The sequence below is a fragment of the Nelumbo nucifera genome, chromosome 1, assembly GCF_055504915.1.
Source record: "Nelumbo nucifera cultivar China Antique chromosome 1, China Antique-T2T, whole genome shotgun sequence".
Taxonomy (NCBI): Eukaryota; Viridiplantae; Streptophyta; class Magnoliopsida; order Proteales; family Nelumbonaceae; genus Nelumbo; species Nelumbo nucifera.
Window position 1 is genome coordinate 174,020,318 of NC_142649.1, and position 54,803 is coordinate 174,075,120.

Consider the following 54,803-nt stretch of genomic DNA (forward strand, 5'->3'; position numbering starts at 1 on the left):
GTGTGAGTGTGAAACACAGATTTATAAATGATACTGTACTTACCGTATTGAGAATGATTGGCGATAAGGTTGGCCTTTATTGAGTAAATATCAACATAAATGACATTTGTATCTGGAAATTGACCCTGTAGTTTTTTACAGAGAGCATGAAGCTGCAAATTGAAAAGATTAGCAGCATGATTAAGAGAGCTAACACATCCTAGCCCATCAAGCTCAGATGGATCTTTTCCAAATATGGCAACATTTCGAGCTACACATCCTAGAGGACCGGTATTATGAATCCAAAACCTCCTTGCCCCTTGGTCATATAACCTCTGAAAGAAGAACAAAAAGTGAGAGCACATTCGGAAACTTTGCATTCAATTACTTGATCATATAACTACATTAATATGGATTGAGAAATTTGGGGACAAATTTTATTTGAAATGAAGGGATAAGGCTTTATACATTAAGGAAAAGTTCACCTTACCATAATTCCAGCTTCAAACTCCGACAAAATGGTTGGAATTGAAGCAATGACTTGATCCTCAGTCTTAGAATAAAATTCCCTATTAAGATCGTTCTGGCCTATGTCAAACATGTAAAGCCCCTGATCGAAATATTTTTTCTGGGGAAGGTATTTGTTTAGCTCCTTGCCTACAATCAATTCAAGAATGTGACTGTCAATGAACTTTTATAGTTGTAGCAAAACTCAAGTGCGAGATTCAAGAGCAGATGCATGGTGTCGAATAGATTTCATTATTGTAAAGTTTTAAATATTCCAGTATATTTGGAGTGTATTTTCTCTTGGAGATGTCTGATACTAGCATCATTATTTCACTGGGGCGAAACAGAATGATATTCCATTCTTAACTTCTTCAAAAGCTGGATTCTTTTATTATTTACCATAGAAGTCATCTCTAAGCATACTGTACAGCTTTCATATCGTAGTTATTATACAAGTATTTACCAAGTTTTTTTTGGTCCATAGAAGTATCAATGTTTGATATAAATGATAGATTTGATTGCTTTTTTCTGTGTTTTTAGGACAGGGCAACTATATGTGTGTTTCATTTTGGGATTTTTTATTTGACATTTTGACTAGAGAAACTAAGCTAAGTTCAATTTATGATTTAAAAACATGCTTTAAATGTAAAATGGGACCCACATTATTGCAAGTTATTTTGAGTGGGACCTACTATCCATGTGCCAGGTCATAAAATCTTTGACCTGGGTTTTTTATTTGACTTAAGAAACTACATTAGAGTTGATTTGTAATTTAAAGGATATGAGCTATATTGCTAATCTGAACTAAAAGAAACATCACATTTTATGATCTAGATTGGTAGCTTGGTACCCACATCATTATATATGCATTTTTTACTTGAATTAAAACTTATTTAACCCCTTTCTGAGAGAGAGGCTTAACCATGTTTGTGAAGGAGATCATTGTTCTGGTTATCAGCAGCAACCAGACAACTCCAAAAAACCATATTAAGAAAACCAAGTAAACAAATCATACCTTTAGACAGCAAGTCAAGAACACGAGCTTTGAATTGAAGGAATTGAGTCACCTGAACCTCAAATGAAAATGGACTGATAGCCGACGTTACTGTTTGTGGGAGTATAGTAGAGCCCGCAGCTGCAAAATTACAGCCCCTCCTGAAAGATGGTGCTCCGACAGAGTCCAAGTAGGCATTTAGAGACGGTAGGTTCATTGCATCCACTACATCAAAAATTCAAAATACAAAGCAATAATAAACAGTTAAAGTAGATTGAACTATTTTATGTTTTTGCAGGGAAAACAGTAGGAAGGTTTGCCATGTATGATCATAAATTACAAGTGAATGTATGAAAGCTATTAGTGATTTCATTTGCGTAAAACGAATAGATAATTCCCCCAAAAAAAGGCCATAATCCAATGTATTACACACTGTTTAGATTTAGACTAGTACAAAACCTGCAATACAGTTGGAGAGAAATTACTTAGGAAATCAATGATGAGGCGGCCATCGCAGAATCGACCAGACGGCTTGAGGAAGTAGGTCTGTCCGTTAGGTGGGTTAAGAGGGTTCCCGATCCCTGCTGCAATAAGCCCACCCGTGTCGGAGTTGGAATCTCCAAAGTTGAACACAGCCGGATATTTGAAATCAATAGCCAATCCGAGGGGCGAAAACAAGAAGAAAGCTGAAGCTAGCAACGGAAGAGAGATCCCCAGAACCATGTCCAGTACTGTAAGTAACACGACTGTGAGTCTCTGCTCTTCTCCTTGCAAGTAGCCGCCGCATGTACTGAAAAAGTGAGCAACTACCTTATAAGAAAGGTCGCAAGAGCATGATGGGGACCCGAACTCCGATTTTCAGTGCAACTGCGGGGTGGCAGGGGCTAATGAGTGTAGAAAAATAAATCTTAAAATTATATTGTCACAGTAAATTAAATTACAAATAGTGAGCAATTAATTGTGGATTGCAAAAATACGTTTTTGAAAGAAATTAATTAAATATTTGGAAATGGCGTAATAAGCAATGCCCATATGAATTTAAAGAGAGAAACATTAAGTTGTAAGGTTTCGACCCATATGCTTCTTACAAAATTAAAACAAAAACAAAACTCGTTCTTTACAAAAACATGGTGAGCTATTTGAATCGCTTTGTATAGCAGACATGCTCTTCAATGGACAAGATCAATAAAAACCAAAACCTGTTCAATAAGGGAAAATAAATTATTAAAACAACTTATAAGGGAAAAGATTATAGAAAAATAAAGGAAATTTGTGGAGTTCTTGCTTTTTTGTTAAAGGAAAGATAAAAGAAAGAAATGACATTTGATAAAAAACTATAGATTCTCACAACTAAGAAACAACTTTCCCAATTCTTATTTCTTTGAAAAAATCTATAGGTAATTTTATTTCATTTGGGAGGAAAGGACTCAAAAGGTCCATTGATTTTCATTTGGCTATTCTCTTTTCACTGGAAATTCTCAGACAATTACCATACCATGTCGTCGTCATTGGGCAAAACATCAGTCCCAACAAGATTACATACAGGGTGAGCTTAATTATCACTATCTGGAAAATTTCCCTGCTTGATGAAGATGGTCATGATTAATCACATAAAGTTGGAATGACTAATCAAGGAAATGAAAAAATTAAAGAACCAAGTATTAACCCTAAAAAGGAAAACTAAACAGCAGTAATAATTGCACTTTAAAGTTGCAATGACTCATTACGACGAGAGTGGAAGAATACACCTAATTAAAACAAGAAGACTTAAAAATTAACAAGAAAACAGCATGTAAAATGCAGGAAAATCTTTTTAATTAGCTCAACGCACCATTGATCCATCTAAAAGAAGTCTACAAGAACATACATAATTACAGCAAGTGCGGAAAGAACATACATAATTATAGCAATTGTAGAAGAATATACTAAATTCAGATATTACAAAATAAATTCAAAAAAGTGAACAAATAAACAATTTGTAAATGACGATCAATGAGGTCCATGTTATACAGTACTGCTGGGTTGCAGTTTGGAGGTCGTTGTCAAGGCGTCTGAACCAAAAAACAAGGATAGTTGGTTGGTTTCAAGGGCTTATGAATACTTAACAACAGAAATCCATCGGTTCACTGGGGAATCAATAAATTAAGTAAATCAAATTAAAAATCGATTGACTGGGCTAAGTCAAGGGATTGATGATCGAGCCGAGACTGAGCAACTCGAGTTGCACTAATAAGATAATTAGAAAGTAGCAGAAGAATGGTAGAGACCCACGATCTCACATGAGATCGAAACCACTCACCAGAACCACAATGCCCACCCATACCTTAGCTGGCAAAAGTAAGGAGGAATGGCAGAAGCAGAGCCACCACTCACCAGAACCATGATAGTAGCCACCCATTCATTTTGTTTTTACCACTTCGCTCTCACCCCCTACTCACTGATCGAAGCTCAGGGTTTTTGAGAGAGGCGAAGATGATTGAGAAGAATGGTGAGTATGGGGTCAGAGCATTGCATTGCACGTTAGGGACAAAGAGTAGATGGCAGAGACCCACAACAGCCAATGCATGAAGAGTCCCCTTCTCCAGCAACCGGTGAACAAAAAAACCTTCGAAGTAGGCAAACAACCAGTGAACAAAAACTACAGTAGCAGCCGGAAGCCCAAAAACCCTCTCCGCAACACCCCAGTAGCAAATGGAACCCCAAAAACCCTCTTCGCATTCCGCAACACCCAACCCTCGAAAACCCTCTCCGGCAACACCCCAGCAGCAGATGGAAGCCCCAAAACCCCCTCTGCAACTCAAAAAACCTTGACGAGATAGAAGCACAATAACTCTCTCCACAACCCACATTAGATGTTGCTTGTTTTTATCTTATTCTATTGTTTATCAAATTAATTTATTATTAAATTAGGATTAATTTATCTTATTTTTAACAAGATAAAATTTGAAGTCTCCTTATTCAGCAAGGGGATTTCTTAAGATTATGACTCTTCTAACCTCCTATTTAAGGAGACATCGTTATTGAATATGAAGATATCGAAAATTTCAGTCAAGAAAAAGAACAAAAGAGAATTGGTGATCTCTTGAATAAATCACCTTTTAGGATGGCAAGATAAATTCTTCAAAAAAATTGAAGAACAAGAAGAAACAGGGGTTTTCCTCGTAGACTGACCTGTGACAAGATCCTATCTCAAACCCATAACAAAAACAATAAGAAGACACGGAGTGAGAGTGGGAAGAGAAACAAAAGTGAGGAAAACGATGAAACCAGAAAAGAAGTAGAAAAGAAAAAAAAAAGTGGAAAGAAAAAGTGGTTCAAAGAAAAAAAAGGAGAGAAGGAAAAAGAGACGGAAAGTAAGACAAGGGAAGTGGTTTGATAGAACGAAGGAGACAGAGATGCTTGGAGAAGTGTCGTAACTCGTATCATGCAACGAAGAAGAATGGGCACGTGAAAGGGTTTCTAATGAGTGGTGCCACGTGTTAACCACGAATTTACTTCTTCCCCAAATTGTATATCGGTTACAAGTTTGTAAGTTACAATACTTCACACGATGATTTACTCGCACGAGCTAAACGGAGCGAGCACCCATATGGTAACAATGATTTTGTTGTCTTGATGGCAAAGCTGAAATTACTAAAATGTTCATTTGAGCTTCAATGAACCAGAGAAGAAAAATATCGAAATTATAAAATTAAGAATGTTAAATTACATTATCTTATTGTATTTTCTGCAATTCTATCTATTATTTTATTTTTTATTTTTTTACATTATCTGTAATTGCTTATTTTTCATTTTATAATAATAATAATTACAACTAGCAGAGGGGCCTGCTTTGCAGGGGCTAAAATGGAATCGTTGATCTGATTTTTGGCCAAAAATCATTGAATCAGTTAATGATTCATTGATCTGAGCGGTTGAACCATTGATCCGTTGATCCATATAATGGTTTTTGGCCATTTTTAATTTTTTAATTGGGAATCATATAGGTAACCAGTTCCGTTTTATCCTAATCTTGATCCCTGCCAAAAATCATTGAATCGACCAACGATCCATTGATTCGGGCAATCGAACCATTGACCTGTTCAATGGTTTTTGGTCGTTTTTTATTTATTTTTTTATTTTTGTTGTCATAATGGGCCATCTGTTCGAACCGTCGACCCAAAAACTAGTGGCCAAAACGATTCCGTTTTCAGGTTGTATGGGTCACACAGTCGAATGACATAACACGTTTGGTACTGCTTAATAAACTTCACACACTCAATTTTTTGCATGTAAATTTTGTTGTCAAAATGGGTCATCTGTTTTTTTTTTTTTTTAATTGAGAACTTTCCTGGCAACCAGTTTCGTTTTACCCCAATCCTGGTCCCTGACCAAAAACCGTTGAATCGGTTAACAACTCATTGACCCAAGTGGTTGACCTGTCAACCCGTTGACCCATTCAATGGTTTTTGGCTGTTTTTTTTTTATATTTTTGTTGTCAAAATGGGCCATTTGTTCGAACCAGACAATCGAACCGTTGATCAAAAAATGGGTGGCCAAAACGGTTCTATTTTCGAGTCGTATGAGTCACACGCTTGAATGACATAACATCATGGTTTTTAAAACCGACCTAGAGACCGAACTGGTCAGGGGTCCGGTTACCAAGTCGAACAGCTGGCCCATTTTAACAAAAAATTAAAAAAAAAAGTCAAAACTGTTTGAACGGTTCGATGTCTAGTTATTAACAATATTTATAATAACTATTATATATTTTATATAATTAGATAGTTATATAAACAATAATTAGATAATTATGATAACAATATTTATAATTATATATAATAACTATTATATATTTATATAACAATGTTTATATAATTAATAGGAAATGGGTTGCTCTCACGTGGGAATCTACTTGCACGAGCAGATTCCATTTACTTAGGTGGTTGAACCATTGACTCGTTCAATGGTTTTTGGTCTTTTTTTTTATTTTTGTTGTCAGAACGGGACATTTGTTCGAACCAAGTAGTCGAACCGTCGACCCAAAAACCAATGACCAGAACGGTTCCATTTTCAGGTCGTATGAGTCACACGCTTGAATGGCATAACACGTATGGTACTGCTTAATGGATCTCACACACTTACTTTTTTGCCTGTAATTTTTGTTGTCAGAATGGGTCGTCCGTTTTTTTTTTTTTTTTAATTGCGAATCGTCTAGGCAACCAGTTTCGTTTTACTCCAATCCTAATCCCTGGCAAAAAATCGTTGAATCGGTCAATGACCCATTGACCTGAGTGGTCGAATCGTCAACCCATTGACCCGCTCAATGGTTTTTGGTTGGTTTTTTATTTTTTTTTAGTTTTTGTTGTCAAAACGGGTCATCCGTTCGAACCAGACGGTCAAATTGTCAATCCGAAAACCGATGGCTAAAATGATTCCATTTTCGGGCCGTATGAGTCACACGCTCGAATGATATATCATCATGGTTTTTAAAACCGACCTGAAGACCGAACCAGTCAAGGGTCCGGTTATCAGGTCAAACTGTCCGACCATTTTGACAAAAAATAAAAATAAAAAATAAAAAATGATTAAAACCGCTTGAATGGTTAGATATCTAGTTATTAGTAATATTTATAATAACTATTATATATTTATATAATTAGATAATTATATATATATATATATATATATATCTAATAGTGTAATAATATTTATATAATTAATAGGAAATGGGTTGCTCTCATACGCGGAGAGAGCTCAACCCTATACCCCCTTATCATTATTCTTCAAGTGTGAAGTTAGAATCTATTAAGTGAGGACAATTAACGTTTCTAATAAATCTTATATACTAAAAAATGAAAATGTTGCAATTGGTTTAGCCAAAACACCCTGATTTCACTTTTCAACTTTACCCTCAACTTTCTATTTTTTCCATTATATATATTGTCACTACAAAATAATTATAAAAAATATAAAATGAAGAAAACAATATAAATTACAAAAAAACAAAGAAATGTATTGAAAATTTACAAAAAAAAATGTAGAAAATCATAGAAACTTATATATCATACTGAAAAATGAGAATGGTGCAATTGGTTTGGTCAAAACACTAATTTTACTTTCCAACTTTACCCTCAACTTTCTATTTTTCCCATTATATATATGTTATTGCAAAATAATTATGAAAAAATACGTAAAATGAAGAAATTAATATAAATTATAAAAAATAAAGAAATACATAGAAAATTTATAATGTAAAAAAAATAAAAATCATAAAAATTTTAGAAAATAACATAAATTACAAATCTATACCCAAAATATATAAAAGCATAGTCAAATATTATCATTAATATCAGATACCCCGTGCTGGCCATTCCACTAGTAATTATAATAATATGAACACAACTTATACGTTGTCAACGAATCAACAATAAGCACTGTACATCTTTTGGGTTACGAATACAAACCTCGATGTGTTTTGAATTCGGGCCACATGATGATGTGGTGACAGCTCGCATGAATTTGGGCCTCTTGTTTGTGCTTACTACCTTCTCTCTGTGTACGCATCAGCATCACCCGAACCGAAAATTACTTAAATCTCCCTACATTTTTTTATAAATACTTAAATCTCACTACATTTTTTCACGTTCTTAAAAAAATTGATAGTAAATACATTTTTTAAAACATGAATCAACAAAAATAAATAAATCTTGCAATTTTTTTAACATGATTTGTTGAAATCTTGTGTTAACGTGGAATATACTAATTAATGCATGGCCGGGAGATATTCCCAATGCACAGTTGGAATGTCTTCTAGGTAAATCTGTTCATGGGTCAGGTAATCCAATGGGTTATCCCAGTTTAGCCCATCCTTTGTCTGGTTTGAACATGATTTAGGCTCGTGGATTCAAGATCGGGCCCAAAACATAATGTCTGTCTTTTTCTTTTGTCTGGACTCGAGCTTTCCCAAAAAAGCCTGACCTAAGCCTGGTCTAATAGTATTTTATATACAATAAATTTATAATATATTTTTCTTTGTTTTTCTCCTCTTTTCTCAAGTTATAGGTGAGATTTTTCAGTATTTTTGGATTCTAAGGTCGTTTGATATAAATAAATCACTTTTATTATTGATTAAAAACTAAAATATCTTCTTGCCCAATTTCCAGGCTGGGCTTCGAGCTGAGCTTTATATGAGGGCCGGGTCAGATTTGGGCCTAAACATATTATGTTAATAAAGAGGCAAAGCCTAACCTAAAACCAGTTTGGACCAACTTATGAACAACTCTAGCCATGGGGCATGCTTATGGGGAGCCAATGCAAATTCATGAACAAGGGGGATTGCATTTTCTGATATCATATTGGAATTATTAATTTAAATGGGCTCCCCAAACGTGCCCAATAGTACACCCTAACATCTCCCATACTTGTAATGGGATGATATTATCAATGCATGGGAGGGGATGCATTGTGGGGAGCCCATTTCAACTCGAAATATACCAAATTATCTGCACGGGTTATTCACTTTATGTTGAGCACAAATCGGAGGTCTCATGTAATGTATGGGCTTTGTTAAACAAAATCCAGTTTAAGTAGCATTATGACATGTTCAATTAGGCAAAGCCAGACTAATTCCAACCCAAGCATTATTTTTTGGGTTATGTATTGTTAGATAAACTTGTATTACTTTTTATTAATTTCCCTAATAATGTTCAATAATTTTCATTATGACTATATAAAATTGTTGTTAATTTTTTATCATTCTAAATTGAATTCAAATAAATTTTGTTTTTATTAATTTCTATTATTTTTTGTTAGATAAAATCGTTTTTATTTTTACTATTTTTATTATATTTTATTTATTTTAAATGGACATGCACTATACATATAATAGTTTCAAATTAAATGGTTATTTTAAAACATCTAGTGAAATATTATACACATATACTTATTAATAATTATTAATTTATGTTAGCATTGTTTATTAATACTTATGTTAATTTTCCTAACTTATCTTACTAATATTTTATTGTGACAAACTTCATGTATTGGTGTTATATATTATTACTTATTAATTTTTTACTGTTATTGCACATCTAATTTCTCATTAATTTAATATCTTAATTCTTAACATGGCATAGTTTAGGAATGGAAGTAGGGCAAGGACCACACTCCCCACCCCCGTCCCTAATTCTCGATGGGGAGAAAAATGAACCTCCATACTCAATGGGGATGGGTTCCCGCCACGACCTGAATCATTGAATTATTTTATTTTTTTAATTAAAAGTTTACTTTAAGAAAAGTATTTACCTAAGGCTATGTTTAGTTTGAAGGAAAAGGTAGGGAAAATAAGAGAAAGATAGGGAAAATTATACAAGGTTTGTAAAGGTTTCCCTTCCCTACTTTTTCCTTCAAACCAAATGCAGTGTAAAAGAAAGAAATTGGTTTAGCACTTAACCATCATCATTAATCACTAAGATAAAATAGAAATTTAAAATTGTCCAATATATAGTGGTATTTTATAGTAACTATATAAAACTATTTTTAAAATTTTAAATATTAATAATATTATATATATATATATATATATAATTTGAATTTACACGCCAGGCTCTCAAGCATGAGGCGGATTAGCTCGAAACAAAAACATACACACCCGGTTGAATTACCTATCACGATTGGACATACAACTGAGCGTGTGTTCAACCATGATAGGTAGTTCAGTCGGGCATGTATAATTCTATCTCCACCTCATCCGGACTGCTCAAGACAGACCCATTGAGGTTTTAACAATTCTCCAACCTGAGCCCGCCAAAATTGCACCCCTTAATTTTGGATTTATAGCCCTAATTGGAAGCCTCCACCTGGAACCTCTATAGGGCGGAGAAATAGATCAAACTAAATATAATAGTGGTTGGTTCAATTTTGATTTATTTACATTCGATTCGAATCAAATTATAATTGCAATCAGATATTAAATAGTATAAATAAATTAAATTAAAAATAATCAAGATATTTTATATTACTAAATAAAATGAATTAAAAATGACTAATAATATATTTCATGTACAAAATGAATTGAAAATTCGCACCTATAACAATTAATTTAGCAATAACACAACGTTCAAACAACTTTACTATTGGATATTAATGGTGCGCGATTTGAATACTCCTATCTGTAGGGCAGTTCGAATGTCTGTCGCCAAGTAAGTCACTCGAATTGCAAAGAAAATGAGGAATCAAATAACCCGAGGTGTCTAACCCGGTAGGGTCGCTCTAATGCTTAAGTTAGTAATAGTAATACGCGAGTTGAGAGTTTGAGAAATATGAGAGTTAGAATGCACTTAATTGCGCGTACCTGGGTCTTGGGGGCTGGTGCCCTTATATAGTTGAGCTGCCGTGGGTCTCACGAAATGGCTCCGAAATCCTCGGCCCGCATAGATGAGATTCGTTCCGCTTTAAAAGGAGAGTAACATACCAGTTAATAAAGCCTATTGTTACTTTCTGATCCGGGCGGGGAGAGGATAAGGCCTGTTGTTACACGATGTGATCTCGGGAGATTCAGAGTCCGTTGAGAAGCTTCTGGAATCAATTACGTGTCACTTCGATACTCAGGTGCCAAAGTGCTCGAACACCCGGACTCCCAAACTGCTGACAAAGCTCTCCTTACTGAGTTGTCATCCTGCTGACAAGTAATGTCCATGTGTCCTTTAGTTACTAGGTCAAGCCAAATCACCCCTCATCAGATATAATATAAATTCAAAGTAGATATGAACATATCTATATTTAAATCGAATTGGATTATATAGATCAGGTAGGGGTGATCCATATTTGATCCAAATTATAAATGGATGGAATTAGGATCACCCTTAGGCTGTGTTTGGATTGAAGGAAAATGTAAAGAAATCTTTACAAACTTTGTATAGATTTTCCTTATGTTTTTCTTCCTTTCTCTACCTTTTCCTTTAATCCAAACATAGCCTTATTGCCTAGATGGGGTCGAATTCGAATTCGGACAGTCGGATACCGTGTGTAGCACTTCCCTCTTTCACACAATTTCGCAAGTTCGCAACGCGCAAACTAAACCTAGACAGTTCATACCGGCCTCGATTTTCAAACAAGGAATAATGGAGGAACACCAAGGTCAAGGACTCGAGCCTTCGAATCCTGCTTGTCTCCATTTATTCTCAGCTTTCGTCGCTATGGAGCCTATCGATTGCTTAATCTCCTTGGCCCGGTATTTCTTCTTCTTCTTCTTCTTCATCTTATTTTTTACTTCTTGCAGAGTATTTCGATATAATTCCACTTCTCTAGCTAATTTTAATACGTAATAGGGAAGATTATATTCAACTTAAAGTTGCCTCTGTAAATCTTTTCTTCACCAGAGAATGTGGTGGAGGGTCGATTTCCCAGGAAGTTCAGAGTTTCATTTGGGAGCAGTGCATTAGTAATGCTGTAAGTCAAGTCTCATGTGTCTATTTCTGCAAATTGCCCGAAAGCTCATTTTCATTATTTGTAATCATGTATGGCATCAAACGATTAAATTTACTACATGCAGGGGAGCAGGAATCATCCGAGCGATTCATACATAAAGAACTTTCTGAAGAGGGTTATCGTTGATGTGGAGTCAAATTCAGATAATGCGTTGGATGAGTTATACGAACAGTATGCATGCTATATGACATCATTAAAGGTTAGTAGTGGATTAGTGGTTATCAGTCGTTAAATTCCCAAAATCGTTACGTTACATTCGGAAGAAATTATGTTGTACACAATTCTATTTTATGATGCCTTAAATGCTTTTACAAGATTTATTTTCTTATGTTGGAAGCAACTTTTCATTGGATTAATGCTTGTTCGATGTGGTTTTCCCCCTTCCTTCCGAAAGGATGATGGTTCGTTGAAGGTCAATACCAAGGTCTGCAAGACCATCTCTTTTCTATTTCCTGATGGTAAGCATTTCTGTTCACGTCATCTACTTTTGGCAGTTAACATTATCTTTGCTTCAAAGTTTACTTACATATATGTGCAATGTTGTTTTGCACTTCACTTAATATAGGTTCCTCCGAATTATTAAGTTGTCCAAGATCAATGAAAATTGTAGTTCCATTGCTATGTTCACTCAACATGCTGGAAGGAGATACTGGGTATACTTCAAATTTTCCATTTGATTTATTTTGTTGTTTTCCTAATCATTGTTTTATTTACTGACTAGTATGTCATAAGATCTAACTATGTATTGGGCACAAAGAAGTCCTTGTAAGCAATTTCATCATCAGCCATTGTTTTCATGAGGAAATATTACTAGTGGATTCATGGGTATCAGGGGACTGTTCTAGTTGGGAACTTGAGGTCATGCCTTTGCTTCAGGGTTGTGATTAATGTTCACTTTTGGCATCACCACTCACCAGGCTAGAAGTGGGGGCAGATTCTCAACTGGTGGCAATCAGGTGGATGTGTAAGAATAGTGAGGGTCTTTGGACTCTTATCACTTTACTAGGGAAGCTAAATCTTTGGATTCAAGAGTGAAAATTTTGTTCTGTTGAGTCCAATGATTGTGAAATTCTCTATCACAGCCCTTGGATTGAAGAGCTCAGACTCGAGGAGGGAGAATTTATTGGGATCAATCTTTCTAAGATGATTTGGCCACGTGCATAGAAGACCATCGTCAAAACTTGTAAGAAGTGATCTGTTGAAGTTGAAGGGGCTAGAAAGGCTAGGGGTAGGTCAAAAAGGACATGGGGTTGAATTAGTAAGAAATAATTTAAGTGCTCATAACTTAACAATGGAATGATGGATATGACATTAAACATAACAAAATGGTGAAACAGGATTCATGTAACCGATCCTGTATAGTTGGGCTAAGGCTTGGATGATGATGATAATGATGAATCCTTCTTGGATGTTCCATGGGTTTTTCATATACTGTATTGGGGGTAAGCTGTATTAGGCATACTGTATTTTTGCTACTCTTTGCATAGACTGGTGGGGGTTCTTTGTACTTTGTTTCTTTTTCAATAATTCTAAGAATACTTTCTTTGGGAAATAAAGATACCTTTTTTTTGACCTTGCGAATTTGATGCCTAGGAAATAATCAAGTTTCCTGATATTTTTTGATCTCAAAATTCAGGTGCTAAAAATTGTTTAATTATTGGATTTTAAAAGGCTATTCTTTTGTATCTCCCCTTGATGAAAACTGGAAATCTCTTGGCAAGGCTGATAAGTTCTTGTCACATTCTTCTGTTGGGAGTATGACTTTATGATTTCGTCTCACTCACACTTGTTGCTGCATCAAAGAACAAGATGGTACAACTTATTTGATGTTGCATCTAATTGAGTTACCAGGACATGATGTCAATGTTTTTCCGCTTGATGAAAACTGGAAAGGCTGATAAGTTCTTGTCACATTCTTCTGTTGGGAGTATGTCTTTATGATTTCGTCTCACTCACACTTGTTGCTGCATCAAAGAACAAGATGGTACAACTTATTTGATGTTGCATCTAATTGAGTAACCAGGACATGATGTCAATGTTTTTCCGCTTGATGAAAACTGGAAAGGCTGATAAGTTCTTGTCACATTCTTCTGTTGGGAGTATGTTTTTATGATTTCGTCTCACTCACACTTGTTGCTGCATCAAAGAACAAGATGATACAACTTATTTGATGTTGCATCTAATTGAGTAACCAGGACATGATGTCAATGTTTTTCCGCTCTCACTTTTCAATGGGAAAGTGGAACCCCCTTACTATATACACAAGATGGGAAAGCAAGTTATCTTTGGAAGGATAGGAACAACATATACTTGAAGGCAAAATATGCCCAAAATACAAGCTTATTGCTGATATTGGAAAATGGATCATGGACTGGTTGCTTGCACACCCTGTTTCCAAGGAGGCTAAGAGGTAGGATTTTGGGGATAATTTGTAGGCAACTTGGACCTTTTGTAACCTTTTCTTTTGTTTTGGAGAGTGCTTTTATATGTTCTTCATTTTGATCTTTGGTGGTGAAAAAACTTAACCAATTATTTCTATTTTCGCTTAATGAAATTTGATCATTACTTTCAAAACACAGACACACACGCACACAAAAAGAAAGAAAGAAAGAAAGCTTGGGTTCATACTATGTAACTTAAGAGTTCTAATCTGAAAGCTTGGGTTCATACTATGTAACTTAAGAGTTCTAATCTGAAAGCTTGGGTTATCCATTGAGGAGGTAAGGGTAGATCCAATCCTTGAAGATCCCTCCCATATCTTGACATCACTGGATTTGTTCCCTATGGACATTGTCACCAAATCAGAACTTCACAAGGAGATTTGTGATCAAACATAACAGTAGTACCAAGTTTCATGGAGCCCCAGAGACCAACTTCATATGCACCGGGCAGTGTTGTATAGCTCTCCAGTTGGATGAAGTGTCCTTGTTGGACATGCATCAGATACTGACACTTCCCATGTCTTCTTGTTTATTTAACATAAATGAACTGCTAATGTATGCAGTAAATGCTATTTTTCCCATAAAATGTTCTTAAGTCTCAGTTTGGGAAGAATACAAATATAAGGTTTATAAATACGATATACAAGGTTTTGCACGGAACATATTTGTATTTGCACTCTTCCAAAACTGAGCCTAAGTAACAAAGTTAAACTTCTAAACCTTTTGCCATGGGTGTAAAATACTAGAATAAAAAAAATACGGACCATTTTAATAATTAATAGTTTATACTTCTCTATAGATGTGTCTGTGAGTCCTTGTTTTTTGTCTTGTCGCCTTGCTGAGTCAGACTCCTGGACACACATCAGATTCTGATTACTGTGTACAACACTGGCACTAGGACAGAAACCAATCAAGCAACCATTCTAAAGTCTGAGACAGTATAAATGTCATTAGGAGAATCTCACACATTAACTTCTATCATTGGTGGAAGAGAGAAAAACCCCTTCTTATGCATGCAATTAGGATGAAGAAAATATTACTGAAAATTTTACTCCACCAAAAAATGTCAAACCATCCCATTTACAGTTGTCTGGAATACTAACTAATTGAAATCTTTAGGTCCCATTCCATTTACAGTAGTCTCATGAATTCAAAGGAGACCGAAAAAAAATTCTATAGTTTATTGAATTTTTCACCATAAATAGGATAAAAAATCTTACAACTCTAGTCTAAACATCATCAGTTTTTAATTTAAAAATAAACCCTAAAATTGGGTTTTATCAAACCATAAGGTTTTTCTTTCAATGGTTGTGGGTCTTCTGCATTCCTATTGATGTCATCTAGGAGCCTGTGCTGCAAGCAAGGGTTGTAGCCTATGCAAAATCCTTCTGCAATCCACCTTGTCATAGTTTGGTTGCAATGATCACTAATGTGTAAGATTTGATCTTAAAATTACATAACTCTTGTCTGAATATAAAATGAAGTTTTTGTTGATCACTTATCGCCAGAAAAAAATTAACAAAATCCTGCTAGTATATGTACTTTTTCCTTTAAAAGTGTTATAAACGCAAAGGCAATTCCTTGTGAAGGCTCTTAGATATTTGCAAAATTTTTATCTTGTGAAAACTGCTTATATGTTTGATTCATCTATTTTACATCTTGCACATTGATTAATTTGTTCTTGACTAAAATCTTGCTAATGTTGCCTTTGTCATGGTCGCTTGATTTGTACAGGTGTGCCATTTGGCCGTCAAGTCTTTTCCTGTCAGAGTTTATACTTTCTTACCCAGAAATATTCTCTAGTAAATCTTGTTTTGAGGTAATACAAATATCACTACCTCTTTTCATTTTTTACTAAATGAAATTGCAAATGTTGATGTAAATGAATACTCTTTTTAAAAATTCATTACTTTTAGGCCTCAAAGCTATTCCTTGTTATCAAACTGAGAATGTTTTATTGCTTCTCTCAATTCTTCTTTGACTTGATGAGATTGTTTATTTTTCCTTTCAGTTCTCCCCTTTTAGAATAGTTATTATTTCTCTTCTAGACAGTTTTGGGTTCCCAAACATGGGGGTTTTATATATGATTGTTGTCAAGTGTTGTATTTTCCAAACAGGTAGGTTCAGGTGTTGGTTTAGTTGGTATTGCTCTCACCCATGCAAAAGCCTCCAAGGTATGTTACTTGAAGATTGTGTCTCTGATGAAGTTAACAAATCAAAGTTTTTCTTAATTTACAGTGTTAACTCTTCGCTTTAAATACTAAGAAGTATTAATGTATTATGTTAGCTTTGACTGGTATACTGACCTAGCAATTATCATATTAATGGTACCAAACTAAGTCTATCATCTCCTTTCTGTATACATGGTATACACATGCTCATTATCTTTGATCTTGTGTTGCACAAATACCAGATCAATTGAGTTTCCTAATTTCCTCATCATCCAAATGGTATGGTGCTGTCTGGACTATTGGCCTTGTTTGTTGAATGTGCAAAAGTAGTCAATTGATTTTGGAAGGGAAAGGTATCCAACGGGTATATGTGCCATATCCAGTGAAGTGGCAAATCTGGATGGGTGTATTCATTGCATTTATTGTAGATATATGGGCGATGGGCTCATTTATGATGTTGATGATGCCCAAGCATTACATTGTTTAAACAGTATATATCAAAATTTATTGACATTATTAGATTTAGATTCATGGCATTCATGACGTACTTAACTTGTGGTAGATTCCAAATGTTTTATGCCTAGTAAGATGTTTTAATATGGATAGCACTGTTGCAGGTGATACTAAGTGATGGTGACCTGTCAAGTTTAGCAAACATGAAGCTTAATTTAGAATTTTATCAATTGAGTACAGAGAAGGAGATGCGTCAAAGCCAATATCAGAACTTCATAAGTTGGGTAAGGACAGTCGTCATTTTTATGTTGCTCCACCATGAACTAATGGGTTCAATCCTAGGTAGTGGATATGAATAGTAACAGGGATGAATGAGGGATTGTGCTGTTGTGTGTGTATTAACTTCATTGGAGTGTATATATATATATATCAACTTGGTTCAAATGCAACAGGCTAGTATCATATTTATGGTATTTTCATGAGATAATGCGTGTCAATAGAGATGTAGAAATGTTTTGATGGCTGTGTAAGAGTCTCCAATGTCCAATATTGATTAAGTTTTAAGTTTCAGGTGGAGTGCAAACATCTGCCATGGGAATCTTCAACAGAAAGAGAACTACAAGATTTCATGCCGGACATAGTGTGAGTACATAGTCTCATTTCTGATGATGAGATCTTTTTTTTTTTTTTTTTGAAAATTGATGATGATGAGGAGATCACCAAAACATTATGATATTAGAGGTCTTGGACATAAAAACTGTGCATATGCAAGGGCCTTTGAGTTTGATTGGTAGTCCCAGTTTAGCTGATCCATAACCCAAAAATTTATCCAGTTGGGCTATAATTTTTCTAGGTATTTGGCCAAATGTAATTGCTTGGTTGAATGGATTTATATCCTAGATGTGTAAGTTTATTAGAATCATTCTTCCGATAGAGGTGGAGGCTACTGATAAGTTTCCTGCATTTCAGCTTTTGTCAATTAACATCGAAGTCTCATGTTGTCACTTCTCTTTTGACAGGCTTGGTGCAGATGTAATTTATGATCCAATATGCCTGCCACACCTTATTCGAGTGCTTTCCATTCTATTGAACCCAAGTAAATCCAACCCTCATGAAGAGAGAGACAATTGCCTGTGTTTATCATCTGAAAAGGGTCATATCACTGGTAACGGAGACTATTGTAAAGATCACAGTGAGTTTTGTGCAGGTAAATCTGTTGCAGCTGATTGTGATAATTGCCAGGGATTTGATACTCAAGTAGCAGCAGCTCATAATCATGTCCCTAATACCAAATCTCAACCCAATACAACAAAACACCCAGTGGCTTACCTAGCCACTGTTATACGCAATGTAGATACGTTTACTTGTTTTCTCAGACTAGCAGCTGAAGCGCATCTCTCTGTTGTTGATGTAACTGAAACTTGGCAGCCACTTAATTTGCTGCCCTACATGCAATCGTACAATCGGTCTAGTATACGGTTGTTTATAATCTCTTTTTCATGAAATTTTAAGAAGGATGGTGGTATTGTTGCAAGTCGCTAGTTCCATAAATTCGAGCTTATTACTTGTTTTACTTTTTCTTTCCCCTAGAATTCAAGTCCGGATGCTTGTTGCATTCTAAAAATCAGCCTTTTTTTTAATCAGTGAACCAGTTTTCAGTCTTAAAATTTTCGAAGAGGATGTGTCATGTGTGGTGTTAGACATTACTAATAAAACTCGTTATTATTTCTAGTCCGGATCTGCTCCTCGCACCAATCTCACAACGGGTCTAATTGGGAACATCTCCCATACTTTATGTTGTTATTCATGGGAGATGTTTCCCATAGAAGGTGGGATGGGACTGTGAGGTCGGTATGAGGTGCACTACGAGGAGCAAATTTTGATCCTGTTTGGCGTTTTTTTTTTACGCCAAATGGCATGAAAACTAACTAGAAATGTTCAGTGTACAATCATTTAGGAATGCTTGACACATAAAATCTGGAACATGGGACCAGGTAAATGTTGAACTGCACTGAACTATGGGGAATTTGATTTAACAAAACCCTACAATCAGCAACGTGATGCCTTATACCCCAATGAACATCCTTTGAGACCTCCAAATGGTGACTTTAGGTTTACTTTGGACCTCTACCAGATCAGTATGTACGTGAATGGTATAGTAGGCAGGGCGTGTTGATAAATTAAAATTTATAAAACATTGTTGTAACTAGATTAGTAGAAGCTTGCCAATCAGAACTTAGGTTTGGTCGTTAAGATTTATGTGTTTTTGTTTGATGGTTACTGGTTAGCATTTAGACTTTATTTTTCAACCATAACTTTATTAATACGGTAATTATTCAGACTTCAGAGCCCGGTTTTGAGGGTTTCAGTTTTGATTGAGCTGCTTTGAACCTATTAAAAATAGCTTCACTGGGAAGTCACCTCTGGGCTCAATGGGAGTGATTTTTTTTTGGTAAGAAAAGCAATAGAATTACTAATACAGAAACTGAGAGAACATAACAAGTTCATAGGTCTAACTCAAGTCTTGGTTTGCCAGCGATTGGATCCAATTACGACAATCCTGAGCAAAGACCCCAGACTCCCTTAGACCTCTTTTTGCCAACTCATGGGCAACACCATTACAACAACTGTTCACAAAACCAAAAGAAACATTCAGATTTGCAGCAACCTCCTCTATATCTTTGCAAAAAAAAAAAAAAAAAAAAAAATTTAAAGCATCCGAAGCTGCATCAAACGATCTGGTATTAAGAGCTTTAATCAGCAAGAGACAATCAGATTCCACTAGTTTTTCCTTGGTATCTATCTTTTAAAAGCTGAAGTCCTTTGAGGATTGGTATGGCTTCTGCCTGAATAGTTGAGCTTCCAAAAGTAGCTGCTAAAACCTTCCCCCATGAATCTCTTAAAACTACACCAAAACCAGCCTTCCCTGAGCACAAAAAGCTTCCATCCACGTTAAGTTTTTGGTGATTGCAATGGGGCCTTCCACAAAACCTTCTCCGCCTTCTGAGAAGAATCTTACTATTCTATGGGGAAAGTCCTCAGTCTCTCCCTCTACATCCTGTAAGTCACCAACAAACATAACATTGGATCTGGATCAACATTTTCAAAGATCTTTTTATTTATTTCTTTCCAAATGTTACACAATAGGAGGAAAGAAAAAGACAGAGTCTCGTCTTTCCTTTCTTTCATCTTGTTGCAACTTTCCAGCCAGGATGGGAGCCAACAACTAAAAGGTTTCGTCTTTAAAGCTTGGTCAGGCTTAAGACTGAAATGACTACCAAACCAAGTCTTGCTTGCATGAGCGCACAATAAAAGGCAATGCATTATGGATTCAGTCTCTGTTCTACAAATGGGGCAGTTGTTATCATCAGTTAATTTCATTTTTTGAAGGTTCCCTCTTACTGCTAGGGAGTTATTGCAACATTTTCATATGAAATTTTTAATTTTTGGGTCTATCTTTGCTTTCCATACCTGATTCCATTGCACTTTATTCAAAACCTGGGAGTTAGTTCTGCTATTTCTCAGGCTGTCATTCATAATCATTGTTGCCACATAATACCCGGATTTAACAGTGTATTGGCCACTCGGGTGTAATGTCCATCTAGCTTTATCATCCCAATTCCCATTTGCTAGATTGATATTGATACACTGCTTGCATAGGGTTCCCCGAACAGATTCTCAATTAGAGATCTATTGATATTCCATCTCTTTTCTCCCTCCATCCATAGAAATTTAACCCACTTTATATCTGGGTTGTTTTGTCTCGGTCCTATTATTCTAAAACTTTGAACCTTCGGAAGCTAGGGGTCTTCCCATATTTTCACCTTTGTACTTGAGTTAATAGCCCAGCAAGTCCCCTCCCTTAGAACTTCTTTGGCTACCACAATGCTTTGCCAACCTCATGAGCCATGTCTTGGGATATTTGAATCCAAAAGGGATTTACCCTTAAGGTATTTGCATTTAATGATTTTGGCCCATATGTTTTGCTCGTCAAAGTAAACTCTCCAAGCCTGTTTGGCCAGCAAATCCACATTGAAATTGTAAGGGTCTTTGAACCCTGAACCCCCAGCCAGCTTGTTCTTACTTAGGACATCCCACTTTACCCAGTAAATTTTCTTTTCTTTTATAGAGCTTCCCCACCAGAATTTAATAAGGATTTTTTTAGGAGTATTACATACACCCCTTAGTAATAGAAAGAAGGGCATGGTGTAGGATGGGATGGCACTTCCAACTGCTTTTAGCATTACTTTTTTCCCTGCTTGAGACAGAAGTAAGCTCTCTCGCTTTGTCAAAAGCTTCTCCACTCTTTCAATTAAAAAGTTGAAAAGGGCTCTCTTTGATCTACCTATGTTTGTAGGGAGTCCTAAATAGATAGAGGGGGCTTCCACTTTCTTCATTTTAAATAAATTAGTCATCAACTTCTACAGTCTTGGGTGGAAATTTTTGCTAAAAAAATCTCAGACTTTTAGAAATTTACCTACTATCCGGAAGCCCCCTCATATAATTTGAGAGTGTCCAATGGGACCTGCCCTTCCTTAGGATTTGCCTTGGTGAAAATGTAATTGTCATCTACAAAAAATAAGTGAGAGACAATAGAACAATTTCTATTAATTTTAAGACAAAAAATCCTTCTTTGATTTACTGTCTCTATTAGTTTCGTTGAGAGAGCTTCAGAGCAGAGTAAGAACAAGTAGGGTGATAAGAGGTTTCCTTGTCTTAACCCTCTTTGGGGATGGAATCTTTGGGTTGGACAGCTATTAACTAGGACTTGATACAAGACAGATTTGACACATTGCATTACCCACCTTATCCACTTTTCACCAAAACCCAATTTATGTAAGACATGTTCTAAGAAGCACCATTCAAACTCTGTCATAAGCCTTACTCATGTATAGTTTTAGAGCCATCTAGTGTGTCATTCCCTTAGTTTTCCTCATGAAATATATAATTTCATGGGCCACTAAAATGTTATCCTGTATGTACCTGCCCGGGGTAAAAGCACTCCGGTTTTCACTAATTAGCTTTCCTAGCATTGGTTTCATCCTATTGACCATGACTTTAGCTACCACTTTATGCACAATATTGCATAAGCTTATTGGTCTGAAGTGAGAGGCTGTTTCAAGGTTATTTACTTTTGGGATCAAGGCAGTGAAGGTTTCATTAATCCTCTTAGTAAATTGCTTGTTAATAAAAAATTTTGGACAACATTGACCAGATCAACCCCTACTTCTGTCCATAGTACTTTTGAAAGAAAAAGGTTAGGGAGGCCATCTGGTCTAGGTGCTTTCCTTGGGACCATTTGAAACAAAGCCTCCTTTATCTCTTTGAGTTGCTTTTCCAAAAACTCCTTGTCTTCTTCAACAATTTTTCGCTCCAACCCACTCAACATTTCTTCAGATGAAGTTGGGTTTGAAGTTTGGTAAATACCCTTAAAGTGATTCTCTAGTACCTCTACTATTTCTTTTTCATTTGAGACCCAACCTCCTCCTTGATTTTTAATGCATGAAATTCTATTCCGAGCTCTCCTCCCTTTTGTCATCAAGTGGAAATATTTTGTATTTCTATCTCCACGTGTTAACTAGTTAACCCTTGACTTCTGATGCCACATCATTTCCTCCCACCTTAGCCAAACACCCAACTCTGCTTCCAGATCCTTTACTTTATCTATTCTGTGCTCTAGGCCTAATTTTGAGTTTTCTTCTTATACTTCCTCTTTAGCTGTGCTATTCTCTATTGAACATTACCAAGCACTTTGTTCCAAACCTTCAAAACTGAAGTGAAAATTCTATATTTGTTCCCTAGCTTGATTTGGGGAGGGCCTTTTTGGAATTGTTTCCAAGTACTCTCTAGCAATTTTTTTTTGAAATCTGCATGATCAGTTCACATTTATTCAAACCTAAAGATTTTCCTAGTCCCTTTTCTACAGTCCATATCCATTGAAATGGGAAGATGGCCAGATCCAATAGTGACTTGAACTCTAACCGATGCATTTTTAAATTCATCTATCCATTGCTGGTTTTCAACCACCCTATCAAGTTTATCTCTAATTTTTCCTTTCCCATCTCTCTTATTGGTCGAAGTGAAAGTAGGCCCCTTAATCGGAATCTCATGAAGGTCGCAGCTATCTAAGAAATCCCTGTATTTTTTGCAGGCTGTATCAACATATTATCTTCCTCCTTCCTTTTCCAAATTATTGAGGATCATACTCGATAGAGAGGGCTTGCCCATCGGGGACCTGAATCCCTAAATTTTTAATTAAAAGTTTGTTTTTAGAAAGGTATTTATTTAAAATAAAGGAAAAATTAAAAAACAAATAATATTTTAAATATATTTTTGATATATATATATAATATAAAAATATTATAAATAATATAAATAATATTATATATTTAATATAATATATATACACATATATTTAGTAGATAGAATCAGGGTTGGGGCGGGGTGTGGACTTCACTCCCTGTCCCCAATTAGGTATTCCTATTAATTCCATCTCCACCGTATCCCTGATAAGGGAATCTCCATCCCATCTCCGCTTGATTGGGTAGGCCGGGTACTTGGCAGGGATGGAGAAAATTTCTTCTCTACTTTGTGGAATATGAAAGTATCCATTGTGTAACCTCTTTAATATAATTGGTTGAAATTTTGACTCAACCAAAGAAAATATACAAAATGCACTGTAGTTGAACTCTTCATAATCTTACAAGACATGTTGGTGAAGAGCAATCAATCGTTTCTGTGAAATTTTGTCTAAAAGCAGACATGTAGAATCGAGAAAGAATTTTCAGTTTTTTTAATCAAGATTTTGTTTATCACTATTCATTATATTCACAAAGCTCTGTAATTCTGTTAAATTGTTCGGCATAGAAAACATTGATTCCAATGCTCATGCAGTGAAGAAGCTCATCGAAGCTCTCCAAAGTCGAAATTCCATAGACCCCATGGCATTCCATCAATTTCAACATAACCACTCTCTTCCACACAGGTGACGGATTCATTGGCGAGTCTGTTGTTTTACTCCCTTGTCATTGTTATTCTTTCCATTGGTGCAATCACAATCCAGTATCAGATACCATATACCATGTGTACCATTCAATGCTTCATTCTCGTCATGGTTTCTCTTTCTTAAGAACTTAATATGAAGGTGGCATTACGAGTTCAATTTTTCAACATTAATTCAGCATTGAATAGAAAAATAGCTCTGAACAGTTGTAGGAATTGTATGAGCTCCAAACCACATATTCTTAATTCATCTTCACCTAACACATTAGAGGGGAAGTGCTAAAGTTTTTATAGCATCTGGTGTTCTAGAAAGTAGACTTGCAATTTAGCATACAGTTTATGCTGCTACATGGCAACGTTTTTAAAGAACACAAATCCACCGCAGCATTTATGCAGCCCCTTCAAATTGGGCACCATGGCAACGCTTCTGACAATGTTGTCATTCTCAGGTACACAAGGGGATCTGCACTAGGCTAGATATTGACAACCAAGAAATGGAAGATGTAGCCATCATGTTATGTTGGATTTATTGAGCTGAATTTAACTTTTGTAGCTTGGCCTTGGCTGAATCAAGTTGTCCTGCAAATGGAACCAACAAGAGAATGCCAGCACTCAGAAAGTGTTTGTTGCATACGAGGAAGAAAATTGAAATACACAGGAAAGGATATTGCACTTTGTTCAGATGCTTTTGCTTTTTGAATGCTTGTGCAGAAGAAGATATTTCCATTTTTCTGATAGACAGCCTGCAGTAAAAGAAACACACAATCTCCATAAACTATTTGACCAAGTTTACCATCTCCAACACAGTTTAAAAGTATTAAAAAACGCATTATCTGCAAAAGATGTAATCTTATCAACGGTTGAATTAGGTAAAAGATACAAAGTTAGGATCCGAGGTAACAACTTCAAATTAAATCCAGCATATTAAAAGAATGACGCTAAGAGTTTTCCATATTCATATGCTCATTCTCATAATTCCTTTTAGCAGCTATTACATGTTATGTTAAATCTTTTTTCCCTACATTGATTTGTCTCATAAAATATTTCCCTGGGCTTTTGGCAGCATAACCATTCTTTTTCAATGATTTTTTGATAAATAAAAGAACATATTTCATGAAAAAAAAACACCAAACTGCTCACAAGATCAGGCAGCAGGCCAAAAAGTATAAATCTGATCTCCACACAAGGAGAATCACAGCATGAAAAGAGAAAAGACCAACTTTTACAGATTATAGCCTGGCCCTGGGCAATCCCATTCCAAACATTCCCTTCCAAACCCAGCTCTAGCCAAAGAATCAGCCAGCTATTAGCACTCCTAGGCAACCAATTGAATGAGGTGTTCAAGGAAGCACTCAGCAAGTGAACACTCACACCATTGATCTAAATCCCCATGGGATCTGATCTTGTGTCCTCATTCACCTGATAATTGTTTGACAGTCACCCTCTACTTCCACATTCCTTCTTTCCTGCATCACCAACAGTTTTAGTACTTGGACTAAGGCCAGAAGGTCATCTCCCAATGAGTTACCCTGACCAACCAGACCTGAATAACTAAGAATTCTATTGCCACAATAATCACTGATCACCCACACAAGAAGCCCCTGAATTTCCAAAGGTAGCACCCATCAAAGTTGAGTTTAACCACCCCTGCCACAGGAGGGGGCCATTCTACCACCCTTTGTTTGTTATCTGAAAGCAACGATCTGCCACTCCCTTAGCAAATCATTGAGGGGAACACCTCTGAAATCGTCACAAATCACAACCCAATGAGCAGCCCTTAGCTTTGTGAGTTTGAACACTTCTTCCACCTGCTTGTATTTCTCTTCAAAAATCCTCACATTTCTTTAACACCAAAGCCCCCATATTATTGCTCCACACACATATTGCCACAAAAGCTTTTGCCTCAAGGTACAACAACCTGTCAAATCTGTTTTGAACAAGTATACCACTTCATCTGGTGCCACCCAAGTTCTTCCAAACAACAAGAAGAATAGCTGGCACAGTTTAGAGGCATAAGAGCATTGTTAGAAAAGATGGTTGGTGTTTTCCCCACTCATCAAACATAGAACGAACGCATGAGGAGAGAGAGAGAGAGAGAGAGAGATCAATGTTTCCACTTTCTTTGGAGCCTCTCATAGGTGTTTATGATTTGGTTGACAACCTCCCAGCAAAAAATCCTGACATTGGGGGGAGTTGGGCCATACCACACCTCTCTCATGGGAAAAGGTTGGTTCTCACTAGCGGAATAGGTTGGTGGAACAGAAGTGGTGCTCCTATCAGTTCCTGGGTTCAGCCAGATTCATCATGATGAAAAAACTGCAAAAATTTAAAGAAGATTTGAAGATTTGGAGCATATCTGTGTTTGGGAATGTAGAGGTGAGGAAAAAGGAGGTGCTGGAGAGGTTGTCGTACCTGAACAGGCTGGAAGAAGATGATTTCCAATCAGGGAGAGGAGATTGGAGAGAGAGAGAGGCTGAAAGAGGTGGAGAGATTGATTTACCTTGAAGAGGTCTCTTGAAGGCAAAAGGCTAGGGCATTGTGGCTGAAAGAGGGGGAGAAAAATACTGCTTTTTTTTTCAGGCTATGGTGAGAGGGAGGAAGGAAAACTCAACATTGCGATTGGAAGAAGGAGATCAGGTTATTGAGGACCAGCAAGGAATAGCTGAAGAAATATGCAAAGTCTATGGGAACCTTTATAAAGCCATGCCTAGAAGAATTTGTCACCTAGGGGAGCTGGACTTTCTGCAGCTAGACCTGGAGCTGAAAGCATGGCTGGAAAGAGCTTTTGAGGAAGATGAGGTCTGGAATGTGACTAAGAAAATGAAAGAGGATAAGGTGCCTGGGCCAGATGGATTCAATATTGCATTTTATAAGATGTGTTGGAATATCATAAAAAAGGAGCTTCTTGAGATGTTTAGGGAACTTTGGATGGAGAAGAAGATTGAAAAATCTGTGAATGTTACCTTCATTGCTCTTAATCCAAAGGTCGTAGGTGCAACCAGGGTGAAAGATTTTAGGCCAATAAGTTTGATATCAAGCCCATACAAAGTCATTGCCAAGGTGCTATCAGTAAGGTTGAAAGAGGTTCTTCATTTGATGGTGGGTCTTACTCAGATGGCTTTTGTACATGGACGTCAGATTTTGGATGGAACTTTGATTGCTAGTGAATGTGTGGATGCGAGGATAAGAACTAGGGAAGGTGGAGTGACATGCAAAATTGATTTGGAAAAGGCAATATGATCATGTAGAAGGGGGTTTCTTGGAGGAAGTGCTAAGCAGGATGGGTTTTGGGGAGAAATAGAGATGCTGGATGTTTGCGTGCATTCATTTGTATCCTTTTCAGTTTTGGTTAATGGGGTGTCAACAAAATTCTTTGAGGCTTTAAGGGGTTTGAGACAGGGGGATCCCCTATCTCCTTTGCTTTTTGTCCTAGTAGTGGAGGTTTTAAGTAAGCTGTTGAATAGAGGAGTAGCTGTGGGTTTGTTGGCTGGTTTCGAGATTGGATCTGAGAGATTAACCATTTCTCATATTCAATACACTGATGACACTTTGATCTTCATGGATGCATCTGTAGAGCAAGCTTACAGTTTAAGAGGAATCCCCAAAAGTTTTCAATTTCTCTCGGGATTAAAAATCAATCTAAGTAAAGCTGTAATGATTGGGGTGGGAGAGATTCAGCAGTCCTATTTGGAGGAATGTACTGAGGCTTTGGGTTGCCTCATAGGGGAGTTCCCATTCTCTTATCTTGGGCTCCCCATTCTTGGCAACCTGTTATTGACCATATTGAACAAAGATTGGCAAGTTGGAAAGGCAAGGGGGGGGGGGGGGGGGGGGAATCACACTAATAAAGAGTGTCCTTTCCAATTTCCCTATTTATCACTTGTCTTTGCTTAAGGCTCCAGCAGCTTTGGTTGTGGAAGAAATTGAAAGGTTAAAGAGAAACTTTCTTTGGAATCTAAAGGTGGAGAAAAGGAAATATCACTTTGGTGAGATGGGTCTTGGTTTGTTGGGCCAAGAAGGATGGGGGTTTGGGAGTGATAAGGATAGGAATTTTTAACAAGGCTTTGTTGGGGAAATGGGTTTGGAGGTTTGGTAAAGAAAGGGAAGCTCTCTGGAAAAGGGTGGTGGCCTGCAAAAATTTAGTAGTGAATTTTAGGTGGGATGTGAGAGGTTAGATCTTCCTATGGGGTAAGCGTCTGGAAAGGGATTATGAAATGTAACTCCTTGATTCAGCCATTTCTTGACTGCAAAGTGGGGAGTGGTTCTGGGAGGATAACTGGATTGGGGTTGCAAAGTTGTTTGAACCATGTCCTAGGCTTTACAGTCTAAGAAGGGTGTGCCTATTTCTCAATGTTATGAACTTTGCAATGGATCAGTGGTGTGGTGTCCTAAGTTTAGAAAACCTTTGTTTGACTGGGAGATAGAAGAATGTGTGGGATTGTTGGCGAAGCTTCAAGAGGTGGAAGTGAGCCTGTTACTTCCAAATGCTAGATGGTGGAAAGAAAGTAAGAATGGAAGATTCTAAGTCAAGTCTCTTTATAATGCTCTGTCCAGAAATCAGGTAGAGTCCAATTCAGTTAAAGGGGTTTGGGGGAAGCCAGTTCCCCCAAGAGTGGGGGCTTTTGCATGGCTTATCTCAATGGGGAGTATCCTGACTCAAGACAATCTGAAAAAGAACCATCAGTTTCCTAGTAGATGCACTCTTTGCTTATCAGATGAAGAATCTATTATTCACCTGCTGGTGAGCTGCAGTTTCATTAGAAGTATTTGGGCCTACTTTTTCAAGCATTTCAGTATGGCTGGGTGGGATCCTAGAGATTGTACTGAGATCTTTGGCTACTGGCTAAGGGTGCAAGGAAGAGTCAAAGCAAAATTAATCTGGAGCTGTGTTCCTTTTGCTGTTTTCTGGGAGGTTTGTAAGGAAAGAAATAGGAGAATTTTCAAGGATCGTTGGTTGGGCTTTAGTTTTGCCAGAATTTGAAGGCTTAAGTAAAACAAATTTCGGAGGTGATTTTTGAACACTTTGAATGTTTAAGTCTATATGTGATCTTTGTGTTTCTTCTTTGAGTCTTTCTAGTAAGTGAAGGGGTGACTCCTTTTCACCAAAACATTGTATCTTCCTGTTTTATTGAATGAAACTTTTTCTTTTGATCTTCAAAAAAAAGGTTGGTCCTCCCAAAACTTCACCACTTGTCTTAAGATAACATATTAACATCATATCATTTATATTAAATGAAGTTTTAGGGAGACTAATTTCTAGAGCAGATTCCAAGGACTTAATAAGATGTTGGAGAGTTGGAAGGGAGAATGTGCCACTCACACATTTGCAATTTGCAGATGACACGATACTCTTTTGTGAAGGAGGGGATCTTAATAGGATTAGAAACCTGAATCTCACTATACAGCTCTTTGAACAAATGTCAAACCTTAAGGTGAATTTTGAGAAGAGTTGTATAGTTGGGGTCAATATGGGGGAGGAGGAGACATCTGAGTGTGCAGACATTTTGGAGTGCGTAGTATCTAGTTGGCCCTTAAACTACCTCTGTTTGCCATTGGGAAATAACCCTCAGAAAGATGAGTTTTGGGTTTCGGTAGTGGAGAGGTTTGAAAAGAGACTAGCAACTTGGAAGAAGAACTATTTGTCTCTTGGTGGGAGAATCGCTTTAATCAGGTCTACATTAGCTAACCTTCCTGTCTCTTTTTATTAGTCTTTAAGATTCCAGTTAGAGTGGCTAGCAGATTAGAAAAACAAATGAGAGACTTTGTCTGGGAGCTAGGGGAGGAGAAGAAGGACCATAGGGTTAGGTAGGAGATGGTTTGTAGGAGTAAGAGGGAGGGAGGCTTGGGTATTGGGAACATAAGGTATAGGAACTTGGCACTACTAGGGAAATGGCTGTGGAGATTTTCATTGAAGGATAAACTTTGGGTGAAGATAGTGGGTAGTATTCATGGGGTTGCAGACAATGGATGGGATTCTGGGATTCTGGCAAGAACTACGGGAGCAGCACCTTGGAAAGCCATTCAAGCTATTTTGTTGTTGTTTTCTCCATGGATCAGGTATGACTTGCACTCAGGCAATCTCATCAATTTTTGGGAACATATTTGGATTGGGGATTTTTCTTTAAAAGACCAATTCCTGAGTCTTTTTGCTCTTTCCACATTTAAAAATGAACCAGTTTTCTCCTTCCTTGTACCTTCTAACTCAGCTTCGGGGTTCAGCTGGAACTTGGGCTTGAGAAGAGAAATCAGGGACACAGAGTTTGATTGTATTTTATCATTGTTATCCATCCTTGAAGGGGTATTCCTAGAGCAACAAAGACAAATAGTAGAATTTGGACACTCACCCCCTCGGGTTCTTTCACATGTGCTTCTTTCTTTAAAGCCCTAACACAACCTTCTTCTTTGGGTTTGTCCATCCTTGTTAAAGAGGTGTTTTGTCTTCCTATACCTCCAGAGTTTGGGAGTTTCTGTTGGGAAGCCTTTCTGGAAAGAGTTAATACAGGAGATTTACTTCAAAGAAAAAGACCCAATAGTTGTTTGTGTCCTCACTGGTGTGCTCTCTATAAAGCTGATGGAGAGTCTGGATACCATTTACTAATTTCCTGTCCGTTTACTAAAGTCATTTGGGAATGGTGTACTTCTTTGTTTGGGTGCAGGTGGACGCTCCCCCCTTTGAATGTGCAAAGCTTATTCGTTTCCATGCTGAGTTGGCCAACAAAAAGGGCCAAGATTATGTGGAGATGTATACGGATCTTCTCAGAAAAGGAGAGAAGCTTGGAAGTAATATTGGAGGTCATCCATATTAGGGTGATAAATTGGTTGAAAACTTTGGCATTGTTTGCAGAATTCTTAGTTGATGAGATGCTAAGAAATTGGAAGGAGATTGTAGAATTAGCTTCAGCTAAGTAGGCATCAAACTCTTGTTGGATTCCTCCACCTGATGGCTTTATTAAACTGAATTTTGATGGCAGCAGTATGGGTAATCCGGGGCCATCTGGAATAAGGGGAGCAATAAGAGATGAACAAGGGAATCTATTAGCTATGTTTTCTGGACCAATAGGGGTGGGAGATTCCTTGAGGGCTGAGATACTTGCAGCTCTTGAAGGGGTACAAAGAGTCAAGGATATACATTTTAATAAGCTGATCATAGAAGGAGACTCTAAAGTTGTGGTGAACTGGTTAAAGGAGGATAACTCTAGGATATGGAATTACAGCAATGAAGAGAGAAAATTTAAGTGGTTGACTAAGGACATTGAAATTCAGTACAAATGGGTAAAGAGAAGTGCAAACTCACTGGCAGATGGTCTAGCTAGGCAAGGGGTGAACAAAAACTCTATATTTTGGGTTGTACTGTAATTGTTTTTTGGTGTTCAATGGTTGTACTCGGGAGCTAAGATTGTTTAGCCCCCTTGCTTTGTAATTTCTCATAATCTTAATTCAATTCAATTCACAGTTATTGATCAAAAAAAATATTGCATGAAGGTAGGAAGCAAAGTCAAAATTGTTCTCCAAGGGCTTCTTAAGGTTGCACCTCTATTACAGATGCTCTTGATCACTAAATGCCATAAACTCTCTCTTTCTTTTGGGTATAAAAAAAAAACCACTTACCCAGGAAAGTCAAGTTCTTTTCCTGAATCCTTCCTATTTCTAATCACCCATCTCTTTTGATTGGCAAAGCTCCTCCCACTTCAAAAGATGACTACTTTTGTTGTTCCCTAGATCCCACAAAAAAAATCCCTAATTATCTTCTCAATTCTCATCACAATTTTTACCAAGGCTTTAAACTTTTTTTAACCCCAAAATTTACTCCAGGTGGAGGGGCGACCACCTTAAAATTTTATTAAATATAATCATATTAAGTTTGAAATACAACGGAGGACGTAGCCCACCTTGCCTTGAACCCAAACACAAAATATTCACTCACTCCCCACAATAACAACAAAAAATTATCCAATCCTAATCTTAGGTACACATAAAAGATCATAAAAAAAAAAAAAAACATAAACGAATTGAACGTGAAAGTAAGTCTCTGCTATCAAAAGTGCTACTAACAGTTGTATCACAAGCATAGTTTGCTAATGCATCCGCCACCGAGTTAGGGCCTGTTCGTTTGCTCTGAAGTCTAACATCTGAAAGTGCAATAATTACACTAAGAGGTATATTGGTATTGGTGAACTTTTCTTTCCTCTGAACTCTGAATGCAGAGAATGTTGTTCTGAATTCTGAAAATTATCAAATATTCATTTTGACCCCGTATATGAGAGTTTTTTGTTTGTCTTTTTGGGGGTATTATTGGAAAACAAAAAGTTGTATAATTGCACTTTAGGAGATAAGAGATCAGAGGAAATGAACAACCATTTTTCTCTTAAAGTTAAAAGATTCCTCTTAAGAGATAAAAGTTAAGAGGAAACGAGCAGATCCTTACCCTCTCTAAGAACATGAGTGAAGCTGATGTGGAGATTCTGAGCATCCATAAATATTTTGTCTAGCCACTTCACAGATCTCTAGGTTGCATTGCTAACAAGAAATACATTGGAAGACTGGACAGCAAGGATTTGGTCAAAATAACTCTCCCCCTTCAGAAATGTAACTCCTTTTCCACAAGGCCAACCTCTTAATAAGTGTTTCAAAGTCACATTTCTAGGACTACCTCCCAAAAGGGAAGTTATAAGAACTTGATTGGCCTCTCTCGGACTTATCACCCTAGGAAGCCGCACACTCCAACTCCACCCTCTCCAATCTAATTCCTACCAAACTAAATTTTCCTAAATTAATTTTTAATTGGGAAACCCTCTCCACTATTTCTAAAATCCATCTAAGGGTTTTGACATCCTGATTTCTCCTAAATTCACTTAAGATCAGTGTGCGATACACAAACTGCAAGTGAGAAACTACTTAATTTTGTCTCCCCACTCTAAACCCTTGAAAAAAATGTTTCTCTCATCAACTCTTTTCAAGAGTTTACAGGAGATCTCTGCCACCAAAGTAAACAACATTGGTGACAACAGGTCACCTTGTTGTATGTCCTTAGATGCCTTAAATAAATCTTTTGGGGGGCCATTGAGCTTCCCAATGAGCTCTTGTTAGGCAATATTACAGATGCCCAGGCCATTTGTAGCACAAAACAATAGACTTAAATATCACAATCTTTGGAGTGCCTTAAATTCCATTGAGATTAGCGCACAAATGTTTTATCAAGTCATGAATTCAGAGTTTCATACATTCACTATCAATGCATCCCTGCCTCTCAATTGATAGTGAAAGAACTCAAAGACATCTGGATATTAACATGGAGAACCTCATATATTAACTTAACAAGATAATAGGATGTTAGAGAACAGAAAAGCATCCAAATTCTGACACATTAATGTCCTAAATAGAAATCATATATGAGATATTTGGTGTATGATAATTAATTCTTTTTTGATAAATTTGGTGTATGATAATTAATGGTTAACAGAAGTAAAATTAAATAGCAATATCTCAAGATAAGCAGAAAAAAAACTGTAGAGTAATTATAGGACGATTGCAAAAGAAATAAAACAGTCTGAATAATAGCACATATAAAGATTGTGAATAATGATTTGGCAAACTCTGTTTTATATAAATGGCACATACCAGCTTGTGGAAAGAAAAAAGCATTCTTATTACATAATTAAAAAAGATTACATGTCCTAAGGATGCTTTTATCTTTGAAAAGAGTATTCTTCTGACTAATTATTTACAGCAATAAAGTAACAGGATGACAGGCAAAAGATATGACTCCTCAAGAAAGCTAATGACCTAAAGATGTGTGAAATCATATGCTAAATACATGATAAACATTGCAAGACAAGCAAAAATAGGACCTGTCAAGCAAGTTAATGTCCTAAAGATGTGTTGAAATCAAATGTTAAATATATGATAAACATCACAAAACAAGAAAATTATGTAGTAAATCCCTTTATTAGAATTAATACATCAAACCGTATGATTAACATAAAACGTATTGATAATATAAGGTAGTAAGGAAGTTTTTTTTTGAAAGCTAAATGAAAAATTTTATTAAAAATAAAAAGAACAGGCCAAATGCAAGCATCTTCCAGGTGTTAAGATAACACCCACCCAACAAACAGAAAAAACAAAACCAAGAGCACAAAAATAAGAGGTTATAAAAGAAAGCACCCGAACACAGCATCTTAAACATCTTCAAACAAATCATCTTGTCCATCTCCTTCCTCATTCTGCGTCTCTCCTCCTTCCCCAACAATGATCTTATCAAGCCCTCTTCCTTCTTGATTTTTTCAAATGCTTCAAAAGCCCTTCTAGCAAACTCCTCTCCACCCCAAACAAACAGACCTAAGCTCTTGCTTACCTTAATATCCCTGTCAACCAGACATTTAATCTCCATTCCCCCCCCCCTCTCACTCACATTGGCTCATGAAGACGCGGGTAACTTTTTCTTCTCACTATCTCGATTGCCCCCTTCCTACTTGTCCTCAATCCGACATCCTCTGCAACTTTACCCCTTTTAGAGACCTTTGGCTCCCCAGAACTCAGCGATCTTCATCTTCGAAACTTTACCCTTTGAACCTCTTTTCTTATAGACTTTCTTAAATTTGTTAGCCCAAAATGAGCAGGTCAAAACAGCTTTCCAAACAAAAAAAGAGTTGCAGGTCAGAACTGTATGGAACTTGTGGAGGAGATCCTTGAAGATAGAAGCAAAAAATCTCCTGTTCGAAGAGATGAGAATTAAGGGGAAGGTAAGCCTGAAGGTAAGGGAAGCGAAAAAGGGTACAATACTGCTGGAAGGATTAGAAGTGATCGAGTGGCTAAGAGAGTTCATAGCAGGAGCGTGTTCAAAAGGTAAGCAGATAAACTGGCAGGATTTTAGTACATTAGAAGGGAGAAGATATGTTGTTGAATGTAAGAGGAATAGAAAGGGGTTCTTCATAGCTTTGGCTGAATTCTTTGGTAAGGGACAAAGGCAACTGGTGTGTCTACCAGCAGGAAAACAGAACCAAGGTTGGGGGGAAGTTGACTGGTTGCTCAAAGAATTCTTAGCTCAAAGAGTAGCAAATGAGAAAAAAGCCTCCATAAGGGAGGAGAAGGTATATCTCAGCAACAGCAGGGTAGAACAAGGGCCAGTGGTCATGGCAAAAACAAAAGGCCATTGCAGAATGGTGGGATGTCTAGAGAGAGAGGAGTGGGATAGTAAGCTTGTGATACAAGCCAAGGAAAAGGTTAATGATTGGAGGAGGGTAGCTGACTTACTGGCAACCAGGTTGAAGCTGAAGAGTGTCTTCATAGTAACCCCCTTCGATAACTGTAAAGCCATCCTAGATCCATTAAAGAATGATTTGGAAATATCAGCTATCAATGTTCAGGCTGAGTTCGGATCATTCACAGTCTTCAAATGGAATCCAACATCTAACTCCAAAGATTTTTTTGTCGAAGATGGTGTGGTGGTGCGTGTAATAGGCTTGCCATTCCATCTATGGAAACAAGAAATAACAGAATCTATAGCTGTGTTGTGTGGAGGAATCTTGAAAGGTGTTTTCTGGGGAGATCTTTACTCAGTAGCAATCCTGCTAAGTGGTGTGAAGCCAGAAGACATTCCATGAAAGGTAGAGGTACGAACAGAGGGGAGCTTTGTCTCTGTATGGTTAGCTTCCTCCATTGAAGCAGTGCTGTGGAAGGAGACTCGTATGGTTGGAGGGGAGAAGGAGGAAGAAGAAGCACTACGTGGACTTGTGAGAGTGGTTAATTCAAATGGGAAGGGATGTTTCACTAAAAAGGGCCAACAAATTCTGGGAAGCCAAAAAGTTATGAGGCAGTTGGAAGGTCAAACCTGGAGAAAGCAAGAAAAAAATATGACAAATGGCAGATCATTTGCGCAGGTGGTGTCAGGGAAAACAAACAAAAATTCACTAGTTTCGAAAGGGAGAGGGCTGAACAAGCAACCTCAGACAGGGAAGGTTGCTGGTTCGACCATTAAATCAGGGGGGTGTGACCTTTTAAGTGGTCACGTGGGACGAAATGAAGGGCCCAATCAAGTGGATCCACTTGATGAAGGGCCGGAGAAGGCATCTCAAACAAGATAGATGGGCCGAGGGGTACTTTAAGTAAGCACGTGACTGGGAGGAGGGGCGAGCTGATAGACGAAATTAAGCGTCTATCTTCTTCTTCCCCGAACCCCTCCTCTCGTTCGAACAGTTCAGGCACAAAAAAATCTCTAGATTCGCAGTCGCGAGGCTCTCTACAGTGGGTCCCATCCAACCTGGCGAACCGTCTCTCACCAGATAGGCGCAACCCGAGATACCTCAAGCCTAGTGATGAGAACAGAACAAGGATTGAAGACTGGTTGAGTGAACAAAACAGCAATGACGATTGTGATAGAGATGAAACGCTTAGTCTGGGAAGTCTGTCTCTGAAAAGCAACAATGATTTTTTTGAAACAGAAAGTTTGCATACAGAGCTGTTGTTTCTAGAGGAAGAGACTGAAGAGGCAAGTGGCGAGAAGGCTAGAAATGGTGAAGAAAATGGTTCTAAAGCTGTGAAAACTCCTCCTCCCTTCGTCGAGGGAGCTGACCCTGAGTCTAATGAACTACAGGATGTTGGTGGAGAGGGACAAGAATCGGATGTGAGGATGGATGCAGGTATTCCAGTGTCGGAAACACAGAGAAAGGTCTTCCAAGTGGGTAGGTCGTCAGGAAGTGATTCTTTCACCATGTCTACTTCACAACCTTGTCCAAAAAGGGGAAAGACTTTAAAACTAGTTGCCGCCTGTCAACAAGTCATTTCCAGTGATTCTAGTCCTACCCCCGTTCTATCAGGTATGGGTGTCAATTCTGTTTTAGGTACTGACCTGTTTGCTCTGCCTGTAACAGATATCCTAGCTTCCCATCCTGGAGGTTCTGATGTAAGAAAAAGGGTGATAGTGGAAGGAGGAGAGAGGGAGTTGGAAGGAAGTAGTAAGGGGGAGGCGGACAGAATTTGGGAGTTGATCTGTACAATGATGGAGGAACAAAATAAAAAGGAAGGACTTGGAGAAAGATGTTGTAGCCAAAATAAGTGTGAGCAGGGTAAAATTCTTCCTCAGACATTGGCTGGAAATGATGGAGAAAAGAAAGAGGATGATTGCTGTATTAGGATGGGGGGGGGGGGGGGGAAAGGAACAAATAAGAAAAAAAGATCTGAAGTGGAAAGGCTAATTTTAGACATTGAGGGGGATTTAGAATTCAGTGGTAGAGGGGATAGGAGGAAGGACCTAAAATAAGGAGAATATGGCCTCTTATTGGGTTCTTTTGCTACTTTGTCTCGATGAAAATTATTAGCTGGAATGTAAGAGGGTTAGGGAGTGCAAGGAAGAGAAGGGTGATCAAAGACCTACTCCGAAGGGAAAAACCTGATATTGTGTTGTTACAAGAATCCAAATTGATGGAATTAAATGGGAGATGGGTGAGGAGTTTTTGGAGGTCTAGAGGTTTAGGTTGGAGCTCGGCTCCTTCTTGGGGAGCCTCGGGGGGGATTGTAACACTGTGGAAGGAGGATTTGTGGAAGTAGTGGAAGAATTGATAGGCAGATTCTCAGTTTCCATTAAGTGCAAGAATGTAGAGAATGGGTGTGTATGGGTTTTAACCAATGTTTATGGCCCTAATTCCTATAGAGAGAGGAATGAGATGTGGGAGGAACTATATGCAATCAAGGGGCTATGGGATGGTCCTTGGTGTCTGGGCGGGGATTTTAACGTCATTAGATTCTCTGATGAAACCAGTAATCCCAACAGGTAATCTCAACAAGCATGAGGAAATTTAATGGTTTTATTGAGGATTGTGATTTGAAGGAAATACCTCTACTGCAAGCCAGTTACACTTGGTCCAACCTTCAGGAAACCCCTTTGTGCTCGAAGTTGGATAGATTCCATTTTAACCTTGCCTGGGAGAATAGTTTGGAAAACTTGGTTGCTAGGGCGTTACCCAGGGTCACCTCCGATCACTGTCCTATCCAAATAGGTACTGAGTCTTTTCCTATAGGACCCAAACCTTTTAGATTTGAAAATATGTGGCTTACCCATCCAAATTTTGTGAAAAAAGTGAAGGAGTGGTGGGGTGAGGAGGAGAGAAGGGTAAGATGGAAGGGGATCAAGTTCCACAAGAAATTTAAAAGGTTGAGAGTCAAAATAAAAGAGTGGAATAGAGATCAGTTTGGTAGAATTGAGGAGCAAAAATTGGGCCTAATCTCTCGAATAGAGAACTTGGATGTAAAGGAATCTCACAATGGGCTGACCGAGGAGGACAGAGTGTTAAGGAGACAATTAAAAAAGGATTTGGAAGAGGTGTTATTGAGGGAAGAAATCAGTTGGAGACAAAAATCTAGACACAAGTGGATTAAGGAAGGCGATGGGAACACTAGATTCTTCCATGATTTGGCAAATGAAAGACGAAGAAAGAATTTTGTGACCAAGCTAGAGATAGGAGAGGAGGTGTTTACCAACCAGGATGACATAGCCAGAAAATTTGTGGACCACTTCAAATCGATTTATAGAAGGCCTTTGAGAGAGAGGACAGTCATGGAAAGGGTGGATTGGCCAAGAATTGATGGAGTGGCAAGGTGGCTGGAAAGGAATTTCGAGGAAGAAGAGATTAAGAAAGTTGTCTTTATAATGGATAGATCCAAGGCTCCGGGTCCAGATGGCTTTACAATGGGTTTTTATCAAGACTGTTGGGAGGTGTTGAAAGAGGATCTAGCTGAAGTCTTTAAGGAATTTGCAGACAATCACAATATAAGCCCTGGAATTAATGCCACCTTTTTGGCCTTGATACCTAAGAAGAATGATGCCAACCACCCAAAAGATTATAGGCCTATTAGTCTGGTGACAAGCATCTATAAAATTGGATCTTGAAAAGGCCTATGATTTGGTGGACTGGAAGTTTCTATTGGAGGTTATGCAAAACTGTGGTCTTGGGGACAAGTGGTGTAGTTGGATCCTTAGGTGTATCAGTACTTGTCACTACTCTATTCTGGTAAATGGTACGGTGAGAGACTTTTTTCCAGCTTGCAGGGGTGTCAGGCAAGGGGATCCACTTTCACCCTTCCTTTTTACCTTAGTAGCTGATGTGATTAGTAGGCTCATTACTAAGGCTGACAGCAAAGATGCCATTAGGGGTTGGAGAATAGGGAGACACCAAGTCCCCGTCACCCACCTTCAGTTTGCAGATGACCTAATGATTTTTTTGTGAAGGAGGTATTAGTGAAAAGGTAGCAAACCTAAAGGAGATAATAAAAGGATTTGAAAGTGTCTCTAATTTGAGAATAAATCTGGAAAAGAGTTGCATAGAGGGTATAAATTTGGAGGTAGGGGAGGTCGAGGCTATTGCGGAGTGTCTTGAGTGTTCCACCTCTGCTTGGCCTATGTCATATTTAGGGCTTCCTTTAGGGGCAAATCCTAGGGAGAGTAGATTTTGGACCCCAGTGATAGAAAAGTTTGAGAAGAGATTAGCCTCATGGAAGAGGAACTATATCTCTTTAGAAGGGAGAATTACCCTAATAAGAGCTACCTTGGCTAACTTACCTACCTATTATTTGTCTGTCTTTAGGATACCAGTTAGGGAAGCCAGGAAACTGGAGAAGTTGATGAGAGACTTCTTATGGGAGCCGGGACAAGAAAAAAAGGATCACTTGGTTAATTGGGAAATTGTGTGCAGAAGTAAAGAAGATGGGGGCTTGGGAATTGGGAGGGTAATTAGAAAGAATCAAGCTCTGTTAGGGAAATGGTTGTGGAGATGGCCTTTGGAAAGAGAGAGATTGTGGCATGAGGTGGTGGGAAGCATTCATGGGAGGTCAGAGAACGGATGGGATGCTGGTGTATCGAGGCAAGCTAACCTAGCAGCACCGTGGAAGGCTATTCACAACACCCTTCCTCAATACCTCAATTTTATCAAGTATGAAGTTTGTTCTGGCAACTCTGTTCTTTTTTGGGAGGATATTTGGGTAGGAGACTCACCGTTAAAGGACTTGTTCCCTTCGCTTTTTTCTATTTCTTTGTACAAAAAAGAGGTGGTCTCAAAATTTGTTTCACCTTTGGGAACACCCTTAGATCCTACTTGGGATTTTGGGTTTCGTAGAGGACTTAGGGATGCTGAAATTGAGTCTCTTTTTATTTTGCTTAGTTGTCTTAATTAGGTTTGTTTGGATCCCTCCAAGCCAGATAAGAGAGTTTGGACTCCTAGACCCATTGGAACCTTCTCTTGTGCTTCTTTCTTCAAGTCCATCTCTCAACTTTCTTCTCACCAACCCTTTCCGTCTAAAGAAATTTGGTGCAGGCCAGTCCCCCCAAAAATTATGGCTTTTTGTTGGGAAGTATTCTATGGGAAAGTAAACACTTTAGACAACCTACAAAAGAGAAGACCTTTTCTCTGTATTTCTCCTAATTGGTGTATCCTCTGTAGAGCTCACGGTGAGGATTGTTACCATCTACTAGTATCTTGTCCCTTTTCTGCAGACCTTTGGGCTTGGCTACTTTCGTTGTTTGGGGGTAGTTGGAGTCTACTAGCAGAAGTTCACATGCTCTTCAACCATTCTACCTTTTATTGGCCTACAAAAATAGGGAGAATTATGTGGAGATGTGCTTGTGCTGCTTTGACTTGGACTCTTTGGGAAGAAAGGAATCTCAGAATTTTTCAAGACAAGGAAAGGAACAACCAAGATTTGAAAGACTGTGTGTTAAACAGGGCAATACATTGGCTGAAGACCTTGGAAATCTTCCATCAATTCTCCTTTAATGACCTTTGGAGAAATTGGTCAGCAGTAGCAAGGTGCTCATCTTTAAAGGACAAATCAATTACAAGCTGGTCTCCTCCACCCGAAGGCTCAATAAAGTTGAACTTTGATGGAAGCAGCATGGGTAATCCAGGATTATCCGGAGTGGGGGGTGCTTTGAGAAATGAGAAGGGAGAGATTTTGTTGCTCTACTCAGGTCCCTTGGGAATTGGGAACTCCATCAGGGCAGAACTCTTAGTTGCTGTACAAGGGGTGCAATTTGCAAACCAGCTGGGGGTACAACACCTAATAATCGAGGGGGATTCCAAAGTGGTGGTGGGTTGGTTAAAAAATTCTGAAGAGGCTATGTGGCGATACAAGAATGAAATGAAGAAATTTAGTTGGTTGACAAGGAATATGTTGGTCACTGTACAGTGGGTGGGGAGATCAGCAAATACTTTGTCAGATGTGTTAGCTAAGCAAGGGGTAAATAGGGAAGAATTATTTTGGGCTCAGTTGTGATTATTGTTTTTCTTTCCTAGTTTACTTGTAAGACTCAAGGAGGGGCTGCAGCTCATGCCTCTCGTTGGGATGATGTATGAATCACTCTAAAGTTGCTTCTGAATCAATAAACTTATTATTATTCATCAAAAAAAAAAAACAGTTCTGATATCTACTCATTCTAAAAAAATCAATTTTTTTCTTCTGAATCGCAGTTAGTTAGAAAATTTTATATTTATATTCCTTTCTAAATTGTGTCCCATTCCCATATACAGGTAGACTGAAGGGTCATTTATATTATTCCATTCATACTTATCATATTATTTTATTTATACTCATCATAGACAGGTAGCTATTCAACCTTAGCACTGGGAGAGATTGAATTGATCGAATATTGACAATACTAATTTTTAACTTATGTAAGGGTGAATGTCTCTCCAGGGAGGCTGTAAAGGACTCTGCCTTCCCTTTTTCAAATACAAAGCAGCAAAGAACCTAAACCATTGAAGATGTCTATAGTATCGTTCATTTCCCATTTATTAGTAAATTACCAGTTATCTTTGCCATAGAGTGTATCCACATTAAAAATGCTACTTCCATGTAAAATACCCATTAGGGATTGCCATATACTCGTATTATAATCCAGGTAGACATCACATAAAAGCCTGAAGCAATCACCAATACTCAAAAATGACAATTTTGAGCCTCTGAAGGCATTAACAGACGTGGATCCTTGGGCAAAAGAAGGCAAGATGAGTACATGGTTATAACTCTAGTTTTTCACCCTACCCAGGTAGGCCATAGGTGCGTCTCCTAAAAGATAATTCTATATAGTTTCGCTCTACTGTAACAATGCTCTTAGACTAGATAGGTTTTCCAACCCAGTAAGTATGCTTGGAAGAATTTTCAGAAGGAATTAATAAATTTCATGACTAACAATGCAGGGAAGTTCAGGCTACGTTTGTTAACGTTCCAGTGGAACATTTCTGGTGTTTCCGGAACAGAAAAACAAAATATTGTTGGCTTCCAGGAGCAATAGAAACGTTCTTGTAGAACGTTACCAAACGGCACCTCCGTTGATATCTGGCAAGCCCACAAAACAGAAACAGAGAAAGAAAAAAGAAGTATACGTTGAGAGATGAGACAAATAAAGATGCATTGCCAGGAAAATAAACATGGCCCGAAACCAAATGGGATTGTTAGGGCTTACTCGGGAGGATGAGAGATTATTCAACTCGTCTATCGCAATCTCGTGGCTTCTTATCTGAAACATCCAAAACCCAATTGTCATCGCTTTTTCTTTGCTTGTGTTTATCGAGAAAAACAGAACATTGAGAAAAGATGCCTAAAGAAGCTTAGATTGAAGAATTAAGCTTGCCTGCTTGAGAAGATATTTCTTGGGGTCGTCGGCAGAAGCTGAGATGGACGGGACTGATGGGGAAGACGGAGCAGCCATTTCCTCCCTCTCCAGCAGTTCTTTTGGTTTAGAAATCAGAAGGGATCTAAACTAAACTAATAAACGGACTGAATCAAGACTACAGACCATGCTGTCTAGAAAATTTGTCGTTAATGAGGCTATTATCGTAATTCTAATTCACATTGATTGAGCTATTAGGCGGTGTTTGGTATGACTTACAGTTTATTTGATAAAGGGTGCCATATTAATGGCCAAATTAGCATTTGCCCCATCATATTATTTCATATTATTCTTGATTTACGTGCAAACCACTTATGGGGAGAAGCTTTATTTTAATGCTTTCCTAGTGACGTCTAATTGTCAATAAATCCTAAAAAAAAATGTTTATTAATCACTTTTTTTCGTTTTGATAACAAATTAAGTGCAAACATTAATATGATAAATAAAATTTATGCCAAATACATAGTTAGTTGACTGAACCGCTTTATACCATTTTTTTTTTATAATTCCATAAAAAGTGCTATGGCACATCCCCACAAATCAAGATAACAAATAAAACCTAAAGATCAAGGGAAGAAGGATCCAAAAACATCATTGGTGTGCACAAAATAGGCTTCTCAGTCCGCAGTTCTATTGCCTTCTCCAAAGATATGACGATATTCCACTTGTCCTTCCACCTATCTCTCAAGTAAGAGATCCAAACTGTTATTGATCAGCCCACTTGAAAAATTTGAGCCCAATAATCTTCTTCTTCTTCTTAATTTTTGGCTTCATGGGGGTATACAACGAGGGTATAGCCCAGTCCTATACACATCACCCTGTCAAGTGGATTTCATCCCAAGAGCCTAGAGGTGTTCATATAAAATCGAAAAATTAAAAAATCGACCCAAATCAAGAACATCACATATTATCTACATATTATATCTGAATATATATGCATTATATATATATACATTGGTATACTATATTTATAATTATCTATTTATAAATATATTGTATATATCATATTTTTTATAATATATTATATATCATTTATTATTTATAATATAATATTATACATATATTTATATAATATCTATGTTGGGCCATGTTGGGCCACCATGCAGGTTGTGTCATGCTTGGGCCACAACCCAAGTGTTGGCCTGGCATGGCACAGGGTAGGGGTGGCCACAAGTTGCTCGAGATTGGGTTGGCCCAGTCTAAATCAAGCTTCAAGCCGAACTCGAGCCTAGTTAGTTGAGTCAACCTCGAACCTAGTAAAGCTCAGCTCGTGAGCCCACATATATACATATGTATATATTAGACTTGTTCATGAGCTGGGTCGGGCATTGCTTCTTTATAAACAAAAAAATACTAGGACCGACCATTAGGCCTAGATCTTGAGTCTGAGCCCGACCCTAAGAATAAAACTTGAAGCCCAAGCCAAGGTTCAAAGCATCAACATGTATCAGCCCGTATCGGCCGATACGTATCATTCTGGGACCCCACCGATACGCCCCTATAGTGGGTGTATAGGGGGTCAGACTGGTTCAGGGGGTAGAGGAGCCCTAAATCGGCTTCAGAAAAATAAAAAATAAAAAAAATAGTATCGATTTGCCCAATACGCCCATACCGACATATTGGCGTATCGATATTTTGAACCTTGGCCCAAGCCTGAGCCCGACTTTGATAAGTATTTTATAACATTTTAATTATATATTATATATTATATAATATTTTATACATTTAATATATAATACTTTTTTGCTATTAATTTTATTATTATATAATACATGTATTATTAACATATTTATTACATTTCTGTTATATATAATCGGGTCGGGCTTATTTGGGAAAGCCCAAGCCCAGCCCGAAAAATAGTTGGGCATGGTTTTTAGAGCCTGAGCCTGAGACTGCAGGCTTAAAATTTTGTCCAAGCTTGATTTAGGACAGGGTCGAGCTACTCGGCTCATGAATAAGTCTAGTATATATGTACATGGGGTGTCACCTCAGCTCGGCACCTCGGTAGTTGAGGGAAACCTTGGCTCGAGACCTTGATAGCTAAGGGAGACCTGCAATAAGAGGCGACCAATCTCGAACTTCTGAGCTTTTGGCTTGATCCAAGCTCGAGCTCAAGTCTCTATCTCGAATCAAGCTCGAGCCTAATAGTTTATTAGTGAGCCAAGCTCGAATAGCCAAATATCCAACTTAGCTCAGCTCAAATCCACCCTTAGCACAAGGGTTTGGGTTAAGCTTGGTATAGCCTGCTTGTTACAGTAACTAGGTTGTACTAGCCTGTGGATAGGGTGTCAATCGACCAGTTTAGGTTTGGATCCAATCTGATCCAAACCTTATCAAATCAGATTTGGACGGTCCATTATAATTATTGGATTGGGCCAATCCAAAATAAATTGGTCCATATTCTTATTGGTTTGAATTGGACCTAAACCAAATTTCCAATCATCTGATCATGATCCCAAACCCTTGTCCAAATTGAAATTAATCAAAACTGAAACCAACATAAAATCACTTTCGAATGCACTTTTACGAAAACACTTTTATAAAAGTAATTTTATGAAAAGTATTTTTTACGAAAGCACTTTTATAAAAATACTTTTACAAAAGCATTTTCATAAAAGTACTTTTATGAAAGCACTTTACAGAAGTAGTTTTATAAAAGCCCTTTTACAAAAGCACTTTTACAAAAGTAACTTAATGAAAGCACTTTTATAAAAGTACTTTTACACGAAAGCACTTTTACAAAAAAACTTATACGGAAGTACTTTTATAAAAGCACTTTTATGAAAGCACTTTTATAGAAGTACTTTTATAAAAGCACTTTTATGAAAGCACTTTTATGGAAGCAATTTTATGAAAACACTTTTATAAAAGAACTTTTATGAAAGCACTTTTATGGAAGCAATTTTATGAAAACACTTTTATAAAAGAACTTTTATGAAAGCACTTTTATGAAAGAACTTTTACGGAAGAACTTTTACAAAAGTACTTTTATGAACACTTATAAAAACACTTCTACGAAAGTACTTTTACGAAAGCATTTTTACGAAAGTACTTTACAAAAACACTTCTACAAAAGTATTTTTATAAGTCTATGGAAGTGCTTTTACACTTTTACGAAGTACTTTCAATAAAGTGCTTTTGTAAAAGCACTTTTATGAAAATACTTTTACTAAAGTACTTTTACAAACGTGCTTTTTCAATGCCAAAAGTGCTTTTATATAATTTTTGATATTTCATTCGATTTGGATTGGATCCAATCCAATTTAACATTGGATTGGATTTGGATTGGATTGGGTCCAATCCATTTGTAAGTAGACTTACATTGGACTAGATCGGGTTGGACCAAATCCAGTTCAATTGACAACTCTACATATGGGTGGCCTAACCCACTTTATAGTTCTAGGTCCAAGATAGAAACACATGCATGCTCATGTAGAAATAAATAAATAAATAAAGGTTTAATTACCTAAATATATCGTGTGATTTCACTACACTACTTAAAATATACTTTATGGAGTGGTTTCTCCTAGGGGTGAGCATGGGTTGGTTCGGTTCGATTCCATGGCAGAACTTGGAACCTACCTTGCAGGGGTTGGTTCCAGGTTTTTGGAATCGGAACCTACCTTGTGAATGTCGATTCCAGGGTCTGTTCTAGCCTTGGTGGTTCCAAGGCCATTTCCACCAAGGCCAACCAAGATTGGTTCACCGGGTCGATTCAGGTAGGGTAAATCCCTAGACCCTAGAAGCGACCTAAGTGTGAATCAATTCCAAAAATTTGGAACTAAACCCTACCCTATAACAATTGTTCAAAGTTAATTCAAAGTTGATTCCATTCAATTATCGGTAGAACCTAAACATTTTCTTGCCCCAACTTCCTCCGTAAGTGAAGCGTTTTAAGCCATTTGCATGTGATATCACATATATCTTATATTTTATTAAAATCCCAATTTTATCCCCAATTTCTTTTTCTTCTTTTTCTTTCTCGTGTTGTATAAATGCCCTTGTCACTTATTTGTATTACAACTCTCATTTTCTAGAAATGTTTCATTTTGCAAAACCATAATAGAATTTTTCTAGTTTTATCTTGGATTCATGTACGTCGTTTTAATTGGTGCTAACCTATCTCTGTTCCCTTCTGAAGTTTCTTGACAAAAAGTGGAATATGAAGATTGATACTAATAGGCCCAAAGACAAAAATATGACTGCCCTCTCTTTAGTTGTAGGAACATGGAATTAGAAAGAGTCCATCATCCATTGGATGACAAGGCGAAGAGAACATTGTCCCAAGTGGGACCCATTGCCATACAATGACTGATGAAGATATATGAAGATATATATATATATATATATATATATATATATATATATATATATATATATTCCTATGATGAGTTGAACCACAAGCCACATCGCAAAGATGGCCTGAATCACAAGACATGTAAGCAGCAAAAAAGAAAGGGTAAAAGACTTAAACATTGTTTTAATAAATTAACTTAAATAAACCTTGAGTTTTTTAAATTATACTTTGAGGGTTGATAATTGGACTTAAATATACTCTCATTTTTCTCCCCTTTTTAAAAATCTAATTTTACCCTTTGAAAATAAAAGACTTTTAAAACAATATACTCTTTCTAGTTTCTACAACTACAACACACAGGAGTGAAGGTACACCTCTTCTTAATTGGTTCAAGATGCATGTAAAGACTAGAGCTTTTCTATTAAGCTTTGCACAAATCAAACTTCGGTGTTGTAGAGGAACAAGCATACACAACTGAATCAAGTGGGGCCAGTGGTTGATCCATGGCATAACCCATGGATTTGAATTCAAATAGGAGGTCAGTGGATGAATTGAGTAGTAGAGAGGGGGAGGCAGTTTAAAATAAGGGACAGGTGGTTGAGAGTAATAGCAGAAATGCAGTTCGGTGATGGTGGAAAATTGTAGGTTGAAGGAACAAACAAAAGAGAAGAAGAAAGAAGAGGGAAGAGGAAGGAGAAGTAGAGAGAGAGAGAGAGAGAGAGAGAGAGGTGATGAGCTGTTTTCATTGCCGTCTGAATTGAAGGACATGATGTGTTGGAAAAATTAATTTGTTCTCCATGTGAATTAATTAGTATTCTTTTTTTTTTTTTTGGTATAAGTGAATTAATTAGTTTCAAACGATGATGTTTTGGAAAAATTAATTTGTTCACTGTGTGAATTAACTAGTATTCAAACGATGATGTTTTGGACATGATGAATAATGTCTCGGTTTTTTTGGTTAGTTTTGATGAAGGGTAAAATAGGTCTTTTATGAGCATAACGTATATTCAAGTCTATTTAAAAAATTTAGGCCGAGTTTGGAAGGAGTACAAATGCAAATATGTAGAGTGTAAAATCTTATATCTTGTATTATTTTATATGTATTTGCACTGTACATGTTTGGATTTGTACTTTTTTCAAACTAAGCCGAAGGGCATTGTCACCAACGTGCTCAAGGAGAGCCTAAATATTGCAATCCCAATAGGCCATGTGGCGAGCCTCTTAGGGCCTGTTTGGAAAACATTCCCACATGTTTCTGTTCTTTTAGAAATTCTTGTGTTAGAACAAGAATTTTATTTCTTGTTCTTTGAGAATAACAAAGGCGTTTGACAAATGGTTCTTTGAGAATGGATTTTTGTTATATAGAAATAAAAACAATGTTTGGATAATGAAACTATTTCTTAACATCAGTTCTGCTAATCCATTAAGCCTAAAATTAACCAAAAAAAACATGAGTCACATGGCAGGAGGACACAACAATCAAAAGAACGCTTTGTGATTGGTGGAGGGAGGGATGAGTGTAAGAATTGTCCTGTAACGACGATGACAGGCTCTGGGTGGTTAATGGGATCGACACCAAGAGCCAAGGGTGTTCAAACCAGACGCCGAGTGCTATGACTTGGCTCTTGGGTCTTGGTCCAAGCTAGAGAAGGTGTGGCCCTTCCCCAATGCTAGCCCAATGGCCATCATTACTACTCCCAACGGACGGTGGTGCTTCATGGGTGGTAGTAATGAAGGAGAGTAGAGAGGGGTCATGGAATATGACATGAAAGATTGTAGTGATGAATCTTGTTGTGTCTCTAAGAAAAGGAATTTGTCCATTTTTCAAGGTCTCAAGGGGGCATAGAAACACATAAAAACTCTTGAATGGAAATGAAAAAGACCAGTTCCTTTGGAAATGGTAAGATCTTTGACGCAAGAAGAAGGGGTTGATCCGTATCATCTTGACTTGGTTCTGCTTCCTCTCCTTTTTTAACAATACTGAGTCAGGTTCTTTTCCTATTTGTATAAAACAGAACATGCTGAACAAAATATTCTTCATGTAAAACCTGCTCGATTTAGATGTTGGAAGGTAGTGACCTCCATTCCTGATAGCAGCGAAATCATCCCCGTGCACAGCAACTCTTCGAGGTGGAGGAGGAAACCAAGATCGAATCTTTATGATGGGTTCCGACATTGACGGGTTGAAAGGTGGCAACGACTGCTACCAACCGACAACCGAGACTCAACGACTACTACCAAGACTCAACGACTGATGCTGGCCTACTGTTCGTTCTCAGGCAGTCTCTCTGGCTTAGCTCCGACAACCCCTTTTGCTGCCTCGCCAGTCAAACGAATGAGGACTGTTGTATAGGGCTTGAGTTTATATTTTTGTGCAAGATGATAATAGCACCCTTTCTCTCATGTGGGAATGTCCCACATGTGTTTGTTATTAGACATGGATGTTGTGGGAACCGCGTGTTCTTAGAGAACATGTTCTTTGAGAGCGTTGATTTTTCACTCTGATCTCATGTAGGAATGGCTCGTTTCTTTCATTTTTTTTTTGCCAAACTCTTTTCTATTCCAATGGGAGCATTGGAAATAGCAAAAACGCTCTCGTAAACCATTGCCAAACAAGGCCTTATTAACCCAAAAGGGTAATAGATCAACATAATTGCAAACTTTTAGGGATCATTATCAACCAGGGGGAACTTCCCAATAACTAAATATCTCATAATCACCATAGAATGAGCACCTATAAAAAAAAGAGCCCTATTAGGAAGCGGATACAAGAGAGATTTCCTAAAAATCCTTAGAGATCCTTTGAGTATTTTACCTCGCCCTAAAAAGTCTTCCCTTACACAAAGGTGGGCTTGTTCTCTGTCTTCCAGATAAACCTACGGACCTCCCTCTCGGTGCCTAGCCCTACCCTCCTACATTAGTAAGACATGAAATAACTATCTTGTCCTTCTTGTCATAATTTTTGTTTCTCTCTTATATTTATCAAAATCTTATGACCTATGAGAGGAAGAAGAAGGTTATGTTGATGACATTGTATTTTCCCAACTTAGTTCCATTGCTTTTGGAAAATAACCTTTTTGAGTATGGGAAAAAAAGTGAATATGTTGGTTTGGAAGGGTTTTTTTAGGCAAGGAATGATTCATTAAACCACAACTAGGGGATGAGTACAAATACAAAAATAGACAATAGAAAATAATGCTAGAAAACCTCCTTTGGATATGCCAAGATTACGATGAGGGTTCAAAAAAGAAAATTTTTCTTGTTTTCTATGCACTTTGTTTGCCACTGAATGAGCCATTTTGTTTTCAGTTCTAACATGCAATACAAAAATTTAATAAAAGAAGAGAGTCTTAGGACCTGTTTGTTTCCTCATAACTCTTATCTCTTAAGAGGAATCTTATAACTTTAAGAGAAAAATGGGTGTTTGTTTCCTCCTACTCTTATCTCTTAAAGAGTAATCTTACAACTTTTTGTTTCCTCTTAATCTTCAGAATTCAAAACAACATTCTCTACATTCAGAGTTCAGAGGAAAGAAAAGTTCATCAATGCCAATATACCTCTTAATGTAATTATTGCACTTTCAAATGTCAGACATTCGAGCAAATGAACAACCCCTTAGTATAATGTCATGATCAAGCTTTGTATGCTCCAGCTTGTCGGCTTGTGGTTGTGTTGCAAAAGATCTAATTCACTATTTGTATTAAGTTAGAAAAAACAAAAATAGAGGTGAATTTGAGGTTGTAGAGCTTTTTTCACTCCTTTGGAGGTTGCCCAACATTCTACATTGATAGAACATAGAGGTCTAAATGTATGGTGGTTGTGACATCCAATTGTCTTCATCATTCACCTAGCTAGTAGATCTCCCGACATCACTATCACATGATGGATTCCATACCCAAAGTAACATTTTCCCATGAATGCATTCAAGTTCTAGAAAATTTGGAGGAAAATAATTTCATTGCACATGCCCCCCCAAACAGCTGAAACTAAAGATCTTTGCATCCAAAAAAATCCGACTCTGTTACAAAGCACCTAAACAATCCTTAAACTGTAGGTTCCTCTATTAGGAAGTACAAAGGCCTTAAGCAGTTAGGTAGGATGCTTTCAAGGGTTGTAGAAGTGTATATGGTGGTTTAAAGAAGGTTTGCATACCTAGAGAAAATGGAGGTTTAGATGTAAGAAAGCTGAAAATGTTCAACCTAGCCAACAGGTAAATGGCATTAGAGAAGCTCAATTTGGAAGGAGTACAAATACAAATATGTAGAATGTACAAAACCTTGTATTTTGTATTATTCTGTGTGTATTTGTACTGTGCATATTTGTTTTTATACTCCTTCCAAATTGAGGCTTAATGAGCTCCTCATAGTCTCTAGAGGCAGGTAATCTTCTCCAAATATGGTACAATTTACTTGAGTTGGGACCCAGACAAGGTAAGTACACCTTATGGTTGTGACTTGAGGAGAGGCATACAAAAATCCTTCCAAGGGTACAATTGAGGTATCAAATATGAGGTGGGGAATGGTTTTAAGGTGAGATTTTGGATGGATCTCTAGTTCTAGTAAGAGCAACTAATTAAAAAAATCCACCCAACCATAAATGAGTTAGTTCAAAACAAAGAGGTCCTCATTGTTGATATCTTTGTTCCTCACGATGCTCAATGATCAAAATTTCTCTAGAATCCCAAACTCAAAAATATGCCATTCACTTTATAAAAATACAGAAAAAAAGGATTTCTTCAATCCTTTAAGAAATGTGCATCTATGTGGAGAGGGTTTTGTAAATTTTGTGAAAAGAAATCCATAATGTAAAGCCTAGAGAATCTCACATATGTTAGAGGAGGCAAAATTATAGATGCCAAACTAAAATGGAAAGATTTCATTTCATATTTGAACATGTTGTGTCAAAAATCAATTAAAATAGTTGGGAAGTCTACTATTATTGGCTCAAAAGGATAAATCGAGGTCCTTGTAGATTGTTCAAAGTTGATTTTTCTGACACCCTTGACCCTCTGAACTTTGTTTAATTATACATGCAAGGCTAGGAACTCTTTCCTATGGGGAAAAGTGAAAGTTTAGCATTCTTTGTGAGGAAATTGTGATTTAGACATCACATAAAGAACAAACAAAATGGCTAAGATTTTTTGATCATTGTGACCATGCATATTTGAGATGTTGCCAAGTTCTAAGTAGATTTTTGCCACTTGCAACTATGCACTCAAATATTATAGAATAGAATTCTTCTTTTTTTTAATCAAGTAATTGAAGAAATAGTTGGTTAGCCACGAGTGTGGGGTTCCATACCCACACTCAGGCTCTAGTGTGTGTGGTTTTCATACCCACACCTAGTTGTTTCTAATTTCTTTTATTAGTAGTTTCTAATTTATGTTAAGTTGGGTTGGCTGGCCTTATTGTTTCTATTTTTTGTTTATTTTCTATTCTTGTAAGGATCCTAAAAGCTATAAATAAAGGAGTGTATGGGGTAGCAGATCATTCACCACTGAACCCCTTCTTTCTTTTCTCCTCTCTTCACTCACTCTCTCTCTCTCTCTCTCTATCTCTCTCTCTCTTTTATTCTCTTCAAACCTGTAATACAATAAACAGTTCTTCTTCTTCTTTCAAGTTGGTATTAGAGCCTTAGATCTAGGGTTTCTCCTGTGGATTTAATTTAGCCGACTACATGAGAATTGTTTAGGGCTGAAAGTTCAGAAAGATCCTTATTTTGGCTGATTCTTGGAGGTTGCAAGAAGGATTTACCAGTTGTCCTAAGATTGGAGAGAGCTTCTTGTAATCAAGAAGAATCAAATAGGAATTGAGTGATCAAGATTGATTCTTGATCAAGATTGATTCTTGATCAAGATTGGAGGTGCTGATCAGTTTTTTTTCTTGGTTCTTTGATCAAGATTCAAGGTGCTGACAGTAATCGATTGATCAAGTTTGAAGACTGAAGGTAGCAATTAATTTTCTGGGCTTTTTTCTTCATAAAGTAAGTACCTTTCCTTGAGATTGATACTCAAAAGGACTTTGTTATTCATTCAGAGAGGTACGAATAGAAAATCTCAGGTTTGATATCAATCAGTCAATGACTGATATCAATCCTAGGACAGTAGTTGATTATTATCTAACTGCAAAATCATTGTCCTAGGTCGAATGTTATCAGCCTTGAAATACAATTTATTTTTGCCACAGTGGTTTAAAGCCTCTTCTTAATTTATAATGGAGTACAAGAACCAAGGGGAAGGTGTTTTTGGGACTAGTGGTTCAGGTAACATGACTGAAAACACCTTTCAGATTACAACTGTTAAGTTTGATAGATCGAACTACTTGGAATGGGCCTAATCAGCCATGATGGCTATTGGGGGTAGAGGAAAATTGAACTTCTTGCTTGGAGATGTGAAGGAACCCTCCAAAGAAGACCCTACTTATGCTAGGTGGGTCCAAGAAAATTTTTTGGTGATGACATGGTTGTGCAACTCTATGCAGCCACACATTAGCCGAAACTACTTGTGGGCCAAAATGGCTAAGGAAATATGGGATGTTATGAAGGAAACTTACTCTCAACCTCTTAATGTTGCTAGGGCTTATGAACTAAAATGTGTGGTTAAAAATCTGAGGCAATGAGAGAAGTAGGTCTCTGTTTACTTTTCAACCTTAAAATCCTTGTGGCATGAAATTGACCATCTTGAAACAATTGAGTGGAAGAGTTAGAAAGATGCACAAACATATAGAAAGCATGTTGAAACTAACATAGTTTTTGAGTTCCTAGCTGGTCTGAACTCTGAATATGGCATTGTGAGACAACAGTCGTTGAAATCAACAAGTGTTTGAAATCAACAAGTGTTTGAAATCAAGTTTTAATGTGAATATGGCATTTCAAAGAGAGTGCAACACTGAATATAACCTAAACTGAATATGGAATTGTTGGATCCTTATCTTGTTAAAACATAAAGGTTTTAATTCCCGGGATCCATGTGAGTAGAGAGTGCAACACTGTACCTTGTAGTCGAGGGAGAGGTCCTCTCTTGTCGGGTAGTATTTGATCATTACGGGCTGAGAGGTTAAGTGTAAGACCATTTAGGGCTTTTACCTGATGGGCTAATCTCACATTTGCACATAGTCCTTAGGCCTTCATACGATGGCTAGACCCAAGGATCAATTAGTGTAAATATTGGGCCCATTAAGAGCCCATACTGATGGACTCAGGGGTTCACTGTATTCAGCAGTGAATTTGGCCAGGCCTTGTAATAGAGGCTAGGCTGAACCCATGTGGTTTATGTGGAGATCAATGATAGGGTCCCACGCCATACAAAGAGAGCCAATCTAGCCAACACTTAAAGGGAAATGATCCTAAAAGCCCAATTTGAATTGGGTTTAATTTGATTAATTAAATAAGGGGGTGAATCTGGGTTTGGATCAACAGATAAGGATAAGATGATAACTCTTATCCACTTAAAGTGTCCAGATCCAAATAAAGATTTGGATTAGGAAACTTCTAATTGGATTAGGAGAAGCTGATCCAGATCTGTAGATAAGATAAGGGATAAGCTTTATCACTTAAAGAGTCCAAATCCAAATAAAGATTTGGATCAAGAAACTCATAATCAGATTAGGAGGTTAAATCTTTAAGGATTATATAAAATGAGGAGGGTGAATTGGAAAAAAGGTTATACAGTTTCACAGTTTTCTACACTCTTTCTTTGGATCTTGATATTGATTCTTGCTGGAAGAGCCAATCTTGAAGCTGTGCTCACATCCCTACTTGATTCTTGTTGAAGAATTGGGGTTCTTGCTGAAGAATCTCTTTGTTGATGTAATTAATAGAAAAATAGGTTTTT

The 54,803-nt window shown here is 37.4% G+C and overlaps 3 protein-coding genes across 22 annotated transcripts in view; 1 reads left to right on the forward strand and 2 right to left on the reverse strand.

Annotated features, from left to right (window-relative positions):
• LOC104596373 (GDSL esterase/lipase At1g54790-like) overlaps nucleotides 1–4,824 on the reverse strand; it is a 21,172-nt gene extending 16,348 nt beyond the window's left edge. For 3 of the 17 annotated variants that reach the window (XR_016080674.1, XR_016080673.1, XR_016080672.1), the window contains exons 1-4: nucleotides 1,966–4,514; nucleotides 1,502–1,705; nucleotides 470–636; nucleotides 44–314 (exon numbers count right to left, since the gene is read on the reverse strand). Coding sequence is in view for 13 of the 17 variants with exons in the window: in XM_088895316.1 (XP_088751442.1) it covers nucleotides 44–314; nucleotides 470–636; nucleotides 1,502–1,705; nucleotides 1,966–2,203 (880 nt within the window). In the remaining 4 variants the exon portion in view is untranslated. Of the gene's footprint in view, nucleotides 1–43; nucleotides 315–469; nucleotides 637–1,501; nucleotides 1,706–1,965; nucleotides 4,527–4,575 lie in introns of those variants that run through there. The other 14 variants (XM_088895316.1, XM_010257489.3, XM_088895312.1 and 11 more) reach the window with 14 other exon arrangements.
• A 6,634-nt stretch (nucleotides 4,825–11,458) lies between these two features.
• Nucleotides 11,459–18,549, forward strand: LOC104596372 (S-adenosyl-L-methionine-dependent methyltransferases superfamily protein). Of its 4 annotated transcripts, none has more exons than XM_088895320.1 (10): nucleotides 11,460–11,693; nucleotides 11,791–11,911; nucleotides 12,015–12,149; nucleotides 12,345–12,408; nucleotides 12,516–12,603; nucleotides 16,126–16,210; nucleotides 16,509–16,565; nucleotides 17,180–17,299; nucleotides 17,587–17,657; nucleotides 18,035–18,549. In XM_088895320.1, exons 1-10 carry the CDS (start codon nucleotides 11,584–11,586, stop codon nucleotides 18,516–18,518), a joined length of 1,335 nt encoding a protein of 444 aa, XP_088751446.1. In that variant the 5' UTR covers nucleotides 11,460–11,583; the 3' UTR covers nucleotides 18,519–18,549. The 4 variants fall into 4 exon arrangements, with proteins under 4 accessions (XP_088751447.1, XP_088751446.1, XP_010255781.1 ...); XM_010257479.3 differs by having other exon boundaries at nucleotides 11,462–11,693; nucleotides 11,842–11,911; XM_088895322.1 differs by having other exon boundaries at nucleotides 11,677–11,693; nucleotides 11,842–11,911; nucleotides 12,023–12,149.
• Nucleotides 18,550–24,239: 5,690 nt separating this feature from the next.
• On the reverse strand, nucleotides 24,240–42,792 carry LOC104596371 (Prefoldin chaperone subunit family protein). The gene is made up of 4 exons (XM_010257478.3): nucleotides 42,637–42,792; nucleotides 42,469–42,522; nucleotides 24,691–24,760; nucleotides 24,240–24,596 (listed from the first exon to the last, which is right to left on the reverse strand). Exons 1-4 carry the CDS (start codon nucleotides 42,712–42,714, stop codon nucleotides 24,544–24,546), a joined length of 255 nt encoding a protein of 84 aa, XP_010255780.1. The 5' UTR covers nucleotides 42,715–42,792; the 3' UTR covers nucleotides 24,240–24,543.
• Between the last annotated feature and the right edge of the window lie 12,011 nt (nucleotides 42,793–54,803).

What these genes read in the sequence shown, in the direction of transcription:
- LOC104596371 (XM_010257478.3), bottom strand. Translation starts at nt 42,714, where the DNA reads ATGGCTGCTCCGTCTTCCCCATCAGTCCCGTCCATCTCAGCTTCTGCC. An exon ending in AGAAATATCTTCTCAAGCAG is followed by an intron (nt 42,523 to 42,636) that starts GCAAGCTTAATT and finishes TGGATGTTTCAG; the next exon opens with ATAAGAAGCCACGAGATTGC. An exon ending in AGCAAAAGCATCTGAACAAA is followed by an intron (nt 24,597 to 24,690) that starts GTGCAATATCCT and finishes TTCCATTTGCAG; the next exon opens with GACAACTTGATTCAGCCAAG.
- LOC104596372 (XM_088895320.1), top strand. Translation starts at nt 11,584, where the DNA reads ATGGAGGAACACCAAGGTCAAGGACTCGAGCCTTCGAATCCTGCTTGT. An exon ending in AGCAGTGCATTAGTAATGCT is followed by an intron (nt 11,912 to 12,014) that starts GTAAGTCAAGTC and finishes TACTACATGCAG; the next exon opens with GGGAGCAGGAATCATCCGAG. An exon ending in GCTATATGACATCATTAAAG is followed by an intron (nt 12,150 to 12,344) that starts GTTAGTAGTGGA and finishes TCCTTCCGAAAG; the next exon opens with GATGATGGTTCGTTGAAGGT.